Here is a 72,089-nt window from a genome sequence, read left to right on the forward strand (position 1 = left end):
ATGGGATGATGACGATAATTAAAATGGGAAAACATGGCAGGTCTCCCTTTAATGATTGGTCTGTTGTTACTATCCAGAAAATGATGACGATTATTATTATTATTGCTGTTCTTATTATCCTGTAGTTACATTCAGAAGGATTTGTATTCAAACATCACCAGCAGCTTGAGTGAGAGAGTGCTCATTTGTAATTTAACATGTGTGCTCATTTTCAGACTCAAAAATTAGTTAACTTTCCTTCAGATCTAATCAGAATTATATTTTCTTTTCCATCTTGCCCTGGAGGTGCTTCATTAACCTTCTGTGTGTTAAAGACTTAAATAAAGATTTTTAAAAACCACAATGCAAACTGTGGTTCCTCTGGTAGTGGGATTTCGGGTACTTCTTTTTTTTTTTTTATTCCCCCTCACTATTTTGTATTATTCTGACACCTTAAAAAAAGTTATTTTCATTTTGTAAACATAAACTGGAACAACCAAAGTCAGTGAGTTCTATCCTGACAAGAGTTCTTTTATTTCTGTGACAGCTTATACTGGTGACTGGATCCTTCCCATCCCACTCTGCCCGCCTGAGCAAGAAGAGTATATCTTATATAAGTCTCCACTGTCACCCACCTGGGGCTCCTGCTCCTGTCAGGCAGCATGAGGGTCCTGGGAAGGTTTTCTAACTTTCCTCTGGGCAGGAGGGAACAGGATCTGCATGGCAGGCAATCAGAAAACACATCAACAAAATAATTTGACTAGAGTTTAAAAAATACAACAAGACAAACCCAGTGTGGGTTTAAGAATCTGGGAAACCAACTAGAGAAAAGAGGGAGGGAAGGAGGAGAAGCAGGAAGGATAAAAATATAATTAAAACAGGAAGGAAATAGAAAATAAATAAAGGAAATTCCTTTACCCAAACTAAGCCCCTTGAGGGAGGTTTGTTAGAATGGGTTGAGGGGGTAGGTGGGTAACATTCATATAGAACTATATAATTTGTGGGGATTCCTCTAAAATCAACTAGACTAGGACAACCCAGAGAATTCATATAGCATGCATTTGGATTTACTACCTCCCTCTCAGTCTATGGTTTCTAAATGTGTGGATTTATGAGTTTTAGATCATTTGTTTCCAGTCCCACTGAGGAAAATAGCTCAGTGCAGTTGGTGCATTTATGATTACTGTGCAGAGGAACATAGTTGATGAATTACTTCCTTTCATTTGTTGATTGACCAGAAAATGTCTGGTTTTCTAGAAAGTCGACATTGAATCTATGATGTTTTTCTGAGTTCAGCTGCAGGTGTAGCGCAGCTGGTTCTAATCCATGGAGGAAGGGGTAGCCCAGAGGTTAGACCTGTGCTGTCCAAAATGGTAGCCACTGGCTGTTGAGTGCTTTGAAACATGCCTGCACCTAAAAGACCACACTGGATTTTGGTGATTTAGTATAAAAAAAGGAATGTAAACTATCTCATTAATAGTTTTTATCTTGACTTACATGCTAAAACTAATATTTTGGTTAGAGTGGGAGACATAAAGTATGTTATGAGAATTAATTTCATCTGTTTCTTCTTCTTCTTTTTAAGATGTGGCTATAAGAAAACTTAAAATTACATATGTGGCTTACATTTGTGGCTTGCATTATATTTCTATTGGGTAGCAGCAAATCAAGAGCAAGAGCATAAGAAGTTCAAGTCCTGGGGCTATCATTTCCTGCCTCATGACTTTGGATAAGTTATTAAAACTCTTAAAGTTCAATTTTCTACTAAATAGGGATAGTAATATCTATAGCATAGGGTTGTTATGATTAATCATGTTATTCATTGAAATAATTCCTGTGCTCTCTGGCAGATGATATGCACTTGAAAAATGCTGTTTTTCTTCCCTGTATATTTTATTTATCACTGGTAAATGTAGCCATTGTTTGTAATGAATTGCTTGTGATCATGACAAAGTAGTCTGTCCGTGTGTGGTCCTTTTCAGCCAAAGGTTAAAGTGCTTGACAAATAGGCCATTACAGAAGTCCTGAAAAGGGAACTCTACTGTTTCAGCTAGATGGAGAATAAGACTGTGGCTGAGCTTGTCGCCTGCTGCATCTGCCATATCACTCAGGCTAGCCACTGTGGCTGTTCGTGCCCTTGGAGCCTTTGGTTCACATTATGTTAACCCCCTGAAGTGTTGGAGATTGCCCTTTAAAACCTCCACATAAATTTCTGATCTTGTGGAAAGGGCACTCCTTCAACTTCAGGTTAACAAGTAGAGTATTCCTGGAGATATATTTAAAGACAATTAAGTAACATGATCAGTCTCATCACAATCCCCCCTTCTCTTCCTACTCTTTATTGATTTGCAGCCTTTGAGGAATAAAAGTATGTGTTTTGGAGTTGGTTTGCCTTTTCCAAGGTATTACACCCTTGGCTTTAGGCTATCTTCAGGTAGCAGGATATCTTTAGGGACTGTACTTTGTTAGGACTAGAATCCCCACCAGGCACCTGTGAAAATCCAGGAAATCTCTATTTCCTGTCTACCCTTCTCTACTTGTAAGTTCTGTTAGTCAGTTTTCCACTACTGTGACAAAATGCCTAGGATAATCAACTTAAAAGGAAGAAGGGTTTATTTTGGCTCATGGTTTCAGTCCCAGTTGCTTTGGGTCATGGCAGCACAGTACATCATGGGAGCATGTAATGGAAGAGTTCTGTTCACCTCTTATCAGCCAGGAAGCCAAGAGAGAGAGTAAGGGATATCCCCTTTAAGGGCAGGCCCCAGTGATCTCACTTCCTTCTACTGGGCTCCACCTCCTCAAGGTTCCACTGCCTCCCAATAGCTCATAGACTGGGGGCCAAGCCTACAATACATGGGCCACCCAGGGACATTCAAGGTCTACACCCAAAATTTATCCCAAAATATCAGGACCATGACATGTGAGTTTTTGGTGACCCTGGTGTTATTTTTGGTCCTCCCTTCACCCAAAAAAGATGATTCAAGGGTTTTATGTTGGCTTTAAAATTAATATTAACTTTTTAAAAAATTTATTTTTATTGTAAACAAATGGGATACATCTTGTTTCTCTGTACATGAAGTAGAGGCATACCATTTGTGTAATCATACATTTACATAGGATAATAGTTTTTGATTCATTCTGTTATTTTTTCCTTCCCCCCACCGCTCCCACCCCTCTTTTCCCTCTATACAGTCCCTCCTTCCTCCATTCTTGCCCCCCTCCCACCCCCCATTATGTGTCATCATCTGCTTATCAGCGAGATCATTTGTCCTTTGGTTTTTTGAGATTGGCTTATCTCACTTAGCATGATATTCTCCAATTTCATCCATTTGCCTGCAAATGCCATAATTTTATTATCTTTATGGTGGAGTAATATTACATTGTATATATATACCACAGTTTCTTTATCCATTCATCAATTGAAGGACATCTAGGTTGGTTCCACAATCTGGCTATTGTGAATTGAGCAGCTATGAACATTGATGTGGCTGTATCTCTGTACTATGCTGATTTTAAGTCCTTTGGGTATAGGCCAAGGAGTGGGATAGCTGGGTCAAATGGTGGTTCCATTCCAAGCTTTCTGAGGAATCTCCACGCTGCTTTCCAGAGTGGCTGCACTAATTTGTGACCAGCAATGTATGAGTGTACCTTTTTCCCCATATCCTCACCAACACCTATTGTTGCTAGTATTCTCAATATTCGCCATTCTAATTGGGGTGAGATAGAATCTTAGGGTAGTTTTGATTTGCATTTCTCTTATTACTAAAGATGGTGAACATTTTTTCATATATCTGTTGACTGCTTGTAGATCTTCTTCTGTGAAGTGTCTGTTCATTTCCTTGGCCCATTTATTGATTGGGTTATTTGCATTCTTGGTGTAGAGTTTTTTGAGTTCTTTATAGATTCTGGAAATTAGCGCTCTATCTGAAGTATGCATGGCAAATATATTCTCCCACTCTGTAGGCTCTCTCTTCACATTACTGATAGTTTCCTTTGCTGAGAGAAAGCTTTTTATTTTGAATCTATCCCAGTTATTGAGTCTTGCTTTTATTTCTTGTGCTATGGACGTCCTGTTAAGGAAGTCTGATCCTAAGCCAACATGTTGAAGATTTGGACCTACTTTTTCTTCTAGAAGATTCAGGGTGTCTGGTTGGATTCCAAGGTCCTTGATCCATTTTGAGTTGAGTTTTGTGCAGGGTGAGAGATAGGGGTTTAGTTTCATTCTGCTGCATATGGATTTCCAGTTCTCCCAGCACCATTTGTTGAAGAGGCAATCTCTTCTCCATTGCATATTTTTTAGCACCTTTGTCTAGTATGAGAAAATTGTATTTATTTGAGTTTGTGTCTATGTCCTCTATTCTGTACCATTGATCTACCTGTCTATTTTGGTACCAATATCATGCTGCTTTTGTTACTATTGCTTTATAGTATAGTTGAAGTTCTGGTATTGCGATACTCCCTGCTTCACTCTTCCTGCTAAGGATTGCTTTAGCTATTCTTTATTGCTTTAGCTATTTCTTATTCTTCCAGATGAATTTCATGATTGCTTGCTCTATTTCTGTAAGGTACATCATTGGGATTTTAATTGGAATTGCATTGAATCTGTATAGCACTTTTGGTAGTATGGCCATTTTGACAATATTAATTCTGCCTATCCAGAACATGGGAGATCTTTCTATCTTCTAAGATTTTCTTTAATTTCTTTCTTTAGTGTTCTGTAGTCCTCATTGTAGAGGTCTTTCACCCATTTTGTTAGATTGATTCCCAAGTATTTTATTTTTTTCAAGGCTATTGTGAGTGGTAGTTTTCCTAATTTCTCTTTCTGAAGATTCATCACTTATGTATGAAAACGCATTAGATTTATGAGCATTTATCTTACATCCTGCTACTTTACTGAATTCACTTATGAGTTCTAAAAGTTTTCTGGTGGAATTTTCTGGTTCCTCTAAATATATAATCATGTCATCAGCAAATAGGGATAGTTTGAGTTCTTCTTTTCCTATTTGTATCCCTTTAATTTCTTTGGTCTGCCTAATTGCTCTGGCTAGAGTTTCAAGGACAATCTTGAATAGAAGTGGTGAAAGAGGGCATCCCTGCCTTGTTCCAGTTTTTAGGGGGAATGCTTTCAGTTTTACACCATTTAGAATGATGTTTGCCATGGGCTTAGCATAAATGGCCTTCACAATGTTAAGGAATGTTCCCACTATCCATATTTTTTCTAGTGTTTTGAGCTTGAAAGGATACTGTATTTTATCGAATGTTTTTTCTGCATCTATCGAAGTAATCATGTGATTCTTAACTTTAAGTCTGTTGATATGGTGAATGACATTTATTGATTTCTGGATGTTGAACCAAGCTTGCATCCATGGGATAAAACCCACTTGATCATGGTGCACTATCTTTTTAATATATTTTTGTATGCGATTTGCTAAAATTTTGTTGAGAATTTTTGTGTCGATGTTCATCAAGGATATTGGTCTGAAATTTTCTTTCCTCGATGTGTCTCTGTCTGGTTTAGGTATCAGTGTGATATTGGCTTCATAGAATGAGTTTGGGAGGGTTCCCTCCTCTTCTATTTCATGGAATACTTTGAGAAGTATTGGAATGAGCTCTTCTTTAAAGGTTTTGTAGAACTCGGCTGAGAACCCATCTGGTCCCGGACTTTTCTTTGTTGGTAGTCTTTTGATGACTTCTTCTATTTCATTACTTGAAATTGATCTATTTAAATTGTGTATGTCATCCTGGTTCGGTTTAGGTAATTCGTGTGTCTCTAGAAACCTGTTGATGTCTTCGAGATTTTCTATTTTGTAGGAGTATAGATTTTCAAAATAGCTTCTAATTATGTTTTGTATTTCACTCGTGTCTGTTGTGATATTTCCTTGTTCATTCCGAATTTTAGTAATTTGAGTTTTCTCTCTCCTTCTCTTTGTTAGTGTGGCTAAGGGTTTATCAATTTTGTTTATTTTTTCAAAGAACCAACTATTTATTTTGCCAACTTTTTGTATTGTTTCTTTTGTTTCAATTTCATTGATTTCAGCTCTGATTTTAACTATTTCCTGTCTTCTACTACTTTTGGTGTTGCTCTGTTCTTTTTCTAGGGCTTTGAGCTGTAGTGTTAGGTCATTTATTTGTTGATTTTTTTTTTCTTTTATTGAATGCACTCCATGAAATAAATCTTCCTCTAAGTACTGCTTTCATAGTGTCCCAGAGATTTTGATATGATGTATCTTTGTTCTTGTTTACCTCTAAGAATTTTTTTATTTTCTTCCTGATGTCTTCTGTTATTGTCATCATACAATAGCATATTATTTAATCTCCAGGTGTTGGAGTAGTTTGTTTTTTATTATGTGATTTATTTCTAATTTCAATCCATTATGATCTGATAGAATACAAGGTAGTGTCTCTATCTTCTTGTATTTGCTAACAGCTTTGTGGCATAGAATATGGTCTATTTTAGAGAAGGATCCATGTGCTGCTGAGAAGAAAGTGTATTTGCTCTTTGTTTGATGATATATTCTATACATGTCTGTTAAGTCTAAATTATTGATTGTGTTATTGAGATCTATGGTTTCTTTGTTCAATTTTTGTTTGTAAGATCTGTCCAGTGGGGAGAGAGGTGTGTTAAAATCACCTAGTCTTATTGTGTTGTGGTCTATTTGATTTCCGGAATTGAGAAGGATTTGTTTGACATACATGGGTGAGCCACTGTTTGGGGCCTAGATATTTATAATTGTTATGTCTTGCTGATTTATTCTTCCCTTAAGCAGTATGAAATGTCCTTCTTTATCCCTTCTGACTAGTTTTGGCTTGAAGTCCACATTATCTGATATGAGGATGGATACTCTGGCTTTTTTGCTGAGTCTATGTGCATGGTATGTTTTTTCCCATCCTTTCACCTTTAGTCTGTGGGTATCTCTTTCTATGAGGTGAGTGTCTTGCAGGCAGCATATAGTTGGATCTTTCTTTTTAATCCAATCTGCCAGTCTATGTCTTTTGATTAATGAGTTCAGGCCATTAACATTCAGGGTTATTGTTGAGATATGATTTGTATTCCTGGTCATTTGGCTCATTTTTGTTTTTTGACATGACTTGGTTTCTCCTTTATTTGGCTATTCCTTTAGGGTAGTTCCTCCCTTTGCTGATTTACATCGTTGATTTTTATCTCTTCCTCATGGAATATTTTGTTTAGAATGTTCTGTAGTGCTGGCTTTCTTTTTGTAAATTCTTTTAGCTTTTTTTTTTTATCGTGGAAGGATTTTATTTCGTCATCAAATCTGAAGGTAAGTTTTGCTGGGTATAAGATTCTTGGTTGGCATCCATTTTCTTTCAGAGCTTGAAAAATGCTGTTCCAGGCCCTTCTAGCTTTTAGGGTCTGGATTGAAAAATCTGCTGATATCCGTATTGGTTTCCCCCTGAATGTAATTTGATTCTTTTCTCTTGCAGTCTTTAAAATTCTATCTTTATTTTGTATGTTAGGCATTTTCTTTATAATGTGCCTTGGTGTGGGTCTATTATAATTTCGTATATTTGGAGTTCTATAAGCCTCTTGTACTTGATTTTTCATTTCATTTTCTTGATTCTTCAGATTTTGGAAATTTTCTGATATTATTTCATTGAATAGATTGTTCATTCCTTTGGTTTGTTTCTCTATGCCTTCCTCAATCCCAATAATACTTAAATTTGAGCTTTTCATGATATCCCATAATTCTTGTAGATTCTGTTCATGATTTCTTACCATCTTCTCTGTTTGGTCAACTTTGTTTTCAAGATTAAACATTTTGTCTTTAATTTCTGAGGTTCTGTCTTCCAGGTGTTCTGTCCTATTGGTTATGCTTTCTATGGAGTTTTTAACTTGGTTTATTGTTTCCTTCATTTCAAGGATTTCTGTCTGTTTTTTTTTTTTTTTAATATCTCCAACTCTTTATTGAAATGATCTTTTGCTTCCCTCATTTGCTCTTTTAACTGTTGAGGATGCAATCATTCAAAGCCTGCATTTGTTCTTTCATCTCATTGATTGCTTCTCTGATCATTTTAATTATGTACATTCTAAACTCCCTTTTTGACATTTCTTCTGCCATGCTGTCATTGGATTTTATTGATGTAGCATCTAGGTTTGTTTGGGACATTTTCTTCCCTTTTTTTCTCATATTGGTCAGGTATCTACCCCTCTAGTAGTGAAACTCTGAGATATTGCAGATTTCCTCTATTGACTTATAGTGTCACTGTAGATTTCCAATAACTCACCTCCTAGTCTTCAGTAGCCTGAAGTCTTGGAGGAGCTTGATAATGCAGTGATACACAAGGAAGCTGCCCCTCTAGGGGTTGTGGCCTTCAGGTGTGGTATATTTCCTGCTTGTGGGCAGAGGTGCCTCCACTTGTTGACCGATGGTAAGCCAAAAGGGGACTAGAGTGCAGGCTGGGGCATGGCTGGTCTGGGCCTGTGTCTCTGGTTCTACTGCCCTGGTGGGAAAGCCTTACCAGACAGGGAAGACTCACTCAGTGGGGATGTCTTGCTGGGCAGTTCTCCTCCAAGATGTTCCCTTCAGTCCAGAACTACCACCTGGGCTGGGCAGCCCTCCTCTGCAACGTGCCCTGGGGCCTGGAACTACCACCTGTGCTGGGGGGCCTGGCCCTGGGAGGGACTCTCTCTGAGCAGCCGTCCTCTATGACGTTCCCTGGGGTCCAGAGCTACCACCCAGGCCTGGGATCCTTGCTCTGTGCTGAAGCCTCTTGCTGGGCGGCCCTCCTCTGCAATGCTCCCGGTTGTCCAGGTTCATGGCTCCAGTGGGGGAGTCTCACTGGGCCACTCTACTCCAGGAATTTCCCTGCATTCTGAGACTACTGACCCGTCTAGGGAGCCTTGCCAGTGGGAGAGACTCACCCAGAGGCTCTGAGTTGGTCCAGGTCTCTCAATACCTCCTCTTCTTGAATCCTGAGTCCGTCAAAGGGCCTCCAGTCTCCTGTAGGTGTCTCAGGAAGGGAGCTGCCTTCCCATGATGATGGTCACGTCCTCAGGAATCATTCAAAACGCCTACACCAGCCTCCAGAGAAGCTGGGGAGCCCCAGGGAGGGTGTGCTGAGTCAGCACAGAGGCGAGTGCAGTGTCCCTCAGCAGTAGGGGGGCAGGCGGTCAGGCTTAGTGATGGCGACTGACTTCTGTGTGGGGGTCGGCCAATATTCACTTTTTTAATGTACAAATATCATTTTTAAACTCAGCTCACAGCTCTGTCAATATATTGCACAATTTAAGATCGTCTTTGGATAATGTTTTTGTTTACCATCTAATTATATTCCCTTCTTATATTTAACTTGTTATGATTAAATATTTTGATTTTTAAAGTACTTTAGTTGTCTGATAGCAAAACTTTTCTGAAGATTTAAATTAGGCTTATAAATCTATAAAATTTTAAACATGCTAATTCTTACATTTGCAAATATTCTGATATCATGTATAATTTTAGTGAGATTTTTATTTAAAATAATTTCTGGATCAATTAACCCATGAATAATTACTTAAACACTACAAACTCAGATTCCTTCTAATCCTACTAGGGAAATGATCTCTGAAGTTGCTGTAAGATAGACAAATAAATAAGATATCTCCATAATTAGAATGAGAATCATTTTAATATCTATTCAAGTGGTATGTCCCTAAGATATGAAAAGAATTCAGGAGTCCTCCAACATTCTTTAAATGAAAAATGTATGTATACACACACACACACACACACACACACACACACACATATATACACATATACATATATGTGTATATATATATATCTTAGGAAACAATCTCATGGACACTAAAAGGATAACAAAGAGTATTGTGAATAACTCTAGGCCACAAAATTTGATAACTTACAGGAAATGAGTCAATTCTTTGAAAGAAATAAACTATCAAAACATATAAAAGGGAAAATAGATAACCTAAATAGTCCTGTTTTTTTTTTAAAAGAAATTGAATCAATAATGAATACCTTCCTCCAAAAGAAAGATCGAGGGCCAGTGAGTTCTAGCAAACAACAAAGGAAGAAATGATACCAATTTTCCATAATCTTTTCCAGAAAAATGGAAGCATAGGGAAAACTTCCGAAATCATTCTATGAAAGCAGACTTACCTAATACCAAAACCAGACAATGACATTACAAGAAAACAATGTCTCTACTTAACATAGATGCAAAAACTTCAACCAAGTATTGGCAAATGGAATATATCAATGCATAAAAAGAATTATAAACCATGTTCAATTGGAATTCATTTTAGGAGAGCAAAGTTGGTTCCACATATGAAAATCAATCCATGTAATTCACTGTATCAACAGGCTAACCAAAGAAGAAAATAAAAAATTGCATCATTTGATAAGAAAAGGCATTTGACAGGGTCTAGCACCCATTCATGATAAAAGCTCAGCAAACCAGGAGTACAGGGGAACTTTCTCCACTTGATAGAGTACTTTATGAAAGTCCTGAAACTAATGTACTTGATGGTGAGACTGATGCTGTTCCTTTAAGATTGGAGCAGGTGGGGCTGGGTATATAGCTCAGTTGGTAGAGTGCTTGCCTCCCATGAACAAGACCCCGGGTTCAATCCCCAGCACCACCAAAAAAAAAAAAAAAAAAAAAAAAAAAAAAAAAGATTGGAGCAGGCATGTTCTCTCTCATCACTTCTATTCAGCAATCTACTGGAAGTCCTAGCTAGTGTGATAGATGAGACAAGGAAACAAAAGGTATATGGAGTAGAAAGGAAATAAAATTGTTGATTCACAGATGATTTTTATTGTCTATGTAGAAAATCCCAAAGCATCAATACAAAAACTCTTAGAACTAAAAAACAAGTACAGCAGCAGCATTGCAAGATAGAAAACAAAAGTCAGTTTCTTTCCTGCACACCAATAATAAATGACTGGACTTGGGGAAAGCGAACACACTCACCAAACACCCACAAACCTTTTTTTATAATGGCATCCCAAAAAGGAAATACTTAGATCTAAATCTAACAAACTGTATATGTCTATATATTAAAAACCACAAAACACTGATGAAATAAATGAAAGATATCAATAAGTGAAGAGATCTGTGTTCATGCCTAGATTGTTAATATAATGGATTGACCTGTAGATCTAATGCAATCCCAATTAAATCCTGCAAGCTTTGTTTTGGGTACCAACAAATTGATTCAAAAGTTTATACGGAGATGTGAAAGAACTAGAAAAGCAAACAAATCACTGAGAAAGAACAAAGTTGGAGGACCTCACACTAATCAATTTCAAGGTTTACTGTGCAGCTACACTAATTAAAGCAAGGTAGTGGAATACTATTCATCCATAAAAATGAAATCCTGACATTTTCAATAACATGGATAAATTTGTAGGAAATGACACAAAGTGGAACAAGCCAGGCCCAGAAGACAAATACTTCATGGTCTCACCCATATGTGGAATCTAAAAACATTCATCTCATAGAATTTGAGGATAGAACAGTGATGACCAGAGACTGGGGAGAGGGTGGGTGGATTGGTGATGAGGAGAGTTTGACCAGTGAATCCAAAGTTACAGTTAGAGGGGAGGAATAACTTTGAATATCCTATTGCACAATAGGATGACTATAGTTTGCAACAATTTAGTGTATTTTGGAGTAGCTAGGAAAGAATTTGAATATTTTCACTATAAAGAAAGGATAAATGTTGAAAGTGATGGATATGCTAATTGCCCTGATTTGATCATTACATAATGCACACATACATTGATATATCACACTGGGTCCCATAAACATGTGCAATAATCGTACATCAATTAAATAAAATTTATAATCAAAGCAAGAAATTGCAATATTCAAGAAAGGATAAACATGGAGCATAACAGAGACCCCGAAAGTAAACCTACACAATCAATCAACTGATCTTTGATAAAGGCATCAAGGCAATTCAGTGGAGAGAGCATAGTCTTCATTTTTTTAGCAAATGCTTCCGGAACAACTGGAAGTTAAAGAACTTATGTTTTTTGAGCATCTGATTTTAAGGTGTGATTTGTTTATTTTTGCAGTGCTGGGGTAGAAAACTAGGGCCTTGAGTATGCTAGGCAAGCATACTACCCTGAGCTATACCCCTAGGCCCTGGGGTTTTAAAATTTGAGATTTTAATGAATTTATATATATTATTAGGATATTTAATAGAATTTAAATATGCACATATTTATAAGGATCACAAGGATCCTGCAATTATACATGTACATAGGGTAATACTGTCCATCTCATTCCATCTTTTCCTTCCCATGCCCCCTCCTCTCCCCTTCTTCCCCTCTCCACAATCCAAAGTTTCTGCATTCTTCCCTAGTTCTTCCCCACCTCCATTATGGATAAGTATCTTCATATCAGAGAAAACATTTGGCCTTTGGTTTTGGGGGATAGATTTATTTAGTTTAGCAAAAAAGAAAGAAAAAAATTCTGAAGACATTCACTTTTAAAAGGCATTTACTTTGAAAGAGGCAACCTTCCCTGAGTTGGAAGTCTGTTATATTGTAACCAGTGCGGAAGAGGAAATACTCTTGTAGCATCATTATTAAATCTTTCTTTTCTTTCAAAAAAAAAAAAAAAAGCTGGCTAGGGTTACAAATAGAAGAATAATATTTGTAAGCTGAACTTAGAAATTTAAGGAATAATGAAGTATTTGTATTCTTTTTAAAATAGATATTGGGCGCGTAAAATTGGGTCATTCAAAATCTTTGGTTTGTGACATTTTCTCATTATTGGTCCTTTCTTGGTGTTTATTTGGTTAGTTACTTTAATAAATTGAACCCACTTAATATTAATTTTAAAGTCAAAGTAAACTTCTTCATTCCAAAACTGTCTATGAGTACATAAAAACTCCCATATTTGTAGGTTGGAATGGGATGTGTCAAGGGCTAAACCATGTTTCTGTGTATAAGAATGGCTATTCACAAGCAGTAGCATTTAGCTTATTTATTAAACGCAGGACATTTGGACATTAGAATAATTTAAAAAATGGATGAAGCAGAAAAACACTGTTCAGATGAGGCTTCTATTGTGAAAGGTCAAGAGAAAGAAAATTTAAAATAAGGAGTTCTATACTAAATGTCATGGGATGGTTCCTGACATGCAGGAACCCTCAAAGTGCTATTGCTGAAGGTGATAGTGAATGAGACTAATGAGAGATGAATTAGGGCCATCTAAGTGAAAATGTCACACAGGTAACTACAGATGCAACATCAGCACTCTTGGAGAAATGGGATTGAGAACAACAATGTGGGGCCACTGTTTAGAACCAAGAATTGATGCTTTGAGGATAGTGCCCACTTCCATGGGGGATGTGAGGAGAGGAGGACAGACAGAAGAAAAGTCTATTTCCTTCCGCATATTTTCCCCTTTGTATAACTTCCCTGCTTTCCTTTCCTCCTCTCCTGGGATGGGGTGGGAATGTTTCCTCTTGGATTATAAAATCATCTGGAGACCAAGAGCCACCTTATCACAGAGATTCCTTTGAAGCCCTCTAAACTATTAGAAACACACCCAGAAGACAGCACATCTGTGTAACTATACCCAACTCATTCCATATCAATGGCAAACTGAGATTTGTTTACTGTGGGCTCCATGTCACACTATAGGTACTTAAATATTAGTAGGATGAATGAAGGTTGTGACTAGGTGATTCTTTTATGAATGTGCCACCATATTTTGTTAATTCTCATAAGCCTCAGTAAAATGAATTTCAGTTTTACAAGGGTTGGTAATGTGTCTGAGTAACTTGGGTTACAGTAAATAAACCCATTCTAGCATGGGCCCTATGAGGTTAGATAAGCCACAGTGCAACACCCTGGCAGAGTTCCTCACCTTTAACTAAGGTACTGTATCTGATCAACCCTGTAGGGATGGTTTAAAGCTAACTATTGTGTAAACTTTCAGAATGGTATGTGTTAAGAGGCACAGAAGGTGAGTGAATATCTTGCTCCTTTATACAGAGAGACAGATAGAAGCAGATAGTGACTTGCACAAGCTCTCACTGGAAGTGAGTGTCCAACTGGGATTAGAACTCAGTCTTATGTGACTCCAGAATGCTATTTTCTGAAAATGAACTTCTTGTGTATTACCTTTAGATAGTGATTTTGAAGATTCAAGAAGAGGCTTTCTTTTTGATATTTAAGCACCCTAATTCTTTCCTGAAGAAATATATCCAAGTGCATTTGATGTATTGATTGTGGATAGCATCCAATAATAATATTGCGTATATTTGTGAAATTTACCATTGTCTTACTCTATTTTCTGATAGAGAATACCTGAGACTGGGTGATTGTAAAGGAAAGAAGTTGACTTAGGCTTATGATTTTGGAGGCTGGAAAATCTAATATTGGGTGGCAGAATCTGTTGAGGACCATGTGCTGCTTCACAACGTGGCAAGCTTGGTAGGGTAAGCAGGCACATCCAGAAAGAGACAAGCAGGAGAAGCTTTCCTGGTAACTTATCCAGAGCTCACTCTCTATCTCAGGAATTAACCCAGTTCCTTGAGAAAGGCATTGATCACTCCGGATGACCTAATCACCTCTTTCTTTTGCAGGGGGAGGGGTACCAGGGATTGAACTCAGAGACACTTGACCACTGAGCAACATCCCCAGCCCTATTTTGTATTTTGTTTAGAGACAGGGTCTCACTGAATTCCTTAGCACCTTACTTTTCCTGAGACTGACTTTGAACTCTAGATCCTGCCTCATCCTCCTGAGCTGCTGGGATTACAGGCATGTGCCATTGCACCTGGCCCTAATAACCTTTTAAAGGCACTACTTTCCAATACTGCCACAATGATATTGGGTTCCTACATGAGTTTCAGAGGGGAAAAACCTTTTTCAAACCATGACAATCATATTTATCACTTTTTGGTTTATAAATAAGCATATTAATCACATTTAAAATACAATCTTTACCAGCTTGTGAGCACAGTCACCTGAAAACTTTGAACTTTACATATATTTAGCTGATATTACAAATCGAGTAACTTGTCCAAATCAAAGGATGTAGGGATAAATTCAGCCAACAATGACACACTCAGACCCAAGGACCTGAGATGACCACCATATTTTTTAACTAAAAAGTAAACCAGTTGGCACTGAGGTTAAGTGTTATTCTCATTTTATATATACACTGGTTTTCCTGAAGGATTAATAAATTGTATTTCTTTACTAAGTAGGGCTGTAAGTGAGAATATTGATGAAAATTTTCTGAATCTACAATTTTTTTCTCTAGCAGAATGTAATTTCTTTTAACAGTTTAATTGAGGTATAATTAATATACAATAAATTGTACATATGCAGTGTAAACTATGATATTTTAACACATGCATATACATGTTAAAACTATCATCACATATATATTTAGAGGAACCTGGAAATTCCACCAGAAAACTCTTAGAACTCATAAGTGAATTCAGTAAAGTAGCAGGTTACAAGATCAATGCTCATAAATCCAATGCATTTGTATACATAAGTGATGAATCTTCAGAAAGAGAAATTAGGAAAACTACCCCATTCACAATAGCCTCGAAAAAAATAAAATACTTGGGAATCAATCTCACAAAAGAGGTGAAAGACCTCTACAATGAGAATTATACAACACTAAAGAAAGAAATTAAAGAACACCTTAGAAGATGGAAAGATCTTCCATGTTCTTGGATAGGAAGAATTAATATTGTCAAAATGGCCATACTACCTAAAGTGCTATACAAATTCAATGCAATTCCAATTAAAATCCCAATGACATACCTTACAGAAATAGAGCAAGCAATTATGAAATTCATCTGGAAGAATAAGAAACGCAGAATAGCTAAAGCAATCCTTAGCAGGAAGAGTGAAACAGGGGGTATCGCAATACCAGATCTTCAACTCTACTACAAAGCAATAGTAACAAAAACGGCATGGTATTGGTACCAAAATAGACAGGTAGATCAATGGTACAGAATAGAGGACACAGACACAAACCCCAATAAATACAATTTTCTCATACTAGACAAAGGTGCCAAAAATATGCAATGGAGAAAAGATAGCCTCTTCAACAAATGGTGCTGGGAGAATTGGAAATCCATATGCAACAGAATGAAACTAAACCCCTATCTCTCACCCTGCACGAAACTAAACTCAAAATGGATTAAGGACCTCGGAATCAGACCAGAGACCCTGCAGATTGTAGAAGAAAAAGTAGGTCCAGATCTTCAACATGTCGGCTTAGGACCAGACTTCCTTAACAGGACTCCCATAGCACAAGAAATAAAAGCAAGAATCAATAACTGGGATAGATTCAAACTAAAAAGCTTTCTCTCAGCAAAGAAAACTATCAGCAATGCGAAGAAAGAGCCTACAGAGTGGGAGAATATCTTTGCCAATCATACTTCAGACAGAGCACTAATCTCCAGAATCTATAAAGAACTCAAAAAACTCTACTCCAAGAATTCAAATAATCCAGTCGACAAATGGGCTAAGGAAATGAATAGACACTTCACAGAAGAAGATCTACAAGCAATCAACAAACATATGGAAAAATGTTCAACATCTCTAGTAATAAGAGAAATGCAAATCAAAACCACCCTAAGATTCCACCTCACCCCAATTAGAATGGCGATTATCAATAATACGAGCAACAACAGGTGTTGGCGAGGATGTGGGGAGAAAGGTACACTCATACATTGCTGGTGGGGCTGCAAATTAGTGCAGCCACTTTGGAAAGCAGTGTGGAGATTCCTTAGAAAACTTGGAGTGGACCCTCCATTTGACCCAGCTATCGCACTCCTTGGCCTATATCCAAAGGACTTAAAATCAGCATAGTACAGAGATACAGCCACATCAATGTTCATAGCTGCTCAATTCACAATAGCCAGACTGTGGAACCAACCTAGATGCCCTTCAATTGATGAGTGGATAAAGAAACTGTGGTATATATATATACAATGGAATATTACTCAGCCATAAGGAATGATAAAATTATGACATTTGCAGGCAAATGGATGAAATTGGAGAATATCATGCTAAGTGAGATAAGCCAATCTCAAAAAGCCAAAAGATGAATGATATCGCTAATAAGTGGATGATGACACATAATGGGGGGAGGGAAGGGTTAGTGTTAGGGTTAGAGTTAGGGTTAGGGAGGGGGGCAAGAATGGAGGAAGGAAGCACTGTATAGAGGGAAAAGAGGGGTGGGAGGGGTGGGGGGAAGGGAAAAAATAACAGAATGAATCAAACAACATTACTCTATGTAAATTTATGATTACACAAATGGTAAGCCTTTACGCCATGTACAAACAGAGAAAGAACATGTATCCCATTTGTTTACAATAAAATTAAAAAAAAGAAAAAAAACCAAAAAAACTATCATCACAATCAACATAATAAATCTACTATTTCTCAAAACTTTTACAGATCCCTTGGTAATCCCTCCTTCCCATTTTTTCCACCCCTCAATTGCCAGGTAACCTCTGATCTTTCTGTCCCTACATATTAACATGTTTTTGCTAGAATTTTACATAAATTGTTACATACGGGATATATTTTTTTCTTGCAGAGTAATTATTTTGAAATTCATTGATGTTGTTGATGTATTACTAGTCCATTCTGCTTTATTGCTGAGTAATATTCCATTATATGGTTATATCATTTTATGATGGACATTTGAATTATTTCCAGTTTTGTGCTATCACCAAAAAGGCAGCAATGAATATTTCTGTACAAGTCTTTGAATGAGTGCAGGCTATTTTTTTTCCTCTTGGTTCAAAATCTAGGACGGAATAGCTGGATTCGTCTAGGTGTATGTTTAACATATTAGAAATCATCACACTATTTTCTAAAGTGATTGTGTCATTTTACATTCATACCAACAGTGAACGAGAGTTCCAGTTGCTCCACTTCCTTGCACACGCTCAGTCTTTTAAATTTTAGACATTCTAAGAGATGTGACATGTACCTCATTGTGACTTAAATTTCCAATTTGCTGAAGATTAGCAATGTTGAGGATCATTACATATGCTTGTTTGCCAATTGTTTATCTTCTTTGGTTAGGTGTCTATTAAAAAATTTCTCTGTTTTTTAAGTGGTTTCTTTTGTTGTCTTATTATTGAGTTCTTTATGTGTTCATCATATGTGCAATTTATAAATATTTTATTATAAGTTTATGGCTTGTCTTTTCATTCTCTTATCAAAATTAAAAACGTCTGTTCTTCAAAAGGCTGTTGAGTTCTGAATTATTGATTTACTTTTATGGGCTGTGTATTTGGTGTTATATCTAAGATATCTTTGCCTAGCCTAGAATCATAAAGATTCACTAATAGTTTTATAATTGCAGGTTTTACATTTAGATCTGTTTCATTTTGAGGTAGTTGATATATGATTTAATGAATGATCAAAGTTTATTTTTTTGCAGGTGGATATACAATTATTCCAGTCCCAATGAAATCTATCTTTACTTCTTTGACTTGTCTTTGTACTTTTGCCAAAAGTCAATTGTTCGTATGTCTGTGGATTGGTTTCTGGCCTCTCCTTTCTGCTCTGTGATCTATTTGTCTATCTTTATGCCCATTGAGAACTATAGCTTTATAAGTCATCTTGAAACCAGGAGTGTAATTCCTCCAGCATTGTTCCTTTTGCAAAGTTGCTATAGCTATTCCAGGTCTTTTTCATTTCCATATGAATTTTAGAATTAGATTTCCTATTCCTACAGGAAAGTTTGCTTTTGTCTATCACAAAAATTCATATTTTGGTTTAGATTGCATTGAATCTACGTAGATCATTTAATTGACATCTCAACAAAGTTGAGTCTTCTGAGATTGCCTACAAATCTACCTAACTTGACAGCAATGAATACCACTGTCAGACCTTCTGAGCTATGCAACTCCCACTCAGCCTTCCATGGGTGACCGAAGACTCCGGTGTTGAGACCGAGCAAGATGTCAGTGTCAAGTCATATAACAAATTCAACACCAGTAAGCTTAATTCCTTGTCTTAAAAAAAAATAAAAAATAAAAATAAGCATAAAAACAAATTCTAAATTTTTTCCCCATGCCTCAGTGAATCCATTTTTCCCTGTTGGGGGAAGCACTGTAAAATGCCTGTCTATCTCTAACATGCTGTGATAGAAAGAATGTATTTTCCCCTGATCCTTACAACAGTCAAAATTACATTGTGTTCTGTGTGATTATTGCATTTGGTCTCCAAGGCAGCACCTTGTACCCTCTCTGACTTGGAGGAGAGAAGAGATAATAGGCAACATCTGGCTGCCTAGCAAGTGGAGCTTGACACAGTGTTAGAAACGAGACACAGCTACGGTTTTTTTAGCCATATTGCTCTGGTTGTTATTTGTTGATGAAAGCTGTGGGAAGAAATGGCAATGCATATAAACAGGAGAAATTGAGTCATCATGTATGCTTCTTTTGAAAATGCAAACAGCAAAAATCATTTCCAAAGTATTCAAACCACCTATGACTAATCACGGGATGACCAATGTTACCCTTGTGAAGTGGTAATCAAGTGCCTTAAAGATATTTCCCCTCTAATTTTGAGCATTTTAAAGCAATATGACAGCATGATTCAGATTTTCCTAGTGCAGGTGTCCATAGTGTTTCCAAATTTATGATATTTTGGAGCCAACACTTTTTTCCCTATGGGCTTTGATGGCCCACACTCAGTAGATTTAGCAAGGTGGGGCTCTGGGTTGCTAGGCAATCCTTCTGCTCATCTCTGGCTGGATCCTTTTCTTGCTTGCCATGGCTGCTATTCCAGACTTTTACATTCATTAACATCCAGTAATTATTGACTGTAGCCTTCTCTGTAGTAGGTAGGCACGGTATTCTCACCTCCTGTTCATGTTTTCTCTATTCTTGGCAGATAAATCAGCTTTTCAGCTAAACTTCCCTCTTTTACCTACAAACATGTCCATCTCCTCAGATCTTTCCTTCTGTCCTTCCCATCTCTCAGGAAGAGGCATCCTTCCTGAATTTGTCCTCACCCCCTTATTTTCATTCCTACCCATCTTCCTGGGTCACTAGGGTTTGTTTAGATATTCCGCTTCCTTTGATGTCCAGTCTTTCTAACTGGACCCGTCTTTCCAGAATACAAATCTGATGACATCTCCCTGCCTCCTCCCCACTTTCCCTACCACACTCTAAACCCTTTAGGGATCACTATTATCTTAGCATATCCTAAGGAAAAACTTCCAAATCTGCAAGTCTGACTTCTGACCGGGGCTCCATTCTTACCTTTAGCTTACTCCTCCTTTCTCTGCCCTAGATATACTGAAGTCTCAATTTTTCAATCACATCTTGGGCTTTCTCCTATCATAGGCCTTGCATGAGCTCTTCCCTTATAAGCCCCTCTTGTCCTTACCGTCTCAGTTCAGGCATCATTTCTGTAGAGAACTGTTCCCCAGCAAGCTCCAATTCTTCTAGCATAGATGCCATGGCTTGGCTGGCACTTGTCATAACTGCCACTCTTCATTTAGCTTAGTTTTTCATTTAGTTTATTTGATTAATGTTGATCTCCCTCCCTAAGTTCTAAACTCCATAAATACAGGCGCTTGTCTTATTGTGCTCATTATTTCATATCAGAGGCTGACCCAGTGTCTAGTAATTCAGAAATGTACAGAAAATAATTGTAAGCTGAAGGTCACCAATGATCTTCACGTTGTTGTGTTTAACATCTCCCCTTTGGCTGATCTTATTCTCTTTGAACGCTACCATCTTGGACAATGTTATCCACTTCATCCTTGAAATCCCTTCCTTTCTTAGTATATTAACTTTCCTTTATCTTTTTTTTTTTTTTTTTGGTACTGGGGATTGAACTCAGAGGCACTTGACCACTGAACCACACCCCCAGCCCTATTTTGTATTTTATTTAGAGACAAGGTCTCACTGAGTTGCTTAGTGTCTCACTTTTACTGAGGCTGGATTTGAACTCTCGATTTTTCTGCCTCAGCCTTCCAAGCCGCTGGGATTGCAGGTGTGCGCCACCATGCCCACCCTCCTTTATCTTTTATTACTCTTCTCTCTTCTTGTCTCTTTTATCATCTTTTCTTTCTTTTCATAACTTCATTTTATGTAATAAATTTTAGTTGAATGAATGAATGAATGAAATGTTAGTTTTCTCAAGGTTCTGTCATTGATCTTACCTCTTTTTCTTACTTGTTCTTTTCCTTGATGATCTTAACCAATGTCATGACTTCACCATCATCCATATGTTGGTCCAGACCTGTATTTCCAACTAAATATCTTCATAGAGTTGTCTATGGTAACTTCATCTCAACTCAATGCAACCCAAAGTTGTTTTCTTCCTTAAATGTTTTCCTTCATTCTACTTGTAGTAAAGGTCTCCATTACCCAATTGGAGGCCTAAGCCCAAGACCTAAGGTCATTCTTGTTTTTCCCTCTTCTACTGATACCAAATTCTGTTGATGCAAATGAAATGTACCTTTGCAAAAATCACCATATATTTCCTAATCACTACTGCCTAGTTCTGTAGTTCTCAAACTTTTTCTTTTTCCTTTTTAAAGAAGAACTCCTCCATAGAGAATTGTAGCAGGCAGATGAAGGAGAGTTGCTGTCTGTGGTGGGTGAAGGGAACTTGAAGCATATCCTTGCCTAATACAGGGAGACCAGAAGACGCTGTGGTTTGAAAACCACCACCTATGTGACTGCAAGAGTCCTTTATAGACTGACTTTGAATTTTATTCATAGGTAAGACACAGAGATAATACTTAAGAGAGTTACTGTAAAAATTAAATATAAGGCCCTGGACATGGGGAACACTCTCAGTAAGTGCCACCTGTAATTCCTTTAATTTCTTATGATCTTTAAACTAACTTCTTGTTTAGACCTTGCTATTTCTCTTGGACATATCTAGTTGCTCATATTGAAAATTCCAGTCTAGACTTTATGAAAGTTGTCTCTCTTCATTTCTATTCTTCCCTTCTTAGTCCAGAGTCTCGTGGCCTCATTGCCTGATGATCAAGCCATTGCCTAACTGACTCACATTCCTCCCATCAATTTCTCCTATCGTTATACAACACGTTTGAGTCTGGGGCCAGATATACTTCTTGGCTATCCACTAACCACAGGACCTTTGCTTGCTAACTACCATGTTCTGGAACTTTCATTCCAGCATTTTCTTTTACTCCCTCACACAAACCCTTGAATGAAATCAAGCTGGGTTTGTCATTGCTCCCTGAGCCCATGGGACCCTGAGTTTTCTTCTCATTTGCAGAGAGAGAAACACTTTGCTTCTCTTAGTCTTAGGTGTTGGTTAAGGTTTATTCTCTGGTTCAGTATGTCTTACCAGCTCCTAGAAGACTCCAGTTTGGTCCTTTTTTATTTATTTGGAATTTTCTTAGCTGGATCCCAAACCATAAGCAGTTAAGAGCCAGGTTATTAATTGATTTATTCATTCACATAATAGGTATTTAAGAAATACCTACAAGAAGTGCTGAGAATATAATTCTGATTGTGGTAAATATAGACTCTACTATCAAGAAGATCATATCTGAGATGGGAGAGGAAGGGGGAAAAAAGACACTTATAATGAAGTGAAATAGGCACTAAGGTGGGGAAGCAAGGACCTGTGGGGTTCTAGGGGAAGGCCTAATATAAAGCAGGGTCAAGTTGAGGTGAGCCAAGGATGACTTCCCCAGGAGGAGACTGAGAGGCTGAGACCTACAGGAAGAGCTGGAGTTAAGCAGGTGAGGAGAAGGGAAGGCTGTTCCAAGCAAAGGGAACTTTAGAGTTGGTTCTTCCAAGGCAGATCAGTCACTAGAAGGCAGAGGAACAGGAAGGTAGGGTGGATATTCATGTCAGGATTCATTTTGAGCTTAAAAAGGACCAGGGAAACTCTGGGAATCTAGTTCAGGATATATATTACTGCTTTGACTTGGATATGGTTTGCCCCCCAAGGTTCATGGACTGAAATGTTGGTCCCTAGTGTGGTAGTTGGGGAGGTGGAACATGAAGAGGTGAGGCCTAGTGGAGGAAAATTAGGGCATGGTTGTTCCATCCTCATGAGTGGATTAATCTGTGTCATGGAAATGAGGTAAGTCTTGTAAGGAATATTAGCTTCCACAAGAGCTGACTGTTATACAATAAATGAGCCTGGCTGCTCCCGTCTCACCTGGCTCTGGCTTCCTGTCTCACCATGTGACCTCTTTCTCTAACACATGTTCCTGTCATGATGCCATCTACCATTTTGTGATATAGCCAGAAGTTCCTCACCAGAGGCTGAAAAGATGGGGCTGCCCCATCCTGAAGTTTCAGCCTCCAAAAGTGTAAGCTAAATAAGCCTCTTTTCTGTATAAAAGTGTTCAGCCTCAGGTATTTTGTTACAGCAACACAAATTGGAGTAAGATAAATGCTTCTTCCACCCCTTTCTTTCACATCCCCCCAAGATGCACATACCCTTTCTTCTTTTGACTTTGGTACTCTTCAGGATTAGCTCCTCATTTCTAAGCTTGAAGCCAATATTTTGATCAGAAGCAGATGACTTTCAGCAAACCACCAGGAGCCTGCCCCTACCCCATCTCCATGTGACAATCCAAAATAATTCAGAACTGTTCAAACCTTGAAACCACCTAAACCCTGCTCAGAGACCTCATAATTCTTTTGAAAAATCTTCCTCAAACAGAGGAATTTTGTGGGTTTGTTTGATCTTTTTATGTTGCTGTTTTCAGGATGTAACTTTTCTCTTTTCCTCTCAAGCCCGCACTGTAGGCAGTCATCCAAGAGAGGAGAGGTCTGGAGTCCTTGGCCAGTCCCAGGGCACACATCAAGGCAGAGATGAAAATATAGGCGAATGGTCTGGGATGTCTTTATGAACATTGCTCAGATGACTTGGCTGGGTTCTTTCTCTTACATCAGAACTCAATGGCTTTAACAACACAGTTCGATAAAAACATTTTATTTCCCAGTCTTGTTACAGTTATTAAGCAGTAACCTTGGGAACTCTATATGTGAATTAATTTTTCTTTGAACTAATTTCTTCTGGATTTATAGACAGATCCTAGGTCTCTTTCCAGGCACAAAAGAAGCCTTAAAAATGATCTGATGATCACATGGATTCTCTGCTTAGCCAAATGCTCTGAGTATCCTTACCTAAAGGTTAGTATTAGACACAAAATGAAATAAAAATGAATTTGAGACAGAATCTTTTTCTAGTTTTAAAATGGAAATAGTAATTCAGGTCTGAAAGTTCTTATCTGAAACTTTGGGGGCCAGATATCCTTAAGAATTCAAAATATTTGAGATATTAGAGAGATAATCAAATACTTGCATTATGTGATATTCCAGACAATATCTGGGGTATAATTAAGCATAATATTTCTGATTCAGACATCTGAATTTCCACACACTGCAGGAGATAACTTCCTGATAATTCACCAAATGAATTTTGGTGCCAAATTTAAGAAAGAAACTTGGTTTTCAGAGCATTATGGATTTTGGAATTGCTGTCCTGATCTTGCTTCACTGAAAGAGTTGCTATTTCAGATGTGGTTCATCAGAAAAATGCTATTTCATCAAAAAATCTTATTTTATAACCCAGCCTAACAACAGTGGAGCAGTGGAGAATCTTTTTTTTTTTTTTTTTTTTTTTTTTTTTCTTTTTAGTACCTATCTGGTTATAAAATTTTTCTATAAATAAAACTAGTGTTGTACCTGCAAGTTCAATACATATTCTCTAATTTTATTTGTTGTCTTATCATTAGTTGCTGTTTGCTGAGCTGGGTTGGCTTTCCAATATATAGTTCCTTTAGCAGAGGTCATTCTTTCCAGATGAGCCTTTATGTCTCTATCACCTGTTTTGAGAAGCTTTCCTAAAGTTAGCTGTCTGCTTGACTATGGGCATCTCATATTTGTTTGCCTAGCAACTATGCTACTTGGAAGCATCAAAAGACTAAAAGTACTTGGAATACTCAGAACTTCTGAATTTGCATTTTATTTCTGCTTCTTTCCAGCCATGGTGAGGATGGCACACAGTTACTTTAACTTGTCAGATTCTTTATTTCTCAACTTCAAAATGGGGATTAGTAATTACTAACTTTGCTACTTCTCAAGTACAGTGCGAAGTGAAATGAGAAGATGTTGGATTTTACATTCAAGGAAAGGGAACTATCTAAATTCAAGGTCCATATATATATATATATATGTATGTATTTAAGGCAGTATATATTGATAACTGTTGAGTAATAATGACTTTTAAAAAATTTGTTCTTTTTTGATATGTATGATGGTAGAGTGTATTGTGACATATTTTACATACACGGAGCGTAACTTATTCATATGGCTTTCTTCCTGCTCAGACACTTGTTGAGTGTCTACTGTATCAGGGACCACAGGATGTATCCCTGTTTCATCCCAGTGCCCCTGTGGGGTGGTTGCCATCATTCTCCACTTGAGAGATGGAGGAAACTTGGCCAAGGTCATACTGTTACTCAGTGCCTGAGCCAGGGTGCTGATGGTAAAGTCAGCACCCCTTCTAATTGCAAAAACGACTCTGCAATAGTGAAAGTTTTGTGATTGTTGTTTTGTGTTTTTCAAATTAAGAACCACATGGGCTTCATAAAAATTTAGATAGTACATTTCTCTTGAATGTAAATTCCAGATGGCATCAATAAATCACATACTTGGGAGGTTCAGGGAAAATTACTTACTATTTAATGCTTTGGAAAATCTTTGTTCATTCCCCTTTGTGGTAGAATTTATTCTTACCATGGTCTTTATTTAATTTTTTAGTAGCAAGGGTTGAACCCAGGGTCTTGAGCATGCTTGGCAAGTACTGTACTACCAAACCACCTCTCCAGTCCTTTTTATTTTATTTTGATACAGAGTTTTGCTACATTGCCCAGACTGGCATCAGACTTGCAATCCTCCTGCCTCAGCCTCTTGAGTGACTGGAATTACAGGCACATACCATCATGCCCAGCTTTACCATATACTTTTTACAAGTAAGCAAAATGTTTTACTAGTTTACAATGTTTGCCAATCCACTCTTTCCTCATAAGGTTTAGAGATAGTAAAACTACATCATTTCCCTCTACTTTTATCTTGGCCTAATTATATGCTTGTTCTGAATGAGTTGTTGAATTGAGAAACCCAGCTGAGACTCCAAAATATTTTCCTTTCTTACTTCCAGTAAGTGGTGCAGTCCATGAGGTTCTCTTAGCCATCAGTGACTGCTTATATGGTGGCTCTGTGTGTCCTCACCTGTAATTGAGGCTGCCTAGGTGAGCTTGTGGGTTCTGGGAGGAAGACTGACAAGCAAGCACTCTTTCCCTCTCACATGCAATGCCATCCCCCCTACCCCCACACAATCAGAGCAGGATTTGCTGGCAGTGAGAACATAGCCATGGGGTATTGGAAATCTTCTGGCCCACAAAGATCCTGTCTTCTTAATTTGCCAACTAGAGTTTCATTCTAGAGAGCCTCTTTATGGACATAGACAATTCCTCATCGTATATAGCCAATTAATCATTTATGTCTTAATGTCAGTGACTTTAATCGGGAAAAGTATCTAGAAGGAATTAGTCTTAGTGCAAAGAAATTGAGAATGACTGAGGAAAAGAGAAGTTGGATTTTAGCTTTTATATGATTTTCTTCAGCATGTTGGCTGTGAGGTATGGGGGAGTAAAATGTGAGATAACTAAGAGTTATATTGACTAATGTTGTGTCTTTTTAGAGGCCCTGTGACCTTAGATTTCCTTTCTTTCTAATCAGTTAAAAATTGTTGAGCACCTTATATGTGTTTAGGCATTCTATGCCATGAATCAGACTCTAGTAACCAAGAACACACATAATCTGCTTTTATGGAAATACTAATCTAGTGAGAGAGATGGATGTTAATGAAATAACTTTACAAACATTATAAATTATAACCAAAGAAGTTTATGGTGCTATGAGATTTGAGCCTATTAGGAAAGACTTTTTGTGTAATGGCATATTAGTCTGTTTTCTGCTACTCTAACAAAACACCTGAGGCTGACTATTTCTTAAAGAAGAGAGTTTTGGAGGATGAAAGTCCAAAGAGCATGGCACCAGCTCTGGCACAGCTTCTCCCCCACCCGGGGTGTTACATCACTGGAGATAGCATCATGGTAGGCCCATGCATGAAAGGGAGTGAGCATGTGGTGAGACAGGAAGCCAGAGTATGAGAAAGGGCCAGGCTTGTTCTTTTCTAACAACTAATCAGAGTCCCACAAGAACTACATTGCTAATCCCTTTGGAGGGCATGTCCCAATGACCTAATGGCCTACCACTAAGCCCTTCCTCTTAAAGGTCCTACCACCTTATAACATTGCCACAATGGGGACCAGCCTCCAATATATGAACCCCTGGGAGATATACTGAATTCACATCCAGACAGTAGAATTTCCACCCTTGCCTCCAAGGTTCATTCCTTTCTCACAATGCCAAATGCACTCATTCCTTTCCCAATAGTCTAATTTGCTCAAAATAGCAGAGGATTGGATTGGAGAAGATGAAATTTGAGTCTAGGTAATATGTCAGGAAAGAAAATGTTACAGTTAGTGGCAATAATTAGAAAATGTGGAAGGCAGGATCGTTTGGGCTAGGGAATAATTGACTCAGGAGATATTTAGATGGTAGAATTTGTCCGCTCCATTTTCTGACCCTTTATTGACTTTACAGACAAAGGAGTCAGTATAGCATCAAGAGAAATCAGGAGCCTGGCTTTGCCACCAGCACTGTATTCCTTACCAATTATTTTCCCTCTGAGGGACTCTACTTCCTTATCTGTCAGAGGGACTTCTGAACCAGATGATCTTTTGAGTCTCATGGCTTTTAAAAATTCTGTGTTCTCATAATTTTAAGGCACCAGCTTAATATTTTGAAACTGCAAAATAACCTGAGACATCTCATGAAAGTAGAAACTTGCATTTTTCTAGGATCATTATTCCACTCCCCCTCCCCTTTTTTTAAAATAAAATTTGAGCTGGTGGGGACTTAAGTCATGCCAGGATGAGCCCCTGCCTGCTACTTGGCAGCTTTCACAGAGGAGGTCCTGATGCCCAGAAGTGAGGCAGTTCGTTCAAGTATAATTGGCAGAGAAACACAAAGCCTGAACTCAGCTCCTACCTCTCTGTTTGTCTCAGTTGGCATCATCATCACGCCCTGCCGTTTTGTGACCAAGAACCCAAGTGTAGACATGCTCAAAAATGACAGCCAGGTAATAAACTCAGTACAACTATTGGAAAGTGAAAGTTGGGGATTCAAATTCATTGGCAGTTTAGGTAAAGTTTGTAGTTTGGCTCATGCCATGTGACAGTGCTTGCATAGCTTGTGGCTGAAGCTTACTGGAACTGCTCACTCTCATTTTAGTCTTCAGTGGAGGCTGAAAAACTCAAGGCTATAAAAAAGAAACATCTTGCCTCTCCAGAGCTCCTTGCTCTTTGGAATTTAGTTGGCTCTTTTCTGTCATTTTTGTCTCGAGGAATTAGTGCTGGATCTACAGTCTCCTGGCTTCTTTGCAATCTTATCTAAGGAATCTATAAGCAGCTTAACCCTGTCACGGGAAGATTGTACTAAAATGGCCTCTTCGGGAAGCACTGGGGTTCCACTCCTCAAGCCATTGGCCATGTCTTGCTTACATGAAGCTTATCACGCTGCCCTCAGAAAATTTCCATCTTATCGTGGGCGGCATCGTAAATAATGGAAAAAAACTGTCTGAAACTGTTTGGGTGTTTTCTTAGATTATTTGGAAATTTCCAGCTTCGTGTACTAGAAGACCTTTGACCTCTGGGATGACAGCATGAGGCGAGGTATGGCTTCTCGTCAGCCAGAGAAGGCCCGTAATTACCCTGCAGATGCTTTCTATTATTTTTGTCGTGAAATCTCTGAGTACAGTCATCAAATGCATGGGAAACAAATTCAATTTGAGGAAAAAAAAAATACCTAGCAAGAAGAATTCATTCCTCAAGTGGAAAGCTCTTAAAAGTCTTTTATTTATCTGCCTACAGTCTTAAGAATGAGTTCTTATTTAAAGTTTGTCATTGAAAATTTATTATTTTCTTAGGAAGTAATTTTAGGGAAAGCTTAGATTATATAAAATTCTTTATATACTTAAAATTCTTCTAGGTAAATTTAAAGATAGACTTTGCCAGTTATTACAAGATACCTAAGGCTTAAAAATGAGATTTTTTCAGCGTACTCACTTTTTGTTTCTAAAGCTCTTTGCATGCATTAACAGTCTTTACACCTGAGGTCACTGTCTCCACCTTTGTATTGTGGTCTAAACTAGAAGCTAGTTAATTCAAAACCAAGTACTTTTTTATTCTAGCTTGACTTTGTTCATTCTGTTATTCAACCTGAAATGTCCTTTCTCCTTAACTTCTGCCTGTGAAAATTGTATTGTCTTTTAAGATTCGGATCAAAAGTCACCTTCCTCTATCTCCTAGGAGTGGGTTCTAAAGAAAAAGTTCTGTGAACATCTAGGGAGGGAAGAAGCAGGGGTCACCAGTCACCTGTGTGGATTGTTGATGAAGAAGTCATTTTGCATTAAACCTCATATCTTTTTTTTGGGGGGGGATTATGATTGATAAATACAGGAAATACAATAGACATGGTATCTTTGGATTTTAATAAATCATTGATAAAGTCTCTCTTGACAGCCTTGCAGATGACATATGCAATTAGGGGAATTAGTAACTGGTTAAATGGTTGAAGCCAAAAATGACTGATTAATGACTTTTGGCCTATGAAATTGCTTCCTGTGGAATGCTTCCAGGCATTTGTCCTTGGCTCTGTCTTAGAGGGGGAAAAAAATTATTAATGATGAATCAGTCGGGATGGATTTAGGTCATGCTATAGTAATGAAGAACACTGCCCCCCACCTTGCCCCCTTGGTGGTTTAAAACAACAGAGGTCAGGTTTTTCTTACAGTCCCCTGTGAGGTGTTGGGGGTTTGGTTAGGGGGTCTTTGCTCTGTGTTTTTGTTGCACTCATTAACCGAAACATTACTGGCTGCCAAGGCAGTAGAAAAAGAGGGGGTTAGGAAGCCCACGTGGTGCTTGGTCATACCACATCTCCAGGGGGTGGGCATGTGAGTTGGCACAAGAATTCTGATGTGTTTGTGAACAGTCATTAGCCACCACACCTGACAGAGGCAGAAACAAGGCAGCAGTGGACGATCCAAAATTGGGATAATAGGATTGGTGAATAGGATTTCCCATCAGATAACCTTGTCTGACCCTGCAAATCACTTCACTTTCCTTAGTCTGTTTCCTTGTCTATAAAATAAGACTATGATATCAGTGCCTTGGGGTTCTTGTGAGGTATTACTTGGCTGGCACCTGGTGTCCCTGAGCATGGTGTCAGCTTTCTATATTGGTGCTTAATTATTAGATATATGAAAGATTTTGATCGTAAAATCTTTACTATGGATACATCATCTATCAATTTTTTAAAAATTGGCTTCTTTTGTAAGGTTTAATGTAATTTGTTGTGAATTTCATATTGCATTTGCCTGATATATCCTGGCCAATCTTAAAAAACAATATACCAAGTCTTTTATAGTAGCTCATTGTTATTTATTTAGTCTGAAAGCTTTTTTTTGTGTGTGTGTAGGCCTTGATCTGTTTATATTATTTTCATGACTTCTAAATTAATTATTCTTTTGAGCATCTTGATTTGTTATTTCTGTACTTCCCCTTTATTCTGATTTGTGATACCCCCCTGCCACATATATACACTACTTGCTGAGGACTTTTCTTTTTATAAACATCCTGTTTTTCATTGTATTGACATAAATAAAATCGAACCTGGTAAAGCCTCTCTTTTTTGAAATTCCAGAATCAAGAACAAGTAACAGGCAGCCTTCTATATCTGCAGAAGCAGAAAGGTCTCAGGGTAGTGCAAGCAACAAAACACATCCCAGGGCCCCCGAGCACAGAAGTGGAGCAAGCACAGGTGCTGACCGCCTGCTGTGGATTAAGGAGGATTATTTAATTTTGTACTGGAATCCAGAGTGCTGTACTATCTAAAGCTTCATGTTATTACATGGATGTTTTTTCTTATTGCATGGTATTTTTGTTGTTTATGGAGGTGATTTGGTGGGGAAGATTTTAGAAAGTCCCTTTATTTCTTAGCCAGAAGCTCAAGGGCATTTCTTTGTTCCCTGGAGGATTGAGAATGGTGCTCCAACTGGAAGGATTTGCATTTAGGAATTTCAGGCACCAGTTGGCAGGCACGGGAATCTGTAAACTCCCTAGCCTGAATTCAGGATGAATATAAGAAGCCATTTAGGAATTGTAGGTGAGACCTCTGGGTGAATTTCTGAGAAACAACAAACTTGGTCTCCGAAGTTGTTTAAAGCATTTGCAAAATTCAAGCACTCTAGAGAAACACAAATGCACATTATGTAGTGAACAGAATCTAGATCAGTTATTAAGAATTACAGCATTAAAAACCTCCCCATGATTCTAATAGCTAGGCACTGAGCAGTGTCAGATCTGCGAGTAGCAGCTGCAGCCTTGAGATAAACACCAGCCTGTGCACGTGCTTGTGTGGCGGGCTGTCAGTGTCGCTTTTCAGCCACACCTGCTCTCCCAGATGGCGGCCCCTGCAAACAGCCTTGGCCCTTCAAGGAAGGACAGTCCCAGATTGTTTCGCACAGGATTACTGATGGGAAAATAACTACCCATCATCTCAGAGAACATTCTTGTGTGGTTCCTTTATCACACATTGGAAAAAGTCCCACTTTCTCTTTCTTCCGAAAGACACCAGTTCTGCAAACCTTGTCTTGCAACGTAGGCTCATTCATTGGTACCAAATTGGATTTGCACAGTCTCTGTAAAAACTTCCAGGGACTCTATAGGACCCTGATGACCTAGGGTAGGGCTACTGAGTCAAAACTGGCCGTGGGATTTGAAATTACTCCACTTAGGGTGTTGCTGCAGCTCAATCTAAAAAGGTGGCTCAATTTACCCATGGTCTTTGGTTTCTTTTTTTTCTTTTTCTTTTCTTTTTTTTTTTTTTTGGTCTTTGGTTTCTAAAACCCTCTTCCTCTTCACTCTCCCAGCACAGCCCAGGCTGCTTCATCTCCTCTCTGGCTGTTCTTTCTCAAGTCTCCTCCATGCGTTTCTCTTCCTGGTTCCTGAAATGCTACTGCCATCTTACCCTTAGCCCTCTGCATGCTGTCTGTTGGCCACCCACAGCCCTGACTTAGCCCCATAACCCCACTGCCACCTCTGCTTGGGACTTCTTCTGAGTCTCCTATGAGCACTTCACACTTCCCTTGTTCCCTGTGTTCTCTGTCTTGGTTACTAAATTTTACAACTCCCAATATTTAGTCCCCCCTGCCCCAGTCTCCTCCAGGGATGAATGGTCTGTCCTCAGACCAGCTCTGTTCTATTTCTTTCTCTCTTTTCTCTATTTGTAACATCTTTCTGCTTTCCTATCCAGAAAAATCTCCATTAAAAATAAATATATATATATATCTTGCTCATTGCTTAAAACCTTTGTGGAACTTGTCTTTCATCTCCCTAGGCTGGAATTTGTAAACATGACTGAGGACCTGCTGGGTTCCAAGGGTCTAGGGACCCCTGGAGTCCAATGTGGGGGACACACTGGTTAGTTGGCATTTGAGGTGGTGCAATAAGAGAGATGCTAAGTGCTGTGAGAACCTAAGGAAGGAGTTGCTGACCCTCCATTTCAGGAACTCAGCAAGGGTCAATGAGCAGGGAGCAGCATGTGGCCCTGGTGACACCTATGATGATGTAACCCCAAGCAGCCTGACTTCAAATGCAGCCATAAGCTTGCAAGGGCTTTCTTTTTATTGGCCTACCTATCCTCCAATCCTGTCTGGCCTCTTCAGAACCCATCTGTCATCTGTTACTCCACAGAGTGAAGCCAGTTTCATTGTGCCTTGTTTCTCTTTCCAGATCTCAGAGGAAACTCAGAACGTGTATTTAACTCCTTCAACAAATATGCCTTGCAAAATACAAACAAATCTTAAATGGGGCCCTCTTGTAATGAACCTTTGGCTTCTGCTCCCTTTAAAAACCTTCTCATTGGAGATCATCCCCTGTCCTGAAGTCCTGGGATTCATCCCCTCTGGGTTTTGTCTTTTGCCTTATGCTGTTCAAATCATGCTGCCTTTCTCTTTGCTGGTGAAAATAATCCCAAGGGTGCTGTGTGCATCCTGGGTCACTCTTCATGGCTTAATATGTCAGATCAAACTGTTATTTCAGAATGGAGTGGATAGACAAGGTCTCACCTGGGTCTCACCCAATCCTGCGAAATCTGGCTGACTTGTAGGAGGAACCCTTGGTTGATGAGTTTGAGGGATTGAAGGGAGTTTAATACTCATTTAGTTCAACACTTCTCTTTTGCAGGTGACAAAATGGCCCAGAGAGGTAAAACAACAAGTTCTTATTGCACAGAGATTTAGTGGTGTCTTCTTTTTTTTTTTTTTTTTTTTTTTTTTTTTAGTGGTGTCTTAAAGCCATTCTGCCTGACACCTTCCCTGCCCAGTGGCTCCCTTTCTACTACACTGTTGTTCCAGAACTCATGACTTATAACCTAACTTGTAAGCAGCTTTGTTGCTTGTAGCTGTAAACCTTTAACCTTATTGTCACTGCCTTATGTGGAGGGTATATCCTAATTACAAATGAGGAAACTGTGTGCGAAAGGAGTAGCCCAGAGCAACAGTGACAGTTAGTGGTTAATCACAGCAGCAGTAAAGGATGCCCAGTGATGGCAAGGCCTAACTATTCAGTGCTTGGTTTCTGTTGCCCCGCCTTTCACCTGATATCTAAGCTTTATTCTCCAGCTTTTCCTGAGAACTATTCTATATTTGTTTAATAAATTCTTTTCTAACATAAACCAGACAGAGTTGTCCACACTAAGAACCTTGACTACTGTTGTCCAGATAGAGGGTAGATATATTTGAAACCAATTATACAGAATAATTTTAAAATTTTCTGCAATGGAAAAATAATGTGTATAAGTCAACTTTTCATCACTATAATAAAATACCTGAGATGATTATTATAAAGAAAAATTTTTTTTCTGCTCAGAGTTTTAGATGTTTCTGTTCATAATTGGGCAGACCCATTTGCTGGATCTGACCTCATGGGAAACAAAAGAGGAAGAGAAAGGGCCAAGGTCTTACAAATCCTTTTCAAGGGCACACCCCCAAAGACTTGGTGTTCTCCCCTGAGGCTCTATCTCCTGAAGGTTCCACCACTTTCCAATGTCACCACCAAGGGAACCAAGCTTATAACACATGGGTTTTTGGGGGACATTCAATTTCCAAACTATAGCAATTAACAAGGGCAAGGAAGATGAGTAGAGAATTGGAGAGGAAGGAGGTGGGATCTTAGAGGGGGCTGTGCCTTGTTCTTCCCTCTTGTATCAGTCAGGGTTCTCTAGAGGAACAGAATCAACAGGAGGTATGATTATAAAAAGGGAATTTATTAGATTGATTTATGTGACCAGAAGCTGGATAGCCTACAATGGCTGTCTGCAGGCTGAACAGCTGGAAGAACCAGTAGCTGCCCAGTCCAAGAGGTGGAAGTTCCAGAACAAGAAGGATCAACAGTGCTACCCAAACCCAAGACCAAGGCTTCTGGAAACTCCTGGAGAATCACTGGCAGAGTTTGCTTGGGAAGAGTGAAGAAGAGAAAGTCCGATATCCTCAAACGATTGAACCAGCAATCAAGAACTGGTTCAAGAGTCAAGCTTGCATCTGCATCTGCTTCCTTGTTCTTCCAACTTTTATTCCATCCAAGCCACCATCCTATTGGGCAGTGCTGCCCATGCTTAGGGAGAGTCTCCAGTTCACTATCCCACATTCCAATTATTCCTAGACATGCTCTCATGGACATATCCAGAAGCCTCTTAATCATTGGCATCTCTTAATCCAATCAAGTTGACAATTCAAATTAACCATTACACCTCTCATCCAGTAGAATTGACTTCAAAGGAGAATAGAATATACAGAAAAGTCTGGGTTTAAGGACAGAAGGAAATGTGTACCCTGTTCCTCTGGAGCCCCAGGAAGATGCTGCCTCACGCAGGATCCTCTTGCTGCCAGGAGAGGTAGCTGAAGGTTGAGATGGCTTCCTTGGGTGCTAGGGGGAGAGGAGGACCAAGACAGCCCATTAATCTCCTGTTACCCTTGGGACAGTCAAAGTTTTCTATCCTCTATGGAAAGCATGGAGGTTGACTGAGGGAGAAAGAAGGATGAGACTAAAAGCTCCAGTAATAAGACAGCCAGTGGACACAAGGGGCCTCCGGGTTCTATCCAGAGTTCTTCAGCAGAAAGTGGTACAGGTGCCACAGTAAAAGGCAAGTTAGGTATATAGACACTTAAACAGAGCAGCCTGGAAAGATGATCACACATGAAAACCATGCAGAACTGAACAACTCAGGGTATCCTGGGGAGGAGAGGGGACAATTTCACACTAAAACACCCCCACTCTCAATGCCAAGGTATTTTATAACTTGCTGGAACTCAGGTCAGTCTAGCAGGGAAGAGGAAAGGGGTAGAAGGAGGAAAATATGGAACTGATATAATGAAAGCAGCAATGATTGAGAAAAATCCCAAGTACATATGGTTCCCACTCACAATGGCTTGACTTCCCATTTTTTCTTGACTATGATGTAAAAGTGGTACATGTTCCGTAGAATGTACTTCCAATTTTGAATATGGTCTTTTCTGAGACTACCAACATGCAGTATGATACTCTTGTGATGCTGGGAAGCTTCTAGGCAGTCCTGTGATCATGAGGGAAGGAACAGACACTCTATAGTGCAATGTTGCTACACTACAATACAGGTTATATATTAGTTTTTTTTTTTTAAATTTATGGTATTTTCAACTAACAATGGATTTATCAGGGTGTAACCCCGTTGTAAGCTGAGAGCACCCATATTTTATTTATCTAGAATCAACTAACATTTTATATCACTAGTGAACTCAAGATCACAAAGCAAACCAGTGACATTTTGGCATACTTGAGATTTTTGGCCCTTGATTGAGAAAAACTACTTGTAGTGAGTTGGGTCTTCGGTAGGTCCTATTGTTAAGGAGGTAGAGAGTACCATCCTGGCTGGGAGGATGGCACAGCTGCATAGCTTCATCTCTGAACCACATCTCTGTGCTGCAGAGGGCAGGTGGCTCTCAGCCTTCTGGAGATGGGTTAGCTCTGTCTGCAGCCTATACAGCTGGGAGGCAGCTGCATGGGTAAACAATTAACCAGGGGTACACAGTGCAGTCTGCGAAATGTGATGAAAACTGTAGTCAGGAGGACACCAGTGACCCAGATGCACTGTGGAGCCCTTGGCAGAGAGACCCAGAGAGGCATGTGGGTTTCCATTCTTTTTTTTCTTGCCATTTTGTACTTGCAGCTGTTTTTTTTTTTTTTTTTTTCTTTTTCTTCTTCAGATTAAAGACCTTTCCAGGATAGCAGTTTCAAGCTGGATGTTGGGAATACCTGTTGCCTCTTGTCCTGGGTTTGAAGGGCATCTTAACTGATTAAGTACATGGTTCTGGCAAGCAAGCATTTTAGAGAGCTTCAGCATTGCCTGCAATTTTCTACCACCAAGACTTTCTTTGAGATCACTTCGAGTTTTCCTTTTATAAACATGTTTTTATTAGTGCATTATAGCTATACATAATAGTGGGGTTCATTTTGACATAATCACACATGGGTGGAATATAATTTGCTCCATTTTAGTCCCCAGGACCTTCTCCCTCCCCCGCTTTGTGCCCCCTTCCACTGTTCCCTCTCCTCTACTCCAGTGGTCTTTCTTGCCCCCTAATCTATTTATTTATTGTTTTTATAAATCAGTACTTTATAGCTATACACAAAGGTGGAATTCACTGTGGTCCATTCACACAGCATAATTTGGTCAACCTTGTTCTACTGCTCTTCCCCTTTCCTGTCCCAGCCCTTCCCCCTCCACCCCACTGATTTGCTCTAGGTTTTACATATGCGATAAAACATTCAACCCTTGACTTTCTGAGCCTGGCTTATTCACTTAACATGATATTCTCCAGTTCCATTAATTTACTGGTAAATGCCATGATTTCATTCTTCTTTATAGCTGAGTAAAAGTCCATTATGTGTGTGTGTGTGTGTGTGTGTATATATATATATATATATATAAAGTGTGTGTATATATATATGTATATATCCTACATTTTCTTTATCCATTCATCTGTTGACAGACATCTGGGTTGGTTCCATAGTTTGACTATTGTGAATTGAACTGCTATAAACATGGATGTGCCTGTGTCACTATAGTAAACTAATTGTAGTTCTTTGGGATAAACACCCAGGAGTGGGATATCTGGGTCATGTGGTGGTTCCATACCTAGTCTTTAAGGAGTCTCCATACTGCTCTCCAGAGAGACTGTATTAATTTGTGGTCCCACCAACAATGTATGTGTGTACCTTTTCCCCCACATCCTGGTCAGCATTCATTATTATTTATATTCTTGATAATTACCATTCTGACTGAAGTGAGATGAAATCTCACTGTAGTTTTGATTTTCATTTCCCTGATTGCTAGTGATGTTGAACAGTTTTTCATATGATTGTTGCCCATTCATATTAATTCTTTTGAGAAATGTCTGTTTAGTTCTTTTGCCCATCTATTGATTGGGTTATTTGGTTTTTGGTGTTAAGTTTTTTGAGTTCTTTATGTATTCTGGATGTTAATCCCATATCAGAGGAGTAGCTGGTAAAGATTTTTTTCCCCATTCCTGAGGGTCTCTTTTCACATTCTTAATTGCTTCCTTTGCTATACAGAAACTTTTATATTTGATGCTATATCATTTATTGATTCTTGGTTTTATTTCTTGAGCTTTAGGGTCTTGTTAAGGAAGTTGGTCCCTGTGCCAATCTGTTGGAGTGTTGACTCTGTTTTTTTCCAGCAGTTCCAAAGTTTCTGGTCTAATTCCTAGGTCTTTGATCCATTTTGAATTGATTTTTGTGCAGAGTGAAAGATAGGAATCTAGTTTCATTCCTCTGGATATGGATATCCATTTGTCCTAGCACTATTTGTTAAAGAGGCTGCCTTTGCTCAAACATAGGTTGTGCACCTTTGTGCAGTATCAGAAGACTGTCTCACAGAGTTTATCTCTGTGCCTTCTATTCATTCCATTAGTCTTCATGTATCTTGTGATTCCGGTACCATACTGTTTTTGTTACTTTAGCCCTGTAGTTTAATCTGAAGTCATGTATTGTGATGCCCCCAGCATTGCTTTTTTTTTTTTTTTTTTTTTTGCTTAGAATTGCTTTGGCTATTCTTCTAAATGAATTTTCTGTAAAGAATGTTAAAGTTCTTAAAAATATTAGCAAGCCACATTCAAAAACATATTAAAAACCATGATCAAATGGGTTTCATCCAAGGATGCAAGATTGGTTCAACATATGCAAATCAATAAATGTAATTAACTACCTAAATAAAATTAAGTATGAGAATCACATGATTATCTCAATAGATGCAGAAAGAGCTTTTGACAAAATCCAGTACGTGTTCATGTTAAAAAACACTGGGGAAACTAGGGATGGAAAAAACTTACTTCGACATTGTAATGGCTATGTGTGACAAACTCAAAGCCAACATCATGCCGAATGGAGAAAAACCTAAAGCATTTCCTCTAAAATTAGGAACAAGACAAGGATGTCCACTCTTACCACTTCTATTCATTATAGTTTTTGAAACTCTAGTCAGAGCAATCAGGCAAGAGAAGGAAACTGAAGGAATACAAGTAGGAAAAAAAGAACTCAAACTACCTGTTTGCTGATGGCTTAATTGTATATATGGAAGATCCAAAAAACTCCACCAGAAGACTGCTACTGCTAATAAGTGAATTCAGCAAAGGAGCAGGATACAAGTTTGACATACAAAAATCAATGGTTTTCCTATACTCCAATAGTGAACCTGCACATATAGAAATTAGGAAAACTATCCTGTTCACAATAACCTCAAAAACAAACAAAAAACCAACATGAAACAAAAACCTCAGGAGTAAATCTAACCAAGGAGGTTAAAGACCTCTACAACAAGAACTATAGAATGATGAAGAGATAAATTGAACAAGACCTTAGAAAATGGAAAGACCTTCCATATTCTTTGTTAGGCAGGATTAATATTGTTGAAGTGGTCATACTATCAAAAACATTATGCAGATTTAATGCAATCCCTATTAAAATACCAATGACATTCTTCACAGAACTAGAGATGTGAGGTTTTTATTTTTTGTTACAGTGTATTGAATCCGGGGAACTTTACCACTGAGTTACTTTCCAGCCCTTTTTCTTTTTATTTTGAGACAGGGGTCTCATGAAGTTGCTAGGGACTCGCTAAGTTGCAGAGGCCAGCCTTGAACTTGTAATCCTCGGGAGGCCTCAGCCTCCGGAATTGCTGGGATTACAGGCATGCGCCTCTGTTCCCAACGGAGATGTGTGTGTGTGTATGTGTGTGTTTGTGTGTGTCTGTGTGTGTTTAAAGATGAAGACCCAGCAAAGAGATGGCCTGGCTAGGAAATTATGTCCTGATAGACTTGATGGGGAGAAAGATTTCACTTTGGGCCTTTTCTAAGCACTCACAAATGTGAGAGAAGCTAGTATTCAGGAAAGAAATAGCAGGACTAATGATTTTTTCCCCCATCTTACCCACAATGCTTACCTCATGGACCAGTTCCATTTTAGCATTTGGAGCCTGCAGGAGTGGGATGTGCTGCAGGTGGGAATCAGGTGAGACTGGAATTAGAAAGAAGAAATCTCATCACAGATTTCTACTAAAGTATTTTTCCCCTTGTGGTGAAATCTGATATTTTGGTTTGCACTGGAGTGAAAATAGGAGTCCAGTGTTGTCCAGGCCACATTGAAGTGGATCCATGTCCCCTTTAAAGGTAGTTTTAAGGGTCTAGTAACTTAAGGGATCTTTAAATTGGACACCAGCTAGACATAAGAGAGACCCCTTCCAAAACCCTTGTGAGCTGTTCTGAATCCACCTCGTGTAGGGAAAGTGATGAGCTGGAGGTATAGTAATCTGTGATGTTCTTGGAGAAGTATTTTGACTCCATTGAGAAAGCACAGCCCTGAATTTGGGGCATATTTACCATAATTCTGAAATGAACCTTTTGTAAATGATTCCAATCCGTCCCTTCACCTCTCTGTGCTTCAGTTTCCCCTCATGGACACCTGACCACTTAACGATCCCTCCTTCACTGGGCATGCTCTGAGGATTAACTGAAAATCAAATCCTAAGCATTTCCACACGTGGAATCATGCTTCATGAGTGCTTAAGAACACTGCTACTTCGGTGGCATTTCCTTTCTAAATGTTAATTTAATATAAATATGCTCTTTTGCCCATGATGATTCTTAAAACAATTGTGTGACATGTTTAATTCAATGAAAAAGAGCGTCAGCCTGCTCCTGGACTTCTTTTAGATACACTGAGGCTGGATCATCATGATGCCAGAGAGTCAGGTGCAAAGAATTAAGTCCGTCATCTAGATGCTGGCTTCCTGACATTGTACAGGAAAATGATCCAGATGATTAAATCATGTCTTTTTCAGCATTGTGTTTTGGGCTGCCTCTGTATGTATGTTTGTGTGTTGTACTGCCTTTCTGTCAAGTGTGAATTGCTAAGTTATACATGGTCTGAATCCTCCTCCTTGAGAATGTGTTCACGCTCCAAGCTCAGCTTTGTGGAAAATTTTTCACTTCTTGACTCTAGCATTCCAGGTGCAGATTTCTGTTCCTCATTTCTTCCTCTGATGACACATCCCTTTCTGTTCTTGTGCCTCTCACCATGTGGCTGGAGACGGATGGGCTGAAGCGATTAGTCCCACAGACCCTCAAGCGCCAGCCCTGCTTCGGCAGCACCTGCTACCCCTTTATTTCTTGTTTCTCTCAACCTCAGATCTTGCCCTTGTACTCATCTGCCATCTGGCAGCCACCCTACATTCCATTCCATCACCAGGGGGATGTGGCCAGGGGCGAGCCAGAAATGGCACTTGCCTTGGTTGACAGACCAACTTCCAGGAGGCCATGGCCCAGAAACTCAGGGGATGGTACAGCCCAGAGAGCAGGTAGGGAAATATAGGAAGTGGCTTTCCTCTATGCCCCATTACTAAATCCCACTCACCTTGACTATCATCCAAATAAGGATGTGCAACTCTAAAAAAAGGGGTGGAAAAATAGGCATAGCATTTTAATCATTTTGAAGTGTACAACTTGGGGACATTAGGTACATTTTACATTATCGTGTGTCATTTCCACAATCTATTCATGAACGCTTTTGATCTTGCAAAACTGAAACTCTGTTCTCTTTCTACAATAGCTTCCAATTCTTCCATGCCCTCAACCTGGCAACAGTTTTTCTACTTTCTGTCTTTGATTTTGACTACTCTGTGTACCTAGTATAAGTAGATTCATGCAGTATTTGTTCTCCTGTGACTGGCTTATTTCCCTTGGCATGTAATGTCCTCAAGGTTCATCCACATCATAGCATATGGTCAACATTTCCTTCCTTTTTAAGGTTTAATAATAATGGCTTGTATGTATGCACCACATTTTGTTTATCTGTTTCTCCTCTGACAGACATTTGGGTAAAGGTTGTGACTTCTGTGTGAGTACTGTATTTGGAGAGTCAGTGCATATTCAAGGTAGTTTAAGCACCATGAAAATTTATGATCAGATAGATTTTGTTGCAGTCACAACTCTGTTCCTTATTAGTATGACCTTAAAAAGTTACTTAGTTTCTCTTTAGAAAAAACACTTTTAAAAAAGTAAAGTGTATCTTGAAAATATAAGAGAGCATAAACATACATGTCCAATTCAAGGAGCACTAATTTAATAATGACGCAAAAATAGAATGAGTAACCATTTACCAACCACCAGACTAAGAAATTGAATGTTACTCAAACCTTTGACATTCTTTAGAATCTCTCCTGGAAGACTCTTTCCACCTCTATCCTGAACTGTTATCTGAATTCTGTGCAAGTTATTCCTTTGTTTTTCTTTGTAGTTCTACCGTACATGTAGATCTCTGAGCAATGTGTTTTTTGTTTTGTTGTGACTTTTGAACTTTATAGAAATGAAATTCCAACTTCATAACTATGCTGGTATGAACTTTCTTGTATATATTTCCTTATACACATATGCCAGAGTTTCTTTAGAGCATCCGTAAAGGGCACAAGGCATGTGTGTGTTTGACTTAACTAGGTAAAACTCAGTTGTTTTCTGAACTGGTTATCCTGAATTGTGCTCCCACTAACAGTATATGAAAATTCCCATCAAGCTATGTCTTTGCCAATATCTGGCAATGTCATTTAAAATTCTTGGTCAATGTGGCAGGTGTGAAATAGTTTTAACTTCTCTTTTTAAATATTTAATCTCACCAATCTTTATTAAGAACTTCTACAGTGGCAAGTAAAATGTATATGGTGTACAAATGAGAATGATTTTGAAACAAGATTATCTTTTCATGAGCATGAACCTGGTGGAGCATCATAGGTGCTTTCTAATTCTGTTATTGATGGGAACCAATGCCAATGCTGATATAAATATTGATTAATCCCTAAGATGCCTGCCCCTAAGGAGGAATAGGGACTTTTTGGTACACAGCTCCACACCATGGTGTCGGTTATTCAGAATTATAGATCAGGTTTCTACTGGGGATGTGACAAAGGATATGGAAAATATAAGTCTTAATTGAATTGTGAAGGGAAAGAGAAACACATGGGTCTGTTGTCCTGGCAGGGGGATGATACTTTCCAATATGTCAATCCCGTCTATGTATCCTTCAAAGTAGGGGTAACATTTGAGTTCTCACAGAAGGGGAACCAGAGTGGTTGAGTCAGTCAACTAAAATATATTTTAGTTCTGGCTGTGTTCCAAACACTCTCCTTGAGTATAAAATGACTATACGAGGTTCCCCACCCTGGAGTATTTTGTACCCAGTCTGGCGGGGGAAACAGATGTGACTACATCTGTAATTCCATTTTCATGTGTTAAGGGGTTAGGAGAGAGGTAAATAGTAGATGCAGGGAAGGCTTCTCTGAGGAGGAGACACTTGGACCAAGGGTTGATGAGTTAATAAGCTTGTCAGGGAGCAAGAAGGGACATTTCAAGCACAGAAGACTGTGAGCAAGGTGGAGGATCTGTAGAATAGAATCCCCTCTCTCAGGGGAGTGGAAGTGCAGAAGCTGGTGTAAGGGATTGACAGGGTGCAGGCAGGGATCAGAATGAGGAGACCCAGGCAGGGGTTAGAGTTGTAGACCCATGAAGGGAGTCTGAACTTTGTGGAAAACTTTGATAAAGCAGAGAATTTACATGGTTAGATTTGGGTTCTAGAAAAATTGCTCTGATGGCTATATGGATTGGAAGAATAAGGCTCAGGGCAGGAAAATTAAGATATGATCATGATAGTTCAAAGAGAGAAGGGAGTCCTGAATCAAAGTGAGGCAATGAAGATGCATTCAGATTCTGCTTGGGTGCTATTGACTAGTGGACATGGTGGGTGAGAGTGTGGTCCACGTCCAGGATACTTCCTGGGTTTTTGTTTTAGTTATAGACTAAATGACAGCACCACTCACTGAGATAGTGAATAAATGAGGAGGAGAGGGGTTGGGGTCGGACATGATGATGCCTTCAGGGAAGGACATGTTGACTTAGTGGTGTCTGTAGGACATTCAGGTAACAATGTCCAGCAGGATCTTAGAGTTTGTAGGGTAATCAGCTCATTCTGGTTTGCCTGAGATTTTTCTCAGTTTTAAAACAAAAAGTGCCATGTCCAAAGAAGTCCTTTGATCCCAAGAAAACTGGGGTGTCTAGAACCCAGTAGACTCTAGACTAGAAAGACTGATTTGGAATTTATGGGAACCATAGGGATGGATGAGCCTCCATCCAGGATGTGGAGAGTAAGACGAGACAGCTCTTGAGCAAACTAACCTTTATTGATAGCAGAGGAAGAAATTCATGAAGAAACCTCAATAGTGAAGCCTGGAAAGTCAGGGAGAGATCTGAGCAGGTGAGGGGGAAACATTTGTAAATAAAGGAGTGGCCAACTGTGTCTGAGATTGCAGAAAACTAACTGTTGAATTGACTTTCAGCAGTGGCCAGGGATTTTTGTAAGAGCAGATTTATTTTAGATAAAATAGGAATAATATCAGACAGTAGAGGGGTGATGCACAGGCAAGGAAGGTGGAGCACACTTTGAAGAAGCTCTGTGGTGGACTGACAGAAGAGCTAGCTAGTTTGGGAAACAGATGAGAGACAGTTTTAAAACAATTGGAGAAATGTGATCTGGTTTATATGACAAAGGTTAGTGTAGAAAAACAGCTTGAAGATAACTGTTAGGGCAATTGTGAAGACTGGGGGTCAACAGAAGGGTTAGAATAGACCAGAACCCTCTTTTGAGGCCAAAGGTATCAGTGGGGAGATGTAAAGCAAGGGCAGGTAGACACTGACTGCAGAATTTGAATTTGAATCAATGTCTGCCAGACTTCAAAAGCCATATTATTTCCACCTCATCATAGAAAAATCCATATAAGCTCAGTAAAAAAGAAAAAGGTATACACATATGCATAATCACTTAGTGCTATGCACAGACAGATAACGTGCCGTGGTTGAAAATGGGGAAGTGATTAGAGCGATTATTGGAGCCAGGTGTAGTTCATCTGGGGTGCTTAACAGGAAAAGTGAACTTTGAACATAATTCTCAGAGAATAAAAGAACATGATGAAGCAAAGTTAGTTTAAAATTTTTTAAAAAAATTAATTTAAATCATACTTCCCCTAAGAAACTTTATTTGATAAAATAAGAAATTTGTTTCTTGTTTTTACTCCTATTAAGTTCTCAATAGATGAAATGGATACAGACATATATTATCCCTGTAGTAGCAGATTACTTATCCTACCTCTCCTGTATCCCTTTTTAACTGAGACCATGGCCACTTCATTAACAAATATCCTATTCTTTCTTCCTATTTGATCAAGGTCAGGTCAATCAGATATGATCAAAAGTGATAGTGCAACTGCTCACTGGGCCTTTAATGGGAGAGACATGTCTTCCTTGTTCTCTATCTCCAACCCCGCTGCTTGGAATGCAGAATAGTAATGGTATGCATCTTGGACTATAACCACAGGTCAATATCCGAGGAGGATACAGCAGCAGTATAGGTGGAACAAGGATCCCTAACACTTAGAGGCTACCATATGGAAGCCAATGCTAATTTGGATTTATGTTAGAGAAGTTGAGCTATATACCTTATAGTAAAATTATTTGCTTTATTTACAGAATTCATATACTTTTCTAGTATTGTAGTGATATCTGAATTCTTTGCCCATTTTGGTCCTACATTAAAGGCTTCCAAACAGTGTGTCCTTATGAATTTAAATTCCTTTGCCTGAAACTTAGCTCAGAGTCATAGGTAGGTACAAAACTACCAAGTGCAAAGGTCTGGATCATCTCTGTCCACCATCCTTATCCAAAGTCATCATGTGCAATACATTTTTTCTCCTTTATTTCATTTTTTAAGGAAGCTGCTGAAGAATTGATTCACCAAAATTAGCATTGCATTTAGCTGTGAATAACAGAAAATCTGACTAGATAGTGACTTAAATAAGTTAAGATTTCAATTTTTTTTTTTTTCCTGGTGTGTGTGTGTGTGTGTGTATGTGTGTGTGGAATGGGAAAATTGGAGGTAGGCAATTCAGAGCTTCCCAAGGCACTCAGTAACCCCGCAGGCTACCTCTGTTTTTCTACCCGGCGATCTTTAGCATGTGGTTTTTGTTCTCATGCTTGTCACTTCATGGTTCTACTTCAGGCATCACATCTGCGTTCCAGGCAGGAAAAGGGGGGAAGGTGAAGGGAAAAGTGCAAGCCAACTGAGTTGGCTCTCCCATTTTCATAAAAAATTTTATAGTGATATATAACACACAGAAAAGTTCACAAATCACAAGTATACAGCCTGATGGATTTTAACAAAGTGAGCACACTAAGGTAATTGGCACTCAAAACAAATGCCAGAACATTCCAAGCCACCGGAATCCTCCTTATTCGCCCAGAAGTCCCTGTTACATACCTAGAGGAAAAGCATAGATTAAGGTTACTTGTTTTGAACTTCGTGGAATTATACCACATGTATCCTTGTGTGTCTGCCTTCTTTGTTTAACAAACTGTTTTGTGAGGTTCACTCATATTATTATATGTAACTGCAGACATTTACTCTCATGGCTCCTTTATTCTAATGTGGGAATATTTTTTTTAACCCATTTCAATATTGGCAGGCATTCAGGTAGCTTGCAGATTTTAGCTATTATAAATAATGTTGCAATAATCATTCCAGTATAAGTCTTTTGGTGAGCATATGTACACATTTCTGTGTATGTACACCTAGATGAAGAATCTCCGGGTTATACATTGTGCTTATGTTTCGCTATGTGGTGGCCAAGTGATTTTCTGGAGTATTTGTACCAATTTACCCTACTAGGAGCAATGAATAAAAACTTCATTTACTTCACATCCTTGTCAACACTTGGCACAGTAGTTGAGCATCCCCCATTTTTTCTGCAGGGAATACATTCCAAGACATTCTGCAGATGCCTGAAACCATGAATAGTTTTTTCATATATACTTTCATATATGTTTTTTCCTATACATACACACCTGTGATAAAGTTTAATTTATAAATTAGGAACAGTAAGAGATTAACAAAAACAGCTAATAATAAAATATAACAATTATAACTGTATAAAAATCATTTAAAACTTAATATTTATTTCTGGAATTCTCCGTGTAGTATTTTTAGAGCATGGTCAGCTACGGGTAACTGAAATGGTGAAAAGCAAAGTCTTGAATAAAGGGGGACTACTGTATTATCTGTCACTTCAATTTTATCCATTCTGGTAGATGCACAATATTAATTTTTATTACCTTGGTAATGCATGAATCGAGCTGAACAACTTTTCATATGCGTATATTTACTGGCTATTTAGATACAAAGTACTTTTCATATTTTTTGTACAGTTCTCATTGTGTTGTATTTTTCATATTGTTTTGTAAAGTTTGCTTCTGGGTGAGCCTCGTATTAGTTTGCTAGGACTGCCAGAACAAAACACCACAGACTGGATGTCTTACTTGTTCTTATAGTTCTGAGCCTAGTAGTCCAAGATCAAGGTGTCAGCAGCATGGGTTTCTCCAGTGGCCTTTCTCCTTGACTTAAGGACAGGGGCCCTATTGCTGTCTCTTCACACGGGCATCCTTCTGTGCACACACACCCTTGCTGTCTTTGTATGTCCAAATCTCCCTTTCTTTTGAGGACACCAGTCATACTGATTGAGGCCCATTCTAATGATCCCATTTCAACATAATTATCTCCTTAAAGAGTTTATTTTTACCCACAGTTCCATTCTGAGGCATTGGAGATTAAGGCTTCAACATATGAATTTTGTGAGAACATAATTTAGTCCATAACAAGTTCTCTGGTGAGGACTGTGCTCTACTTTGTAAGTTACCTTTTCATCCTCTTAATGATGTCTTTGATAAACAGAAGTTCTTAACCATAATGTTGTTTATCAGTTTCCCCCCTCTGGTTCGCACTTTTAGGAACCTGTTTAAAACTCTTTGCCCACTCCAAAGTGAAGAAGGTTCCAAAGTGAAGATTCTTTCATTCTAAAAACTTGATTATTTTGCCTTTGGCATTTGTATATACAATATATCTGGAATTAATATTTTTATATGGTATGAAGGAGGAGTCAAGATTATTTTTGCCATGAAGATTCAACAGTTTGTTGAAGAGACCATTCTCTCCCTATAGCTTTGTAGTGTTATCTTTGTGTTAAATCAGGCATCCATATTTGTGTGAATCTGTTTCATTATTCTATTTGTGTATCTTTGAGTCAATATAGGTCTTGATAGCTAGTGGTTAAAGCCCTCCAGTTTTTTTGTTCCTCTTTAATATTGGCTTGGCTGTCTTTGACCCTTTGCATTGCCATATACAATTTAAAATCATTTCATTATTTATTCAACCCTTTATTTGATTCTCATTTAAAGAGTTTTCCTGGAAGCCCCAACCAATGCCTTCTTATTGTGTCTCATTTTCTAGACATAAGACAATCTTTAGTGGTAAGAAAACTGGAAAATATAATATTTTTAGCTGGACATATTGCCACCCTAAACAAAATTGAGGTATTTTTTCTGAGTGAGGAGACAAAGGAGATGAACTTCAGGTAGACAACTGGCAAGGTCTGACTCAGTGTCTAATTCTTCCAAAACTATCTGATGAGCAGAGTTCTTGGGCTTTTCCTATCACAACTGGAATGACACTGGTGAAGCTCACGGGGGTTGATGCCTCCTGTTATTCCCTGGGTCTGCCAGGGAGGAGCTGGGAGAGAATGAAGATTCCCCCACTCTTCAGGTAAGCCTATGGCATGACCCATGATGGCCCCCATTTTGAAAGTAGATAGACCCAAGATTTCCCCTCACAACTTTATTTATAGTGTGAAGTTCCTGAGCCCCCAGGACAGCATTCTATGGCATTCCAGCCCAATGCATCTATTTATAAGAGTTAGTTCTTGTACTAGTTTTGGACAAAAGACTGTCAAAATACTTTAGGAATTGAGCTTTGGTTCACATGGTCACATGTAACTACATAAAATGCCTTAGGGCATTGGACTATCATACTTCTATATTCAGCAGGATGAGTTTTTCTATTAAGTAGCCTTCTGGCTGTTTGAAACTAGTGGACTTGGAAGCAAGGACTAGTATACAGAGTGATCTGAGTCTTGAAATAAAGAAGACCTGACATCAACTGTTCTCTACTACACTGGTTTCATCTGTTTTGTCTAAACTGTGACCCAATCTAGCAAAAGATAAGGCTCTTAATTTTAAACACCTATACCCCAGCCCTCCCATCTTTATTGAAGAGGACCAAGAAGAAAAAGTGGGCTCAGTTAGTCTGGGTTTCTGAGAAGCATACACCAGAACGGGGGTTAAATGTGCAAGTATTTTGTTTGGGAAAAGTGCCTACCTGAAAAGGAGGGATCTGGAAGAGCCATTAGTCTATGAGCAAGTCTAATCACCAATGAGTGAGAGAAGGAAGCAAGACTGGGCGGAAATGTCCCAGACCATTGTGTAGCCAAAGGAAGGTTCAGCAAGGTTGTTGGGGAACACTGGAGCTAAAGATGGTGTCAGAGGAGTTCCCTGTTTCTCAGTAACAGGTCTGCCTGCCACACCTAGTCATTGACTAGAAGCAGTCTGAGGCTGGTGTGGACTTGGTGCAGATGTGAGGGTGGATATCAGTCAGGAGGCCTCAGTAAGTGACAATCCCTATAGTCAGAGATCTGTAAGGCACAGTACCCATAGCAGCCTCAGAAGCTTAGCTAGTTTTTGCTAGAAATTGAAGAGTGTACTGGGATGCTTGTTACTTTCATGAAATATAAAATGCAGCTTAGTCAACATGTGTTGATGTGACTTTAGGAAGGGAATGACATATTGCAAATCAGAAGAGAAGGGAGAAAGCATGCTGGATGTCTCTAATGTCTGTCGTGTTAGATCTGAGGACATTATGAGTTGTTTTCTTTTTAAGTCTTTCTAGTCTTCTCAGTTAGGTGTCATGAAAACTTAAAAGTTTAAATGAAAAATTTCAAATAGGTTGGCTTTTTCAGGTCTGAAAAACATCTGCATCAAACATTTGGTGTGTGGTGACACAGCAAACCATAGGCACTTCAGGATGTTCATGTTTTAAAAACAGTCAGGTATGGCAAAATATACCCAAGGATACCCAAGAGTCACCTTTTTGCTACTTTAAACTTCTTTTATATTTTTTGCTCTCAAGTCCTAGAATGGGCAAATGCAAGAAGGCACTCAAACTAAGTTCTGAATTTGACCCAAGGACAATGTCACCCAGATGGGCATGTAATATCCACAGCAGCAGGCCTACAAACCTGATTTAGTTATCTGTCATCTCTCTAAATCACAATTTATGCTTATGATAAGGTGACCTAATTTATTTAAAAGTGAAATGGAGATGTTCAATGGAAATGGAGTGAACCCCAGGTTTGTGTGAAGCTCCTCCATTAGCAGCAGGGCCATAGGCAAAAAGAGCGCGAGAAACAGCCAGAAACATGTATGTGTTCTCCTTGAACAAGATTAAGAGACAAGCGTCCATGACATCATCTCACTTCACTGCCTAACAGGCTTGGAAGAGGACGGCCATGTTCTGGGCTGGTCATCTATTTTCTCATTCTTTCTCCCCCTTCTTTATAAATGATTTAGCTGACGACTTTCTTGCCATTTCCCTCAGGGAGATAGTCTTCAAAGAAAAAGAGGAAAAAAAAATCAGTATCAGGAAGTTTTGTCAGGCAATTTTCACTTTTTTCAGATGATTTTAAATGACTTCAATATTCCAACAACTCCTGCAATTCTTTTCCTCTTTGGGTTCCTCTCTGGAGACACCTGAGTTCTTCCTCATCCTCTTAGCCTTCCAATCACCTGCTCAGGGTGATTTCTTTTCTGGCATGTGAGTGGGTCCATCCTTTGAGAGGATTTGCCATATACATGATTTCATCAATGGCTGTAAGTCCCCTCTGGTTTTCACTTAGTTCTTGAGGGGTCCCACAGCCTGTGACCAAATGATACATTTCAGTGATTTCTTCCCAAAGGAACCTTTTCAAAAGCAACAGAATTTCCTTGCATATTTGAATCCGTTCCTGCAGCAATTTGAAGCCATGAGCCCTAGCTCTGAGGAATAGAAGATTAAACATCATCCCAGCCAACAAGGCTTGGAAATATTGCAGGCCATTTTGCTCATAGGAAAGCAGCTTTGCGAACACCTTCAGCATACCAGAATGTTCTAACACATTTCACAGGAGGAAAAAGTAATGCAAGGCAAGAGCAATTTCAGCTTTCTGTGCTGATTACCCCTCTCTCTGCCCTCCCTCCAAGAGGGTTAGCAAGGGCAACTGGTTGCAAGCCTGCAGCTGTTCTTAATTGTTGATTTTAAATTTACAGCAGTCCCTTGTGGGAGGAGATGCTGTATCTGCACCCTGCAATGGACTTACAGGTGTTTGAGAAATGTTTTCTTTCCTATGGGTTACACGACACTCTGTAACAGGCAGGCTATTATGACATACCAGGCTGATGTCCGGAGACATGGGCTTAACTAGTCCCCATCCTCCCTTTCCCCATTTCTCTGACAAATAGACTTCCTGGAAAGATCGACTTTCTACTTAAGCCAATGAAGTGTTTATCTCCCAGGCATTCTCTCTTTTGGTTCTCTGCAAATGGGTTGGATACATCAACGAAAAAGGGAACATCAGGTTCAACTACTTCATGAACCTGCTCAAATTAAAGTTCTGAGTGCCATTAAAAACAACATCAACAAACAACAACAAAACAAAATGTATGAGCAATTTAGACTTTTTAAAGAAAAATTAAAAGGTGGTTTCAGTAGAAGCAATGAAATCTGATTTTTTTGTTTAATATTTGTGTGTGTGTGTTTAATTTTGTTTTCTAACAACGAAACTGATAGAACATGGGCTCTCCATTAGGGCTGGGCATGCATTCTTGTTCGTTCTGTTGATGCAGTAATGGGTTTCATTAGCTGGCTGTGGGTGTCCCATGCTCAGATATGAGAACACAATGTAGTAATTCAAACAGATTAATACTAGCATAGTACTGGCCCCACCTTTCTCTTTGGAGTTTAGGCAACTGGGACTCCTTCACTGGACCCCATCATATGCACACATGTAACCAGTGCTCCTTGATGTGCAGCTCAGAGTTGGGTGAGAAGACAAAGGAATAAGTTAGAGCTGGTCTCGAAATACTGATGATGTACCTAGCGTACTGTCTGTCCTGCTGACCTGACCTGCTGCCTGTTCAAAAGAGGCAAATGAACATGAATCTTAATAAAAAACACAGGTAAATTTCTGACTCATTTTAAACTCTAAAGGCAGGTGCACAGGAAGTTAGCCTCCACAGAAACAGAAAATGAAATTGACCACTTTAGTTTCCTTCTCTTAAATGAATTGGCTCTCTCAGCAGAGAATGCATTTAATTAAGCACCCCCAGAGGTTCAACAGTGACATTTTTGTTGCAGTACAACAAATGTTGAACAGTACTTTAAAAACCCACATAATATATCAAGGTCTTGAAGGTTGTTCGGGTTCAGGGTTATGGTAATAAGCATAACCACAGCTCTGAATTCTATTAGTTCAATCAAGTACCTGAACTGTTCAAGCAAGCAAAAGTCTTGACAAATTTATTACAGTGCACAGCCTAGAAAGGACTCAGTCAATATTTATTATATTTTAAAAATTGACCAAATGTCTGGATAGGTTTGGTCACAGTTGTTTATCCAGTAGCTCAAGATAGCATTGGCCTAAATCTCTTGGTGCTTCAAGGGCATTTGTAAGCCAAGCCTCTCGTCCAAAGCAAACAGTTCTGATGATTTGTCAAAGATACTTTAATGTGATAAAGTGGAGCTAATTTTTCCACATACTGTGAAAGTAGATGCGGGAGGGCCCTCACATCAGTGGGATTTGACTCACACCCTGAAAACTGGCCCACTTGACGTCTCAAGGTTTGTCGTTGTTTCAGTCTATTGACTGGTCTTTGCTCCTTAGATCTCTGTTCACTGATCTGAACTTGATAATGCACAACTATTTCCGTTAGGTTCTGCCTAGGCATTTATATTATCTCATGGTGCCTGGGAATGGGTTTGGGAATGGGTGACCTGAGGAGGAGCAATGCAGTTAGAAGATGGGTTGGCTCTGCTGAGGGTCTCCAGTGGAAGCCCAGAGGAGTTCATGATGTGGTAGAAGCAGGTCTTTGCTTGCTCTGGGCTCTAACTTCTTAGTCTTAAACCATTGTGAATTCTGCACTCCCCGCTCCCTGGGACTCTATTCCCTACTGTGAAAACCCTAATTCATATTTTTTTCTGTTTTGTTCCTAAATGGACTTAATTCTTAATATTTTTCAGATTGTGAATCTTGACCCCCTCAGTGACTATTAAATTAAATTTATGGGTCAAATCAGTAGTAAAGAATGAAATCATGTGACAGAGTCAAAAGCATCAGATCACATCTTAGGGAGCAGGGAAATACTATTTTTACAAGACTTTTGTTTCAGTTGTGTGTGTATAACAGAGTACTGCATGACGCTGTAAAATGTATTCTTGGGTTGTGATGAGAAGAATTTGAAAAGCACTAACAGAAGAGTTACTTGAGGTAGATTTTTAGAGTCCAAGAAATTGAGGGACAGGAGATGCTCTCTGCATACCTTCCTCCACTCCTTGCCAGCAGCCCGCCTTCACTTTGCTTACCTATTAAAGTCACCCCTACTGAGGTTGCTCCTTCGTCCCTGCTTTGTAGAGGGCCATGGTGAAGTCAGCATATATTCAACCAATAATCCTTTCAATTTATAAGGTATTTTTATCCATGCTATCCCACTTGATTATGGATTCTAAATGCCAGATGCTAGGTTCCTCCTAGAGAAGAGGCAGGTCCAACTCCTTACCTCTAATACCTCCAGCATGTGAAGTTTTCTAGCTTGTTTTTATGATTTGGTGATAATATGGCCACTGACTACAATGGAACACACTGATCTCAGATTATTTCCTATGTATGGTTAATGTTTACCTTTTGAACTTACATCACTATTACTTGGCCTAAGCAAGGAACTTTTGGCCTTATGACATCTCCAGAAGACAAGGGTTGATGTTAGTGGGGGTGAAACAAGCAAGTGTCAATGGCTCTCAGAATCATGGTAAGAAGAAGAAGAAGATGGTGTCTCACTGCTCAGCAGCTCAATGGAGCGAGGGACCACCAGTGTTGCATGCTTACTTCATACAGTGCTTCACCGAGAAACACAGGCACACGCAGGCAACTAGCTGCTTATCAAGGGTGGTATTTTTGTAGTGTTATATACCACCATTCTGTGGCTGCAAATATCACTATTCTGGGGAGTTAATTCTAAAGCAAAAGCAATTCACTTCAATTGCTATTTTTTAAAAGCCTACTAACATTATTCACTTGAGAATCTATAGTGAGAGGGTAGAAGTCTTGGATAAAAAAATGGGGCTTACCTCTTGAGTGTTTGTTTAGTGGAAACTATTTATTCTCAGTTCTTTCCCTTCAAGTGACACTGGTCCATGCCAAGGAGAGTGGGGGTCATATTGGCTTTGTCATCCCCAGTTGTAAACTCCACTTATTCACCAAAAAACTCTTCAGAGAAATCTTAAACCCAGAAGGAGTTAAGCTTTGTGTCTGCACAGCAGGGCTTTGTTCTGGCAACGTCCCATCAGTTTAGGTCATTTCTGATGACTTCACTCTCCTGGTGACATCAGCCTGTAATCTCCTGAAGGTGAATTCATGTGCGATTGCTTCAGAACACTCGCCCTGAGTTCCAAGTCATTCCCGGTGATATATGGAAGAGCTCGTCTTTCTCAGGCTGCAGTCTGGTTTGTGCACTGCATTTGTGCTTACCATATCGTATTACCATGTGGACATTATGTCACTAACTGGCACGGCACAGCTCGAAAATGAAATGTGCTTGCCGCCAGCAAAAAACCAAAAGCTAACATCAAATCCCCTCACCGCCCAGGCCAGGTACAAAATAAAGGAGTTAGAGGAACTGCTCCACTCTGTCTTGGTTTGATGTGCTTCTGACAGTTCTCTTCCTTCTCTCCCTTTCTGTGGCTTGAATGTTGATAGTATCATTTTCATCATTTCAGTCCATTATACCCACTAACTCTTAAAAATGTGTGGTCACTGGTGGCACAAATTTAATCTAAGTCCTTGAAGTAATTTAGTTTAGACTCGTTCTAAAATATCAAGTCTGCGAACTCAACCAATTTACCTTCTTAGACCATTCCCTTTCCTTTGCCTTGCAAATGTCAGGAAAGAACAGAGTGGACATGAAGATAGCAGCCTGGGATTATTGGGTGGGTACCAGGCATTGGCTTCGACAAAGATGGTATTGTGTAGTTGACCAGTGCTGGCCTGCATGTAGATGGCTCTAAAAATTGTAGATATGAACTAGAAAGGTCCCCAGAGTTTATCTGGTGTTAGGCCAGAGTAACTACATTTTATGCCCCTCACTGCCTTCTTTGGTTATCCTGACATCCACTTCTGTCTCTGGAGATTCGGAATGCCACAAGGCCTCCCTGACCCCAAGTGTCCTCCTGCAGTCCCCAGGCCAAAATGGGGCAGAGGAAGGAAACTTTCTGCAGAGAACAGAATCCCTATACCACTTGCAGCTTCTTCAGCATCCATTTCTTCTGATTAAATGGCTCTTGGAAGTCAAGGGAAGCCTCTGGTATACTCTGCCTGGGTACAGACAGAGGTTGAAAATTATGTTGGGAAAATTTCATAGTAACACAGTATTAAGAGGAGAGACCGGTGTTTAAACAAGCCAAATAAACAGTTCTCTAACAGGTTATCTTCATTTCATATTGGAGGAGAGAAAGAAATGAATAGAGCTATTCACCCTTTTAAGTGTAGTTATCAGTTGTGAGCATATACTCACTTTGGGGGTGAGCCCACAGACTGTGGGAGTACTGAAAGATTCTCTTTGCTTCTTCACAAAATCAGTGTTAAGGTGCTCATTTATTTTGAGGAAGGAAATAAACTCCCTGGATGACTTGCAAACATATTTTTAAATGCAACATATTTTTAAATGTCAAGAGGGCAGGCTTTCTGAGTTTCATATCTGTTTTAGTTAGGGTGGGGCTGGGGGTGGCTACATTAGAGGAAATTGGTAGAATCTGAGTCCAGGATGCTGGTGGCTGTCACCGCTCACATCTGCTCAGGATATGCCAAGATACCAGACCCATTTTTAAGGTCTAATATGACGTCAACCACCTTCCTTTGTCCTCCTGCAGTATCTCTAAAGAGGCGGAAGTATTAGAAAAGGTTCTTTACACATACTTTCTCAATGCCATTCTCTTTCTTCACATAGAGAAGAAAAAAAAAAAAAAAAAAAAAGAATGAATTTAAAAAGTCCTGAAAACCTAATTAAGACAAATGAAAGACACATCCTTTTCTTCTGCCCAGATCTCATACTTCTTTCTTCTGGTAGCATGGGTGTTACATATACTTCATCTTCCTCAGTAAAGAAACAGCACTTCCTCTTTTGTAAGGAAATGGAATTTCCCACTCCTTGCAAGCTCCTTGATAATCATTAACAGAGAGGTTAGTCTTGAACTGGGAAGACTGGAAGAACTCTCCGTCCTCGGAGTGGTGACATGCCTCACGTAGACAGTTGGGTCATTGTCACATACAGGGATTAAAGAAGTGATGGGTATCTGTCCTTTGGGAGAATGGAGCACCAGATGAGCCTCATATAATTTTCACATGCCCTGTTGGGGGGGTCCTGGAGGTATTTGCTTTTGTACTTAGAGAAATAAGCAAGCTAGGTAATTTTTTTATTTTTATTTTTTTGAGATGGAAATCTTACTGTGTTGCCTGGTTGACCTTGAACTCCTGGGCTCAAGTGATCCTTCTTGAGCCTCCCTAGAAGTAGCTGGGACTACAGTGGGGGCGCCACCACTTCTTGCTAAATATGGGTAATTTGGATATAACATTGTTACTTTGATGATGGTTTGAATCACTTAGGATTGATTCCTGGTTTCTGCGACTAGTGGGTTCTTTGATAAGCATGCCTGAATTCAGTTCGCTGAGTACTTTTCATCAGGGTGGACTTGTTAAACCACCTCCAAGGCATTCTTCCCAGCCCACCCCCACTTTGGGATGAGAGGTTGACTTCATGGTGTCCACTGTCTTACCAACTCTCTCCATCCTCCAGCCCAGTTCTGGGGGCAGCACGGTTTTGAAGGCACCAAATGGGAAAAGTGTTCTCTTTCTTCTGGTGTCTTCTGCTCAGATTATACTTGTGCCTTGTTCAGAACCAGCAGTGCCATCACACCCAAAGCAGAGTGGGCAGGGCACTGGTGGTGAAGGTGGAGGGAGAGGGAGGTGGCCCCAAAGGCTGATGTGCACACACATATCCACCAAAGGACGGGATGGGAGCACTTGTGCCAGCAGAGCTTGCGTCTCAGCTCTGCCATCTACTGCCATGTGACCCTGGGCAAGGCCCCTAACCCCATGCAAGACATTTATTATTTGTTCTGAGAAAATATCTCTGAAGGGAGTTTTGCTGGGGATACCAGCTGCTGTAGCCAGTAGGATAATAAATACTGATGGAGTTGGTGCTCAATAAATAATGGTTTAATTGATTTAAAAATTAATATGGCTGAACAATTTTTGAGCAATTTAGTGTTTAGAAGGCCACCTGTGGGACCCCTCATACCTGCGCATCGCCCAGTCTGAACTGCCCCATCCTGCCAAGTTCCTTTGAATTCATGGTCTGGTCTGAGACTAGAAATATCATTTGATGTGACATTTCCATCTAGGAGCTCATGTTAGCCCTGGTGGGGGCCAAAGCCTTTGGGCTCCTTTAATACTGGAATACTCCTGTCCCAATAGGATAGCATCATCCTTGTCTCCCAATGCCTAGAGCAGGACCTGACATGGCAGGCACTCAGGAACTACTTGAGGAGTTCAATCATTAAAGGCAACTAAAAAGCATGTGGTCCAAAATAAACCAAACATGAAAACAGAAGGCTACAGACACAACACTAAATTTCAGTGATCCCAAGGATGCAGAATATGCTGTTCTTTAAAAGGAACCATATTGATCTACAGGCGCTCCTGGACTTATAAAGGGGTTACATCTTGACAAACCCATGTAAATTGAAAATATTCCAAGTTGGAAATACAATTAATCTACACAATCCATGGAACATCAGGTTTTAGCAGCATAGTACACTGTAGAGCGTTGGCTCTTTCTGCTTGTGATAGCAGGGTGGACTGGGAATTGTCCCTTGCTGCCACCACCCATCACTGAGAGAGAAGTGTGTACAAGCTGCACGTGTGTGGCTTTCACATCATCATCAAGTTGAAAAGTAAGTTGAACCATCATAATTCAGGGATAGTCTCTACACACATAAATACTTTTCTTCTATTTGACATGTTGTAATAGTGCACTCCTAGGGTGGACTTCCAAAAGAGGGCTTAATTTAAGAGACGGGAACACATAATTTTTTCCCCAAAGGGGGAATCTTAATATATCACATGGCTTTCTGTTTAACTTCTTTGTTAAGGAATTTAGGAAGTTTCCTTCTGTAAGAGGTGAACTCTCAGATTTTTTTTCCCCTATAATATTCTTGTACAGATTGTTCTTGATAAAGAAGCAGTAGCATTTGTTCATTCACTCCGCATAAGTTTTAATATTGTTTGTATTGTTTGCTTATTTTGTTCTCTCTCTCGCTCTCTCTCTCTCTCATTCATCTCTCCACCCCTCCCACCCCCTGCATTGCCCTGGGAGTGCTCATTGAGAACAGTGATCATGCCTGACTTTCACCACGGAAACCTCATCTCCTTGCCCAGCGCCTGGAACACAGTGTTTAATATCGGTACACTTAATGAATGCACTGGTAGGGATGAATGATAACGAGTGAAAACCTGAGAGTGCCTGCCCTGGCTTGGTTTATTACACTAAATCTTGACAACCGTCAGCACATGTGAAAAAACAATTTAAAGCCAGTTCTCTCCTGAATCTAGTTTTGGCACTGGCTGATCAGTGTTCCGCCAATAGCCTCTCCTTGAATGCATTACTCACACGTAAGGTGTAGAAGCCTGGCCAAAGAAGTCTTTCCTAAAATATTTGGTATATAAAAATTGTGGAGTGATATTGACCAAATTATATTGTTATATTGTGTGCATGTATGAATATGTAACAACCAATCCCATCATTATGTACAACTATAATGCACCAATAAAAATGTGGAAAGAATTATAGAATATTACAGACATAAAAATCATACATGAAAATATGTATGGTTTAATAATATATTATAAAGCAAATGATTGTGGAACCACCATTCAAGTCAAGAAGTAGATTACTTGGCATCCCGTGCCCCTTTGCCAGTCACTAATCCTTTTCTCCCAATAAAGGTAACCACTACTCTAACTTTTATTATAATGACATATAAAGCTTTTCTTCATATTTTACTACTTGAATATATATGTCTCTAATGTCTCTAGATATTAAGATCTGGATTTTTCCCAATTTTGTTTATTTAAAAATATTTAATTGACAAAGATGGTATATATTCAAGGTATTCAACATGATGATTTGATGTATACATATATTATTTCATGATTATTACAATCAAATAAAATTAACATATCCATCACCATCCATCCTATATATTAGATCTCCAGAATCTAATTTTACATTGTGGGAAAATACATATATCAACTTTACTATCTTAATCATTTTTAAGTGTATAGTTCAGGGTATTGAGTACATTCACATTATTGGACAACCATGACCACCATCTATCTCCTGAACTTTTTCACTTTGGAAAACTGAAACTCTTGAGCCAGGCACAGTTGTGCACACCTGTAGGCGAGTGCTCTACCACTGAGCTACAACCCCAGCCCTCAAAATATCTTTTAATTTCTCTTTTGCCTTCCTTCCTTCCTTCCTTCCTTCCTTCCTTCCTTCCTTCCTTCCTTCCTTCCTTCCTTCCTTCCTTCCTTCCCTCCCTCCCTCCCTCCCTCCCTTGTGCTGGGGATTGAACCCAGAGCCTTGTGAATTTAGGCTACACCACTGAGCCAGAGCTACATCTTCAGCTTGATTTCTTTTTTGAGTTATGTTTATTTATAAGTATTTTATTTAGTATCAAATATTGAGGGGATTTTCCAGAGATATTCATTTCTAATGTAATTCCATGGTTATCAGAGAACCTGTGCTGTATGATATACATCCTTTTAAATTCATCAAGACTTCTTTTATGGTTAATAACATGGTCTATTGTGATAAGTGATCTTTGTGAACCTGAAAAAAAACTGCTATTGTTGGGTAGACTGTCATATAAGTAGCAACTAGATCAGTTTGGTTGATTGTTTTTCAAATCTAAAGAATTTCTGATTTCTCTGTACCTTATCAATCACTGAGAGAAGAATACTGAAATCTCTGACTATAGTTATGGATTTGTCTTTTTCCCCTTTCAGCTTTTCAGTTATGCATTTTTTTTCTATTTTTTTATTTTAATTAAAAATCATAAATTTATATAGGGCAATGTTGTTTGATTCATTCTGTTATTTTTTCCCTTCCCCCCCACCCCTCCAACCCCTCTTTTCCCTCTATACATTCCTTCCTTCCTCCATTCTTACCACCCTCCTTATCCCTAACCCTAAACCTAACCCTAACCCCTCCTACCCCCCCTTATATGTCCTCATCCGCTTATCAGCGAGCTCATTCGTCCTTTAGTTTTTTGAGATTGGCTTATCTCACTTAGCATGATATCCTCCAACTTCATCCATTTGCCTGAAAATGCCATAATTTTATCATTCTTCATGGCAGAATAATATTCCAGTGTGTGTGTGTGTGTGTATATATATATATATATATATGCCACAGTTTCTTTATCCATTCATCAACTGAAAGACATCTAGGTTGGTTCCACAATCTGGCTATAGTGAATTGAGCAGCTATGAACATTGATGTGGCTGTATCTCTGTAGTATACTGGTTTTAAGTCCTCTGGGTATAGGCCAAGGAGTGGGATAGCTGGGTCAAATGGTGGTTCCATTCCAAGCTTTCTGAGGAATCTCCATACTGCTTTCCAGAGTGGCTGCACTAATTTGCAACCCCATCAGCAATGTATGAGTGTACCTTTCTCCCCACATCCTCGCCAACACCTGTTGTTGCTTGTATTCTTGATAATTGCCATTCTAATTGGGGTGAGATGAAATCTTAGGGTAGTTTTGATTTGCATTTCTCTTATTACTAGAGATGTTGAACATTTTTTCATATATCTGTTGATTGCTTGTACATCTTCTTCTGTGAAGTGTCTGTTCATTTCCTTAGCCCATTTGTTGATTGGATTATTTGTATTCTTGGTGTAGTTTTTTAAGTTCTTTATAGATTCGGGATATTAGCGCTCTATCTGAAGTATGATTGGCAAAGATATTCTCCCACTCTGTAGGCTCTCTCTTCACATTACTGATAGTTTCCTTTGCTGAGAGAAAGCTTTTTAGTTTGAATCTATCCCAGTTGTTGATTCTTGCTTTTATTTCTTGTGCTATGGGAGTCCGTTAAGGAAGTCTGCTTCTAAGCCAACAAGTTGAAGGTTTGGACCTACTTTTTCTTCTATAAGATGCAGGGTCTCTGGTCTGATTCCGAGGTCCTTGATCCATTTTGAGTTGAGTTTTGTGCAGGGTGAGAGATAAGGGTTTAATTTCATTCTGTTGCATATGGTTTTCCAGTTTTCCCAGCACCATTTGTTGAAGAGGCTACCTTTTCTCCATTGCATATTTTTGGCCCCTTTGTCTAGTATGAGAAAATTGTATTTATTTGGGTTTGTGTCCGTGTCCTCTATTCTGTACCATTGATCTACCTGTCTATTTTGGTACCAATACCATGCCGCTTTTGTTACTATTGCTTTGTAATAGAGTTGAAGATCTGGTATTGCGATACCCCCTGCTTCGCTCTTTCTACTCAGGATTGTTTTAGCCATTCTGGGTTTCTTATTCTTCCAGATGAATTTCATGATTGCTTGCTCTATTTCTGTAAGGTACGTCATTGGAATTTTAATTGGAATTGCATTGAATTTGTATAGCACTTTTGGTAGTATGGCCATTTTGACAATATTAATTCTTCCTATCCATGAACATGGGAGATCTTTCCATCTTCTAAGGTTTTCTTTAATTTCTTTCTTTAGTGTTCTATAGTTCTCATTGTAGAGGTCTTTCACCTCTTTTGTGAGATTGATTCCCAAGTATTTTATTTTTTTTGATGCTATTGTAAATGGGGTAGTTTTCCTAATTTCTCTTTCTGAAGATTCACCACTTACGTATAAAAATGCATTCGATTTATGAGCATTGATCTTGTAACCTGCTACTTTACTGAATTCACTTATGAGTCCTAAAAGTTTTCTGGTGGAATTTCCAGGTTCCTCTAAATATATAATCATGTCATCAGAGAACAGGGATAGTTTGAGTTCTCTTTTCCAATTCGTATCCCTTTAATTTCTTTGGTTTGTCTAATTGCTCTGGCTCGAGTCTCAAGAACAATGTTGAATAGAAGTGGTGAAAGAGGGCATCCCTGCCTTGTTCCAGTTTTTAGGGGGAATGCTTTCAGTTTTTCACCATTTAGAATGATATTGGCCATGGGCTTAGCATAGATGGCCTTCACAATGTTAAGGAATGATCCCACTACCCCAATTTTTTCTAGTGTTTTGAGCATGAAGGGATGCTGTATTTTATCGAATGTTTTTTCTGCATCTATTGAAATAATCATGTGATTCTTAACTTTTAGTCTGTTGATATGGTGAATGACATTTATTGATTTCCGGATGTTGAACCAACCTTGCATCCCTGGGATGAAACCCACTTGATCATGGTGCACTATCTTTTTAATATATTTTTGTATGTGATTTGCTAAAATTTTGTTGAGAATTTTTGCGTCGATGTTCATTAAGGATATTGGTCTGAAATTTTCTTTCCTCGATGTGTCTCTGTCTGGTTTAGGTATCAGGGTGATATTGGCTTCATAGAATGAGTTCGGGAGTGTTCCCTCCTCTTCTATTTTATGGAATACTTTGAGAAGTATTGGAATGAGCTCTTCTTTAAAGGTTTTGTAGAACTCGGCTGAGAACCCATCTGGTCCCGGACTTTTCTTTGTTGGCAGGCTTTTGATGACCTCTTCTATTTCATTGCTTGAAATTGATTTATTTAAGTTGTCTATGTCCTCCTGATTCAGTTTAGGTAATTCATATGTCTCTAGAAACTTATTGATGTCTTCGAGGTTTTCTGTTTTGTTGGAGTATAGATTTTCAAAATAGCTTCTAATTATGTTTTGTATTTCACTCGTGTCTGTTGTGATATTTCCTTGTTCATTCCGAATTTTAGTAATTTGAGTTTTCTCCCTCTTTCTCTTTGTTAGCGTGGCTAAGGGTTTATCAATTTTGTTTATTTTTTCCAAGAACCAACTATTTATTTTGTTAATTTTTCCGATTGTTTCTTTTGTTTCAATTTCGTTGATTTCGGCTCTGATTTTAACTATTTCCTGTCTTCTACTACTTTTGGTGTTGGTCTGCTCTTCTTTTTCTAGGACTTTGAGCTGTAGTGTTAAGTTGTTTATTTGTTGATTTCTACTTCTTTTGTTGAATGCGCCCCATGAAATAAATCTTCCTCTAAGTACTACTTTCATAGTGTCCCAGAGATTTTGATATGATATGTCTTTGTTCTCATTTACTTCTAAGAATTTTTTAATTTCCCTCCTGATGTCTTCTGTTATCCATTCATCATATAATAGTGTATTATTTAATCACCAAGTATTGGAGAAGTTTCTGTTTTTTATTCTGTCATTTATTTCTAATATCAGTCCATTATGATCTGATAGAGTACAAGGTAGTATCTCTCTCTTCTTGTATTTGCTAACAGTAGCTTTGTGGCATAAAACATGGTCTATTTTAGAGAAGGATCCATGTGCTGCTGAGAAGAAAGTGTATTCGTTCTTTGTTGGATGGTATATTCTATATAAGTCGGTTAAGTCTAAATTGTTGATTGTGTTATTGAGATCTATGGTTTCTTTATTCAATTTTTGTTTTGGACAATCTATCCAGTGGTGAGAAAGGTGAGTTAAAATCACCTAGTAGTATTGTGTTGTGGTCTATTTGATTTCTGGAATTGACAAGGATTTGTTTGACGTACACGGATGAGCCAATGTTTGGGGCATAGATATTTATGATTGTTATGTCTTGCTGATTTATGCTTCCCTTAAGCAGTATGTAATGTCCTTCTTTATCCCTTCTGATTAGTTTTGGCTTGAAGTCCACATTATCTGAAATGAGGATGGATACTCCAGCTTTTTTGCTGTGTCCGTGTGCATGTATGTTTTTTCCCATCCTTTCATCTTTAGTCTATGGGTATCTCTTTCTATGACATGGGTCTCTTGCAGGCAGCATATTGTTGGATTTTTCTTTTTAATCCAATCTGCCAGTCTATGTCTTTTAATTGATGAGTTCAGGCCATTAACATTCACGGTTATTATTGTGATATGATTTGTATTCCTAGTCATTGGACTCATTTTTGTTTTTTGACATGATTTGGTTTCTCCTTTATTTGGCTATTCCTTTAGGCTAGTTCCTTCCGTTGCTGATTTACATCATTGTTTTTCATCTCTTCCTCATGGAATATTTTGCTGAGAATGTTCTGTAATGCCGGCTTTCTTTTTGTAAATTCCTTTAGCTTTTGTTTATCATGGAAGGATCTTATCTCATCGTCAAATCTGAAAGTAAGTTTTGCTGGGTATAAAATTCTTGGTTGGCATCCATTTTCTTTCAGGGCTTGGTAAATGTTGTTCCAGGCCCTTCTAGCTTTTAGGGTCTGGATTGAAAAATCTGCTGATATTCTTATTGGTTTCCCCCTGAATGTAATCTGATTCTTTTCTCTCACGGCCTTTAAAATTCTATCTTTATTTTGTATGTTAGGTATTTTCTTAATAATGTGCCTTGGTGTAGGTCTGTTGTAATTTTGTATATTTGGAGTCCTATAAGCCTCTTGTACTTGGATTTCCTTCATTTTCAGATTTGGAAAATTTTCTGATATTATTTCATTGAATAGATTGTTCATTCCTTTGGTTTGTTTCTCTAAGCCTTACTCAATCCCAATAATTCTTAAATTTGGCCTCTTCATGATATCCCATAATTCTTGTAGATTCTGTTCATGATTTCTTACCATCTTTTCTGTTTGGTCAACCTTGTTTTCAAGATTAAATATTTTGTCTTCAATATCTGAGGTTCTGTCTTCCAGGTGATCTATCCTATTGGTTATGCTTTCTATGGAGTTTTTAACTTGGTTTATTGTTTCCTTCATTTCCAGGATTTCTGTTTGGTTTTTTTTTCAGTATCTCTAACTCTTTATTGAAATGCTCTTTTGCTTCTCTTATTTGCTCTTTTAACTGTTGATTGGTTTGTTCATTTAATGCCTGCATTTGTTCTTTCATCTCCTCGTTTGCTTCCCTGATTGTTTTAATTATGTACATTCTGAACTCCCTTTCTGACATTTCTTCTCCTGTGCTGTCATTGGCTTTTATTGTTATAGTATCTAGGTTTGTTTCGGACATTTTCTTCCCTTGTTTTCTCATATTGGTCAGATGTCGGTAGGACTCTGTGATATTGTAGATTTCCTCTATTCGCTTATAGTGTCCCTGTAGATTTCCAGTGTATCACCTACCAGCCTTCAGTAGCCTGAAGTCTTGGATTAACTTGATAATGTAGTGCTTCCGAAGAACGCTGCCCCTAGCCTGCTACTGATTCCAGGGAGAGATACCTGGAGAGGTCTCTTGCTGCCCAGCCCTAGTCCCAGAGGCTGGTTGCAGGTCGGAGGTCTCCACTGGCTTGGGGACTTGTGGCTGGCTCTGTGTAGACAGGCTCTCACTGGGTGGTCTGCCCCGAGAAGCTAGCCTAGAGAGGCGCTTCCTGCCGGAGTGGGCTGGGCTGCTTGGGGAAGTCCCTGGAGCCCTGTGCTGGTCTCTGAAGCAACCTGGGGGTGGGCCGAAGCTGGCAGCGGGGCGTGCCGTAGCTGGCCTGGGGAGTGTGAGGGGCTTCACAGGGAGGGTCCTTCCTTCTGTGGCTGGGACTGACGTGGTCTTCGGGGAGCCTTTCCTAGTTCTGGCAAGCACCATCGGTAGGAACCCACTCGGCACCAGACACCTGGACGAGCTGCTGCAGGGAGTCCCCACCCAGTGCTTCTGAATGTCGTAAAGACCTGTAAGGACAGGTCTTCAGGGGAGTGACTCAGTTAACTGAGGTCACACGGTGGTCTCATCCAGATGACTGAGTCTTTAGGAGGAGACCAGGACACTGACACATACAAAAGGAGGACCACGGGAGGACAGAGAAAGGACGGCTGTCTACAGGCTAAGGAGAGAGGCCTCAGGAGGAGCCAATCCTGGTGACAGCTTGATCTCGGGCTTCCAGGCCCCAGGCCGCGCTGCTTCTGTGCAGAAAGGCTCTCACTGGGGGGCCTGCTCCATGAGGCTGGAGAATCTGTCCCTGTGGTTGGAGCCCACCACCAGAGTGCACAGAGCTGCCTGGGGGAGACTCTATCTGCCCTGTCCTACTCTAATAAGCCACTCGAATCCGGGCCTGCTGCCCAGCTGAGCTTCACTGGATGGGGGAGACTCACCCCGAGGTTCTATTTTAGTCCAAGTCTCTCAATGCCTCCCCTTCTTGAATCCTGGGTTCTGGAGCGACTGGAGATGCAGTCACCCTCTAGTCTGCCATCTTGGATCGCCCCGTGGAAAAAGCCTGCAGCTGGAGGGGGGCAAGGCTGCCTGGAGAGGTCTCTGGCTGTCCAGCCCTGGTCCCAGAAGCTGCTTGCGGGTCGGAGGTCTCTGCTGGCTTGGGGACTTGTGGCTGGCTCTCACTGGGTCGTCTGTCCCGAGAAGCTAGCCTAGAGAGGCGCTTCCCCCCGGAGGGGGCTGGGCTGCTTGGGGAAGTCCCTGGTGCCCTGTGCTGGTCTCTGAAGCAACCTGCAGGCGGGCTGGAGCTGGCCACGCTGCTTCTGTGCAGAAAGGCTCTCACTCTCAGTTATGCACTTTTAAGCTCTGTTATTGGGTATGCAGATGTTTAAGATGCCTATGTCCTCCTGGTGAACTGACTTCATTGTCATCTTTGTCTCCAGAAATATTCTCCTCTCTGAAATTTACTTTATTTGTGGTTGGCAACATACAGTTGGGACTTGCTTTTTCATTAAACTTTAAATATGTGACTTTTTAATTGTTTAAAAACATTTATATTGTGACTATTGACATGGTTTGTTTTAAATCTATTTTTCTTCTATTTGTTCCATCTTTCACTGTTTTTTAAAAAAATCATTATTTTTTATTCTTTGTAGATATACCTGACAGTAGAGTGCATTTTGACATATTATACATACTTGGAGTATAAGTTATTCTAATTAGAATCCCATTCTTGTGGTTTTATAGGATAGGAAAATAGGAAAGTTATGTCAGATTCATTCTACTGTATTTCTTATTCCCACTCCCCTCCCTTGCCTCCCTTCCATTGTGGGTTACCATCTGCATATCAGAGTGAACATTTGACCTTTTTTGAGGGAATTGGCTTATTTCACTTAGCACGATAGTCTCCAGATCCATCCATTTACTGGCAAAAATCATAAAAGTCATTATTTTATATGGCTGAGTAATATTTTATATATATATATATATATATATATATATATATATATATATCACATTTTCTCTATCCATTCCTCTGTTGAAGGGCACTTTGGTTGTTTCCATAGCTTAGCTATTGTAAATTGAGCTACTATAAACATTGACGTGGTGGCATCATTGCAGTAAGCTGATTTTAACCCCTTTGAATATCTATTGAGGAGTGGGATAACTGGGTCAAATGGTGGTTTCCATTCCAAGTTTTCTGAATAATCTCCATACTGCTTCCCAGAGTGGTCGCACCAATTTGCAGTCTCACCAGCAATGTATGAGTGTACCATTTCCCCCACATCCTTGTCAACATTTATTGTTATTTGTATTCTTGGTAATTGCCATTCTGACTGGAGTGAGAGGGAATCTCAGTGTAGTTTTAATTTGCATTTCTCTAATTGGTAGACATTTCTTCATGTATTTGTTGACTAATCATATTTCTTCTTCTGTGAAGCACTTGTTTAGTTCCTTTGCCTATGTATTGATTGGGTTCTTTGGGGTTTTGGTGTTAAGTTTTAAAGAATTATTTGCTTGACTCTATCTCTTTTCTTATGTTATTAGCTAGAATTCTCAGTGTTCTTGGTGTTATTTTCATGATTTACTTTTTTGTTATACACACTTAACTTACCACTACATACTTTTGAGTGGTATAACACCACTTCACATACAGTATTCTTTCATTTCTCCACTTGGCCTTCCTGATATCGCTGTCAGACATTTTGCTTAATCATATATGATGAAACCCACAATATCTTATTACATCTTGTTTAAATCACAAATCATGTTTTATAGAGATTTTAATACTGTAAGAAACACATTCAACCATGTAGTTACCATTTAGGATGCTTTTCATTCCTTCGTATAGTTGCATTTCCTTCTGTCTCAAGGGCTTCCTTAGCATTTCTGTAGTATAAGTTTCCTGGTCATGAAGTCATATATCTTTGTCTGAAAATGCCTTTATTCTACCATTATTTTTGAAAGATATTTTTCAATGGTATAGAATTCAAGGTTTCATTTCATTTTATTTTTTCATTTGAAAGATGCTGATCTATAGTACACTATAGTGATGTGGCCACATAAATGTTTACAGCAGCTCTATTCACAATAGCTAAGCTATGAACCAGTCTAGGTGCCCTTCAACAGTGAATGGATAAAGAAAATGTGGTACATATACACAATGGAATATTACTCAGCCATAAGGAAGAATGAAATTATGGCATTTGCAGGTAAATGGATGGAAATGGAGACTATCATGTAGAGTGAAATAAACCAATCCCCCAAATCCAAAGGCTGAATGTTCTCTCTGATACACATATGCCTACTCACAATAGGCAGGGGTGGGGTGGCGTGCGGAGGAAGGGGGAGTGGAGGTTCATAGAATTGGAGCAGGGGCAGAGTAGGGGGAAGAAGGAGGGATGTGCATGGGAGAGATGTGAAGATGGTAGAATGAATTGGACATAACTTTCCTCTGTTCATATGTGAATACATGACCAGTGTAACTCCACATGGGAAGTTATACTCCATGTATCTATGATATGTCAAAATATATTCTACTGTCATTTATAACTAAAAAGAACAAACAAACTCCCCAAAAAGAGTTACTCTTGGAAAGGAATCCCTCCCTTCATGCTGGAGGACTGGGATACAAATTGGGGAAGACACAAAAAAAATGCTTTTAGACTTGAGAGTGTTGAAAGACCTCATACACAATGAACAACCTTGATTATAGCAAGGCAAGGTAGGGGATTTTAAAAAAAGATGCTGAACTACTGTCTTCTTGTTTGCATTGTTTTTAATAAGAAATTCAATGTTCATTTTTGTTCCTCTATATCTTTTTCTATGCCTGCATTATTATTATTTTTTAATTTATTACTGGTTTTGAGTGGTTTGATTATGTTGGGTTTTGGTCTTCCTTGTTTCTTCTTCTTGAATATTTGTTGATTCTCTTAGATATGTGGATTTATGGATTTATGATTTTCAATGAACTTGAAGAACATTTAGCATATGTTTTTGGGCATGGCAGTACTTTGGGTACTATTTCTCTTTCAGTTCTCTTTTGGGGACTCCATTTATCTACATATTAAAGGCAATTAACCACTTAAAGTTGTACCATAACTCACTACACTCAGTTATGATTTTTTAACCTTTTTTTCCTTTGTATGTTATTTTAATGGAATTTCTTCTGCAACATCTTATGGGCCATTAATCTCTTCCAGTACAGTTTTTAGGAATTTGATTTAGTTCTTTTAAAAATATCTACTTTGTCTCTAACTTTTTGGATATATGGAATACATAGTATCTTTTAAAATTTTTGTTCTAATTGGTTATATATGACAGTAGAATGCATTTTCACATATTGTACACAAATGGAGCATTCCTCCTTATTCCTCTGGCTGTACATGGTGCTGAGTCACACCAGTAGTGTAATCATACATGTATATTGGGTAATAATGTCTGTCTCATTCTACTGTCCTTCCTATCAGTCATAGTATTTGTGCATTCTCTTGTCTGTTAATTTTAACATCTCTGTCAGTTTTGGGTTGATTCTGAATGATTTTTTTCTCTCCTGTGATTTTCTAATTCTTTAAATGTCCAATAAATTTTGATCTGATGGTAGATATTGTGTTTTTAAAAAATTCATATTAATTTCTTGAGCTTTGTTCTGGGATGTAGTTAGGTTATTGAGAAACTATTTGATCCTTTAAAATTTTAATTTAAATATTTGATGGGTAGGACTATGTCATCACTTAGTTTAGTGATAATTATTTTCCACTACTGAGGCAAGAACTTGCTATGTTCACTTAATTCCATGTAAATCAGGAGGTTCTCTGACCTGGCTGGTGGGAACAGCAGTTATTTTTCCCTTTCTTGCCTGAACCCTGGGTTCTTTGGAATTCTTTTTTCTTTCTTTCTTTCCTTTTTTTTTTTTGATGGTGGTGGAAGTGAGAATTGAACACAGGGGTGCTCTACCACTGAATTACATCCCCAATCATTTAAATTCTATTTATTTATTTGTTTATTTATTCATTTATTTATTTATAAGACAGGTCTCCCTACATTGCCCTGGCTGACCTCGAACTTGTGATCCTGCCTTAGCCTCCTAAAGTAGTTGGGATTACCAGCATGTACCACCATACCCATCCCATTCTTTATAATTCTTGGAGATGAGTCTCCCTGCGGCTCTGCTAGTTTACTCACCAGTATGCACTGATTATACAGATACCTAGTTCTCTTTCACTGTACCATCTTCTCCCGCTGTTCTGCCATCTTTAGCCACGTTGGACTTTCCAGATCTTCATTTCCATTTCTTCCTCATAGGGAATCTGTTGGGCTGCATCTGAGTCCCCTTCCTATCCCATTTCTGTAAACTGTTTAATGGCAGTAAGTTGGGGCTGTTATGGGACTCTTCTCATTCTTCTTGTCCCATGTCTTGTGGGTTCTTTTCTGATAAATTTTTCACTCTGGGTTAATTTGTTTGTGTCATTAGATATGTTTTTTTTTTTTTTACATTTTATTCAGTTTTTCTAGCTTGCTTTCTTAGAAGACTTGGTAATAATTACTTAGTCTGTAATTATTGAGATAAGAAGGCCCAACCTTTTAAATTTCACTTATGTTTGCTTTTCCTGAAGAGTAAGCAATTATTTCAGGTATAATGGGGTCCTCAAATAATCGAGTCTGAGTGGGATTTAGAACTGGCTATTTGGAAAGTTCTACTGACAAGGACCAAGGAGATGCATGTGTGCAAACGTGCTTTTCTAGAGGAGAAGAAACAAGATATGATGAGCAGGGAAAAAAACTGAACTGTAATTATCAGAGCTGAAGAACAGCAGTGAGAAAGATGCCAGTCACTTTTATTTATTTCCATTGAGCTTCCAATAGACTTTTGAAGAGTTGCATTGGGAGACAGTTCATTTTTAAAGCTGAAAGTACACTTTTATTAAAAATTCTGCAAAATAGAAAGCCAGAGGCCTTCCGTCAGCAGGTGGGAATAAGAGGCAGTGAAATTTGAGTTATTACTGTTAATGTGACCACGTAAGCACACCCTGGTTGGCGGGGCCTGGGGATAATCAGGTTATACAAGTTAGCCTGGATTCAACTCAACCTTTATAGGGCTTCATTAATAGAAGAGTCCTTGGCACCAATCCATTGCCAATCAGAAACTGGCCTGAGGCCAAAATTCATTTTACCTGGATCTCAGAATGTCCATTGGCTAACACAATGTCCTTGCCTGAGACTGATATTTTTCAGGGCTGTTACACAGAAGGATTGATTTAGGGGTTCCTTAAAATTTTGTCATGAGTCATACATTCAGTTTGCTGAAACTGAATGTATTTGAACTACTTGGGGACAATTTGTCAGTAACCTGCAGGCATTTGGACAGATAAGAAAAGGATCAATATAATGCATAAAATGAAGGAAAGGAGGGGGATAAGGGCTGGGGGAAAACTGTTTCCAGTGAACATAGCTCTAGTTCAGCAGATGAAATCTGTACTTCACTCAGCAGAAGGTACAAATCTGTATCACACAACTCAGCATTTCTAACCAAAACAAAGACAGGATGGCAAATATTTAAACAGTGATTAAAACATTGCCCAGGCAATAGGAAATGTCTGTTCTTGCAACTGTTTGCTTGGATGAAATGAAATAAATGAAAGGCATATAAACCATGTCTTCTTGATTATTCTCAGGGACCCTTCTCTGGCATAAGGGCAGCTCCTTCAATCATGAACTTCAGTCCTGTGGGTCTCACTGAAAATACCCTAATGAGAAAGAATGCTGAAGACTATTAATAGCTACAAGAATA

The sequence above is a fragment of the Sciurus vulgaris genome (assembly GCF_902686455.1).
Source record: "Sciurus vulgaris genome assembly, chromosome: 4".
Classification (NCBI taxonomy): Eukaryota; Metazoa; Chordata; class Mammalia; order Rodentia; family Sciuridae; genus Sciurus; species Sciurus vulgaris.